At 48.2% G+C, this 69,166-nt stretch overlaps 4 protein-coding genes across 7 annotated transcripts; 2 read left to right on the top strand and 2 right to left on the bottom strand.

The window, feature by feature from the left end:
• The first annotated feature begins 5,093 nt into the window (after positions 1 to 5,093).
• Slc16a5 (solute carrier family 16 member 5) lies at positions 5,094 to 16,050 on the top strand. 2 transcript variants are annotated; one of them, XM_036194799.1, is made up of 4 exons: positions 5,094 to 5,292; positions 8,054 to 8,197; positions 12,904 to 13,713; positions 15,800 to 16,050. In XM_036194799.1, the coding sequence occupies exons 1-4, from the start codon at positions 5,094 to 5,096 to the stop codon at positions 16,048 to 16,050; spliced, it is 1,404 nt and encodes a 467-aa protein (XP_036050692.1). The 2 variants fall into 2 exon arrangements, with proteins under 2 accessions (XP_036050692.1, XP_036050693.1); XM_036194800.1 differs by lacking the exons at positions 8,054 to 8,197; positions 12,904 to 13,713.
• Positions 16,051 to 19,706: 3,656 nt separating this feature from the next.
• Positions 19,707 to 36,864, top strand: Armc7 (armadillo repeat containing 7). Of its 3 annotated transcripts, none has more exons than XM_036197596.1 (3): positions 19,707 to 20,099; positions 20,173 to 20,334; positions 35,256 to 36,864. In XM_036197596.1, exons 1-3 carry the CDS (start codon positions 20,009 to 20,011, stop codon positions 35,615 to 35,617), a joined length of 615 nt encoding a protein of 204 aa, XP_036053489.1. In that variant the 5' UTR covers positions 19,707 to 20,008; the 3' UTR covers positions 35,618 to 36,864. The 3 variants fall into 3 exon arrangements, with proteins under 3 accessions (XP_036053489.1, XP_036053490.1, XP_036053491.1); XM_036197597.1 differs by having other exon boundaries at positions 20,191 to 20,334; XM_036197598.1 differs by having other exon boundaries at positions 20,191 to 20,270; positions 35,256 to 35,396.
• Positions 36,865 to 37,062: 198 nt separating this feature from the next.
• Positions 37,063 to 38,527, bottom strand: Nt5c (5', 3'-nucleotidase, cytosolic). Its single transcript, XM_036196875.1, has 5 exons — positions 38,266 to 38,527; positions 37,935 to 38,035; positions 37,804 to 37,864; positions 37,521 to 37,635; positions 37,063 to 37,411 (listed from the first exon to the last, which is right to left on the bottom strand). The coding sequence occupies exons 1-5, from the start codon at positions 38,452 to 38,454 to the stop codon at positions 37,266 to 37,268; spliced, it is 612 nt and encodes a 203-aa protein (XP_036052768.1). The 5' UTR covers positions 38,455 to 38,527; the 3' UTR covers positions 37,063 to 37,265.
• Positions 38,528 to 41,268: 2,741 nt separating this feature from the next.
• Positions 41,269 to 59,961, bottom strand: Jpt1 (Jupiter microtubule associated homolog 1). Its single transcript, XM_036198334.1, has 5 exons — positions 59,761 to 59,961; positions 48,062 to 48,204; positions 47,350 to 47,447; positions 46,117 to 46,135; positions 41,269 to 42,198 (listed from the first exon to the last, which is right to left on the bottom strand). The coding sequence occupies exons 1-5, from the start codon at positions 59,814 to 59,816 to the stop codon at positions 42,050 to 42,052; spliced, it is 465 nt and encodes a 154-aa protein (XP_036054227.1). The 5' UTR covers positions 59,817 to 59,961; the 3' UTR covers positions 41,269 to 42,049.
• Between the last annotated feature and the right edge of the window lie 9,205 nt (positions 59,962 to 69,166).

Raw genomic sequence — 69,166 nt, forward strand, 5'->3', positions numbered from 1 at the left:
AGACTAGGGATATTCCTAGTGTGGGCCTGCTCTGAGCCTGGGGTGTGGATGCTGTTTCATCTCTGTCTCCAAGGAACAAAGTGTGGCACTTAAGAGAAAAAAAAGAAATTAAAAAGAAAAAGAAAGAAAAAAATAACAAGGCTGGGGCTGTCTAGGTATTTCTGAGTTGTACCTGGTGGGAATGCTGACCAGTCAGAAAAGTGGATAGAATTCCTATCCTGGTGGGAAAGGAGAGTCCAGAAAGAGGGAAGGTCATGCCTGGTGATGTGTTTGCTAAGGGGAAAGGAGAGCCCAGAAAGAGGGAAGGTCATGCCTGGTGATATGTTTGGTAAGGGACAGCCATGCTGTACAAAACAGTGGCTTCAGTCTGGACCTTGCACTGGCCACCTCATTTCACAAAGCAGCATTTGGCTTCACTGTGATGCCAGCGCAGAGGCAGGAGGACTTAGCTCCTGAACACAGATACCACATCGTCCTGAAGTACAAGCTGATAACGTAAAAAGCTTATCAAAGTAGATGGGGATGGGAGAGGGCAGAGGATAAAGTGCTTTCTCATCAAGCACTAAGGACCTGAGTTCGGATCCCCAGAAACCCAGTAATTTGGCCTGGTGACCCTCTTATAATTCCAGCCTCAGGAAGCAAAAGCCAAGTATCCCCCAGGGCAAGCTGATTATCAAAACTAGCCTTACCAGTGAGCTCTGGTTTTGATTAAGAGAGTCTGCTCCAAAGAATAAGGTAGAAGAGCCATGAGTCCAACATCACCCTCAGGCATCCACACCACCTGTATACAGGAGCAGGTGCACCCACACAAATGTGCACTCATACATGAGAAATATGCATGCAAACATGAAAATGGGCAGAGTTGGGCCTGGAGAGATGACTCGGTGCTTAAGAGCACTGGCTGCTCTTCCAGAGGACCCGGGTTCAGTTCCCAGCACCCACAGGATGGAGGCTCACAGCCACCTGAAGGTCTAGTCCAAGGGGAACGGATGTCCTTTCCTGGCTTGGCTCTGAGGCCAGTCTTCTCACTAGGGCATCCCTGAGAGTTGAGATTGACAGATAGATTCCTCAGCCCAACCTCACCCCCACTTAGAGAAAGTGAGAACAAAGAGTCTTGATTCTGTCTCCTCCATTTCCCAAGTATTCACCAGACAGTGTCCAGGATCTGTGGCTTCCAACATAACATAAAGCCAGATCACCCTTGATCCTGGGCTCTTTTGCCCCTTGGGAATCATGGATGGGCCACATTAACATTATCTTTGTGCTCAGCCTAAGGCTGGTTGGGGAAAAGAAACAGACCCCTGTTCCAAGTTCAGACAGGGGATGGAAAGGGTAAAAGGAGTTACAAAATGAGAAAATGACCCTTTCCAGGTAGTATGAATACTAGCTTTTGTTTGTTTGTTTTCTTTTTGATACAGGGTTTCTCTGTGTAACAGCCCTGGCTGTCCTGGAACTCGCTCTGTAGACCAGGCTGGCCTCAAACTCACAGAGATCTGCCTGCCTCTGCCTCCTGAGTGCTGGAATCAAAGGTGTGCACCACCACCGCCATGCTTACTTTTTATTTTAAATTTATTTCATTTTTCTTATTTGTTATTGTTCAGGGAGGGCATACGTATGTGTGTACACGGCATGAGGTGGCAGTCAGATAACGACTTTCAGGAGTCAGTTCTCACTTTCCATCACAGGCTCTGGGCACCAAGCTCCCAGGCTCAGGTTTGTTTGCATAGCAAACATTTTCTCCTACCAAGCCGTCTAGTCAGCCCAAAACCGCTACTAAAGAGTGCTGTGAAATATTACTTTATGTAAAGATGTGTTACATTTGTTTATGTTGTAGAATATTAATTTAACTATGTAAAGGTATGTTACATTTGTTTATGCTGCATTTGTTTAGCAATGTGAAGATGTGTTGCTTTGCCTGCCTAAGGCACCTGATCGGGCTAATAAAAAGCTGAACGGTCAATAGCTAGGCAGGAGAGGGATAGGAGGGGCTGCTAGACAGAGAGAATAAATAGGAGGAGAAATCTAGAGGAGAGAGAAGAGAGGGGAGAGAACCAGTGAGAAAGAGAGAGATGCCCGAGCCAACCAGCCGGGCCGCCACCAGCCAGCCAGACACAGAGTAGGACAGACAGAATGAAAGAATGATCAAAGGCCTGAGGCAAAACGCAGATGAAGAGAAACAGGTTAAATTAAGTTGTAAGAGCTAGTGGGATGCCGGCAGTGGTGGCACACGCCTTTAATCCCAGCACTCGGGAGGCAGAGGCAGGCGGATCTCTGTGAGTTCGAGGCCAGCCTGGGCTACCAAGGTAGTTCCAGGAAAGGCACAAAGCTACACAGAGGAAAAAAAAAAAAGAGCTCATGGGACAAGCATAAGCTAAGGGCGAGCACTCATAACTCATACTAAGTCTCTGTGTCATGATTTGGGAGCTGGTTGGCAGTCAAAAGAAAGCCTGAAACAAAAGAGTATAAATGAGAGGGCCTAGTCTAGGGTAGCAATCCAGGTGGCCTACTAAAGGTGCCAGCTGGACTAAATCTTGAAAAACTGATGAGACTTCTCTTTGGCTAAGAACTTCAGAACCAGAGCAGTCAAGCTCCTAAAAGGGACCAGATGGATCAGAGAGGGGGCTGAAGTATCTATTTCACACAGATGCATGTGTGTGACCCTGGAGTTCTGGGAGTGGATGGATGAAGCTGCAGAAGGTAGCCGTGGTTCTGGAGGACACTGGGGGTCCTCAGAGCTGACACATAAGGATCCCTATGTACAGAGCCAAAGTCCAGACTCTGACTGACCTTGGTTATTGGCCCCTGGAACAGAGATCTCCTAAGGACTGGAGAAAGGGAATGCCAGGAAGAGGCAATCCTAACCACTGACTGGACTGAGGAAGACAGAGTACAGGGTAAAGGTCACATGTACTTATGTAAAGTGACCCAACAAGGCTGTCCGTGCCTGATAAGGACACTAAAAGATTTCTGCATCTAGAGGCCTGATCAAAGAAGAGCAACCAGAGCTGGGCAGTGAGGGGAGGGAACTGTAGAGAGCAGGAGGAAGTGGGCAAGGCCCACAAAACGGGGGAGGAGCAAGTACAAAGGCTTTAGGGCTGATGAGTTGGGGCGGAGCAGTTGGCCTTGAGGAAGGGTCTAGAATCTTGACTGTGGGGCAGACAGGATCCAGACGCACCGTGGCTTTCCCACTGGCTGTAAGAACAGAACTAAGAGAGGCCAGACCAGCTTCCTGGCGCAGCTGCCAACAAGGTACTCCCATCTCTGCTGGGAGAAAGATGGGTCCAGGACATCACCGGTGCTGAATATCCCATGCAGAGGCAAGGGAAGGAAGTTAATGAAGCCCCTGCACATAGGCTCCCACCCTTGCTCACACATCCTGAGGCTGTGATGAATGGAATACCCATCTTGGCAGAGCCCCTGGGGTCCTCCATGCAGGGAGGAGTTTTAGAGCCTGGAAGAAGACAGCTTAGGGTATATCCAGTCTAGGCTAACTGTGCCATGAACATACACTATGTGTTTGTGTCTTTCCACGTTGTCAGAATATGTTGACTGTTCACAGACTCACAAGCAGTAACAGGGTCCTTGACTTCACTCCTGGAGTCAGCTGGATTCTTGACCATACCAACTCCAAGTCCCTCATTACACTCCAGTGTTTGGGGTGGCATGGGGCCCACACATGCAGCAGCCCTCAGGTGGATGTCCCGGGACAGCTTTTAGGAGTCGGTCCCTGCCCTCTATTTTGCTTTGAGGCAGGATCGTTTTTGCTGCTTCTCCAAATGCTTCAGGCTTCTGGGTAACCCTCCTGTCTCTGTCTCACATCTGGTCACAGTTTGAGTGCTGGGATTACAGATGTCTGCTTTTGTTTTTAATTACATTTATTTATTTGCATAGACACAGGTCAGAAACAGCCTCTGAGAGTTCATTCCCTGTTCTCCCTTTCTTCCATGTGGGTCCCAGGGGATTGAAGTTGTTGGTTTTGGCCATAAGTGTTTTTACCCTCTGAGTCATCTTATGAGCCCAACATTCAGCTTTTTAGCTTTGTATGTCAAGCACGTTTATCCTCTGAGTCCCCTCTTCAATCTACCGATATCTATAAGAATAAAGTTAGGCTGGGCAGTGGTGGTGCACACCTTTAATCCCAGCACTTGGGAGGCAGAGGCAAGCAGATCTCCTGGTCTACAGAGTAAGTTCCAGGAAAGGCGCAAAGCTACACAGAGAAACCCTGTCTTGAAAAACCAAAAAAAAGAAAAAAGAAAGAAAGAAAAGAAAAAGAAAGAAAGGGAGAGAAGAAATGGAAAGGAGATGGAAGGCAGGAGAGGGAAGGGGAGATGGTGTCACATTTCTGTGTACGTGCGTAAGTGTGGGGGTGCTCAGAACAACGCCCTTCACAGGTGACAGCTTCAGCATAGCTCCGTGGAGCTTGACTCTTGATCTTCAACACCTTGTAAAAGGAGTGTTGTAAGATGTAAGGTGGTTAAAGGGCTCTCTTTGTAACCTTCAGGTCCCATGCCCTTGCTGAGCTGTGGTGTGTGCCCTCTGCACCAGCTTGCTCACTGGTGCTGAACTGGGTTGATCCTGTGGTGTGGTAAAAGGTGGTACTGCTATGAAGGCAGCGTGGTCATAGAAGTTTGGAAGTGGGTCCACATCCACTTTGGAAGACACCAGGACCTTGCAGGCCCCTGGTCCTCTCATCTCAAGACAGTTATCAAGTGGTTAAGAAAGCTCTGCCTGCCAGTTTTCAGGTGATGTAATAGCTAGAGAGAATTCCACTGACCTACCTGCGCCATTGGTCACCGCCTGCCCCACCCCTGCAGCTTTCTGCCACCTCCAGCCGGGCTGTCCCTGGGAAGTGGGTGAAAGGAAATGCCAAGGCTAATGCAAAGGCCTCTGGCCACCTCCCAGGGGGTGGTTCCCCTCCTTGCTACTTGGGGCTGGAGCATAAGGAGGAAGCAGTTTCAGTCACCCAGGCAGGGTGGCAGGTGGGCTGAGGGAGGGCTGGCAGCCTGCCAGCCACAGGCTCCATCCTCTTCCCATCCAGCCTGTGGTCTCAAAGTGGCAGAAAGGCTGTGGCGATACGATCCTGGTAGCTGAGAATGTCCCAGGCTCTGGAGCAAGCAGATGGCAGGTGGGCCTGGGCAGTCCTGCTGGCCTCACTGGTGAACCAGGCCCTCACCCTGGGCTTCCCTTCTTGCATTGGCGTTTTCTTCACTGATCTGCAACGTGACTTCCAGGCCACCAACAGTGAGACCTCATGGTTTCCCTCTCTCATGGGGGCCATGATCCATGGTGGGGGTGAGCAGCTTGAACAGGGGTTGAAGGAAGAGGGATGAAGGGTCTTTTGGGGGCCTGGGGTGGGGGTGCGATCTTCCTGACTCTGAGGCCATGGGCTTTACCTCCTGGATACATTCCCAAGATTTACTTGATTTGATCAGGGCCTGACACATCCGGCTAGGATCCAGCTGTTCCTTGAAGTCTGGGCAGCATTAGCGATGGGAAAGCGGAATGAGGCACAAAGCCAGGCAAGGATTCCAGAGTCCTCTTAGTGACTGATCTGAGGCATTCAATAACAGGCTGAGTGACAGCTGATACTGGACCAACAGACCCAGGTTGGGCCATCTTTCAGGACCTTTCCTTCCCTACAACAAGGAGATAATAGCCAGCATCCTGCCCAGCTCCCACATGATGTGACAGGACCCTCATGGGTCCTGGAGCTAGTATGATCTAGAAAACATATGGGGCTGTAAATTATTAGTATATTAGAGAGCCTCATTGTGGCTTCAAGATAGGAACGGACAAGCCATAAGCAGGGCACACAGGAAAAGCTCCATAAGGGTCCCCCACAGAATCTGGAGCCTAAAGAGAAGACAGATCCCCCCCTTCTCCTTGCTCGCCAGGTGGCACCAGGTGGCACCAGTGACCTCTCTCTAGCACCTGAGAGGGTTACTCGAGAGACAAGGACCTCAAAGGAGGCTTGGTCAAGCCAACTATCCTCAGGGCTACACACACACACACACACACACACACACACACACACACACACACACACAAACACATTTGTTTGCCTCTGCTGATCCCAGTTCCTCAGCAACCTTTCTGCTGTTCCCTCTTCCGGCCTGAAGGTTACTCTAGATATTTCCCTCACACTGAGAAAAAGGAAATTCTGGAGGGGTGGGGGATTATCAGATGACCACAAATCCATGATGACCCCTGAAATGACCACAGAAGTGTGGACTTAGGATAAGAAGGAAAAGCCAAGTCTGGCCTAGAATGTGTGGCCTCCTGGCCTTCGGGGCTGGAGTGTACGTACAGTGGAGATCTCAGATGGATCACTGTCCTGCAGGCCGAGGAGGGCCATGGATAAGAGACTGGAGACTAGGCATCTTATGGAAACCCCAACTCACCAGCCAGCTTTGGGCTCGCTGCCCTGTTGCAGACACACCTGCCACTTCTGCTGGTGTGAGAGTACCATCTGTCCATGTCCTCACCTGCATAAGTGTGTTGAGTCTGTTGCTCACCCAGAGTGTTGGAGAACAGAGGAAAGCCAGCGCCAGGTGCAAGGCCCACAGAGATTGAGGAGGGATCTGAAGGCAGGAGCAGTGCCAGGCCAGCAGAGAGTACAGGTGGCTCAAGATCCCCACCCCAGCTCCACTCCCTCCTCATCTATGACTCAGAGCTCTTCCCAAGGTCTTCTTCCTGAGCAGGTAAAGTCCCAGAAGTGGGGCAGACTCAGGGGCTGGCAGTCACACCCACTCAAAGCCTCTGCCATTCTGCAATGGCAAGCGCAGGCTGCTCAGCGGCCTTGGCATACAGATACGAGACTGTATACCAGACCGTTACTCTCCCTCTGTTGTTCTCAGACCTACACTTGCTCACACCACACTTCCTCCCATCAAAGATACACACACTTTCTCTGCCCTTTGGGAAAGTTACCACAAGAAACATGTGTTTCCTGGGGGGCAGGAAGCTCAAAGAATGTGGGCCTGTGAGATATCTAGGAGCAGCTGGCCAGTCTGGCTGGTTTCTACTTGCCAGATGTGGGGCTAGTGAGAAAGCAGCTGGAGGTGAGACAGGCCTTTCACCATTGTTTAAGTTAAATTCAGGGAGCTTCAGGTTGGATTGCTTTGGGGGACTTCCTCCCTCCCTCCCTCCTTCCTTCCTCCCTCCCTCCCTCCCTCTTCCTTCCCTCCTCCCTCCCTCTCTCCCTTTTCTCTCAGTCTCCTCTCTGTATCCCTCAGACTCTTCCTGCTTCCAGCCTCTCTGTGTGTCTCTCTCTCCCTCTCTCAATATATCTCCCCTCTTTCAATCTTTCTCTCTCTCCCAATCTCAATCTCTCTGTCTCTCTCCTCTCAATCTCTCTCTGTCTCTCTCTGTTTCTGTGTGTGTGTGTCCAAAAGAAAGAGCCCAAGGCCTACATGCTGAACATGCTCTCTCCCCCCCTGAGCTGCATCCCCAGCCCTAGGTGCATGGATTGGGCAGTGGCTAGAATCATTGAAAGAAGGAAGAGGGAATCTGGCCTGATTTTCTCCCTAACACTCCAAAGGTCAGAGCAAGAAAGTACAGAGTAGTTCAGGACCCCAGTCAAATGCAGGAGGTTAGGAGGAGAAGGGTCCGATCTTCCAGAAGACCGTGGGGTGAAAGTGAGGACTGGAGGTGCATGCTGAGATCAAGTGCTCTAGGGGGTTCTTCCTGGGGCAAACCCCAAGCAAGGGTGTGATGCTCACATAGATCATGATCCCAAATGATTAGACCCACATGGAATTGTTCTCTGCTTGGGTAGTGAAGGGCTTTGTATGCCCTTTAGATGTCCTTAGTCACACATCACCACCTAGTCTAATCCCTCATTCCATAGGGGAGGAAACTGAGGCAGAAAGGAGCATCAGCAAGCCTTACTGGGGCCACATGGCCAGACTGTGGCAGCGTAGAGACCAGAGCCAAGCTAGCAGGTTTTAGTTATCTCTTAAGCCCCCTGGCTAGTTCTACTGGAAACTCTCTCCCAGCCCTACTGTGCCTGACTCCAGACCTCCTCACCCAGTGCCTCTCGTCTTGCCAACAGGACCCCTGTGCAGCATCCTGATAAAACGTTTCGGCTGCCGAGTGACCACGATACTGGGGGGCATGCTGTCCAGCCTGGGCATGGTGGCCAGCTCCTTCTCTGGCTCACTCAGCCAGGTCTTCCTCACAGCAGGATTGATCACAGGTAACTATCACTCTACGAAAAAGTGGCAGGGCAGGTGGGGTTGCTTACAGCCAGGGGAGAAGACAGACGGGACAGGTCCGTAAGAATGCTTAAATGGACCAGGCAGCAGTGGCACACGCCTTTAATCCCAGCACTCAGGAGGCAGAGCCAGGCAGATCTCTGTGAGTTCGAGGCCAGCCTGGTCTACAGAGTGAGATCCAGGACAAACTCCAAAACTACACGGAGAAACCCTGTCTCAGAAATAAATAAATAAATAAATAAATAAATAAATAAATAAATAAATAAATAAAATGCTTAAATGCTGGAGAGGACAGGGCTGGGGATGTGACAGCCTCCTGACCTGAGAGAATGTGAGCAAGTATGAAATGAGTCGGGAAGAGAGATACCCAGAGCAGAATGGATCATTGTGAGTTGGACTGGACTACATAATGAGTGTCAAGCTAGCTTGAGCTACAGACTGAAACTAGCAAATGAACAAGCAAATGAAAAAGGCATACTCATTGCATGGTCAGGGAGCAAGAGAGGAAATCAGGAACAGAGGGTCCCCATAGCCCTTTTGAGGATATATACCCCTGACCCAAAGATCTCCCCAACTCTCTCTTTTTACTTTTTTAAAGATTTATTGGGGCTGGAGAGATGGCTCAGCAGTTAAGGGCACTGGCTGCTCTTTCAGAGGACCCAGGTTCAAATCCCAGCATCCACATGAATTTCACAACTGTCTCACTCCAAGATCTGATACTCTTGCACAAACATATGTGCAGACAAAACACAAATGCACGTAAAATGAAAATAAATTTTAAAAGGAAGAAGCCTGTTGATGATGACACACATCTTTAATCCCATCCTCAGGAGGCAGAGACAGGCAGATCTCTGAGTTTGAGGCCAACCTGGTCTACAGAGTGAGTTCCAAGACAGCCAGGACTACACAGAGAAACACTGTCTGGAAAACAAAACAAAACAAAATTTCTTTATTTTAATTTTATGTGTACCATTGTGTATATCTGTACATACTCATGCCTGGTACCCTAGGAAGTCAGATTAGGGCACTGGATCTTCAGTTCCAGAGGGTTGTAAACCACTATGCTGGGTCTTGAGCCCAGGTCCTCTGGAAGAGCAGCCAGTGCTCTTAACCACTGAGTCATCTCTCCAACCTCTAGGCCTCATGTCTTAAAGCTTTCACGTTACCAGTAGCGCTGTGTTAGGGACCAAGCCTTTGCTATGCAAACTGTTTGTTTGTTTGTTTGTTTTGGTTTTGGTTTTGGTTTTCTTTTCTTTTCTTTTTTTTTAGCTGAGGATCGAACCCAGGGCCTTGCGCTTGCTAGGCAAGTGCTCTACCACTGAGCTAAATCCCCAACCCCTGGTTTTGGTTTTTCAAGACAGAGTTTCCTATGTAGCCCTGTAGACCCGGCTGGCCTTGAACTCAGAGATCCACCTGCCTCTGCCTCCCAAGTGCTGGGACTAAAGACATTTGCCACCACACCCAGCTGCTATGTGAGCTTTTTAGGGACACTTATTAGAACCACAGCAGATACAAATGATGGAGGTGAGAGAACGGGTAATGAGGCTCTCTGAGGAACAGCATTGAAGGTAGAAGGAATAGAAAATGTAAAGTTCCTTGAGGCACAGGGCAGTTGGTAAAGAACTTTCCTTGTGGGCATGAGGACCTGAGTTCAGTTCTCTAGAACTCACATGAAAAAGTCAAGTATGGAGGCCCATCTTCTACTCCCAGTGCTGAGGGGGTAGAGACAGGCAGATCCCTAGGGTTCACTGGCTGGCCAGCAGAGCCTACTTGGTGTGTTCCAGGCCAGTCAAAGACTGTCTCAAAATAAAGTCCATGGCACTAAGGGATGACCTTTGAGAGTTTTGCACACACACACACACACACACACACACACACACACACACACACACACGGCACAAAGTGGCCATAGACTAGAGATGCAGGAGCAAGAGGCCAAGAGATAGGCTGGATGGGTTGGGGATTTAGCTCAGTGGTAGAGCACTTGCCTAGCAAGCACAAGGCCCAGGGTTTGATCCTCAGCTCAAAAAAAAAAAAAAAAAAAAAAGAGAGAGAGATAGGCTGGAGGCTCAGTGGGGACTTAATTCATCAATGGCTTTGTCCTAAGATAGGAAGCCACCTGAGTTCAGACAGAGGGATGAGTGACATTATCTAAGAGGCTAAAACATCACTCTGGCTCTGGTGACTCTAGGCGTGAATGGCCAGGGGCAGGCAGAACACAGTCCCGGGATTCATGCTTTGAACAGGGCGGAACAATGCAGTACAGAGGAGGCAGGGCTCAGAATGAAGGGGTGAGACACCCCAAGGCTCGAAGTCAAGAAGATGACCACAAAGCTGATGGAGTCCCAGGGAGAGGAACAGGTGGCTCAGGGCTCAGGAGACAAATGGGAACAAAATCTTGAGATGAGGATGCCAGTGGTGGTGGTGGTGATGCACACCTTTAATCCCAGCACTTGGAAGGCAGAGGCAGGCGGATCTCCGTGAGTTCGAGGCCAGCCTGGTCTGAGATGAGGAATCTCCCTGCTGCTCTGAGGGAACGGGGTAACAGTTGAGGAGGGATGAGCCTGGACAAGGGTCAGCTAGAAAGAAGCTGATGGTCAGGTCAGTTTTCACGAAGATGAGTGATGACGTGTGCGGAGCTCTCCAGTGGTGGCAGAAGTCACGCTTGCTCTTCCCCATTGAGACATTGGCAAGAACAAGCGCCCTTAAGTGTCAAGGTAGGGCCGGGCGGTGGTGGCACACGCCTTTAATCCCAGCACTCGGGAGGCAGAGGCAGGCGGATCTCTGTGAGTTCAAGGCCAGCCTGGTCTACAGAGTGAGTTCCAGGACAGGCTCCAAAGCTACACGGAGAAATCTTGTCTCGAAAAGAGTGTCAAGGTATGGAAGGAGAAAGCTCAGTTCAGCCGCAAACAGAAGTGATGGAGAATGTGCTAAGGCATGCTTAGCCTTCTTTGATTCCCCACGACTGCCTGGAGAGAGAGGCGGAGAGCAGGCCCATGAGAGGACCCAGCATCCCCTCTGTCCCTCTGCCTCTCTCCCTCTGCTCTCCCCACCCTCCCCCCACCTTTCTTCTTTTTCAGCTTCCTTCATTCCTTTTGTTGGAGGGGTTAAAACAAGGTCTCACTTATGTCCTTCAGCCTTGCCTGAACTCATAGCAAGCCCTCTGCCTCAGCCTCCCAAGTGCTGGGATGACAGGTGTGTACCACCATGTCCAGTTCCTCCCTCTCTATCTTTTCCCTTTTCTTCTTGTCTAGTGCTAGGAATTAAATCCAGCACCATATACAAACTACGTGTGCACCCTACTCCGGGTGCATCCCCAGCCCCTGTGCAAAAGGTTCGGAGAAACAGACTAGTAACTACAAGTTGTGGTGGTATGAGAATTTGTTTATCTATTTGTTTGCTTCCTTAGAAATTTTTATTTGTTTTGCATATTATTGTGCTTTTGAGACAAGGTTTTTGTTGTTGTTGGTTTTTTGGTTTGTTTGTTTGTTTGTTTGTTTGCTTTTTGAGACGGGGTAGCCCTTGGCTAGTTTGGTCTTTGGTCTCTCTGGGGGTGTTTTTGGCATAACATTTGGAACTCTATATGTAGACCAGGGTGGCCTCAAACTCACCGAGCTATGCCTGCACAGCCTCCAGAGCACTAGGATTAAAGGCTTTTACCAAGAATGGCCCAGGAAAGAGGGGGGAAGAATAATGCAAAATAGAGAGGTTGCCAATAGGAGTGACTCAGGAGACAGGTCAAAAGGCAGAAATAGAGCTACCCTGAGGGTGTGGGTGAGTCATTGCACCAGGGCTTAGGAACAAGGCTGTGGCCTGCGGAGAGGGAGAAGCCTAGATTGCCACCTAGAGGACAGGTAAGGAACTGAATATGTGGGGAGGGGTGCGCTGGGGGAGGGGCTTTCTGTTGGCAGCTTTTGCTTCAGCACTGACCACTGTGGGGCACAGGAGGCACTGAAGCAGGGAGACCCCTCTGGGAGGTGGTACCTCAGTTAAGTGGAGCATATTCTGGGCAAAAGACATGGCCCTGGCAAAGATCATAAAGTGTAGGGGCAGTCTGTTGTCCAGAGGAGAAGGAACCTGTAGGGTGTCATCCTGGTGACTGACAAGGAGTGGCTTGAGATGGATCCCTGGGTTTAGGCCAAAGCCAAACTGCAGTCTTCCAGGCCAGAAAAAACACTTAAGATGTTTTTCAAGTGTGACAGGAAGTCTTTGAGAAGCGTTAGAAGTTGATGTTTAAAATGTCACTGTGAGGAGCTCCAGAGATGGCTTAGTAGCTAAGAGTGTGTACTGCTCTTGCAGAGGACCCGAGTTTATTTCTCAGAACCCATGTAAAGTGGATCACAGCCACCATCACTCCAGCTCCAGAGGATCTGATGCCTCTGAGCTCTGCAGGCACGGAATACACATACACACACAAACACATACATGTAATTGAAAATAAAAATAAATCTAGGTGCAGGAGAGATGGCACAACAGTTAAGAGCACTTGTTGCTCTTGCAAGAGGACCTGGGTTCAATTCCTGGGACCCACATGGCGGCTCACAACCATCTGTAATGAGATCTGGCGCCCTCTTCTGGCCTGCAGGCAGAACACTGTATACATAATAAGTAAATCTTTTCTTTCTTTTTTTTTTTTTAAAGAAAGTCCTAGAATGTCCCTGAGCTGATGTCCCCTCTCGCACTACAGGCCTGGGCATGTGTTTCAGCTTCCAGTCAAGCATCACAGTGCTGGGCTTGTATTTCATCCGCCGTCGGCCACTAGCCAATGCACTGGCCTCCATGGGCATCTCTATAGGCATCACTCTCTGGCCACTGCTGGCCCGATATCTTCTGGAAACCCTAGGCTGGAGAGGCGCCTTCCTCATCTTCGGTGGCATCTTTCTCCACTGTTGTGTATGTGGAGCCATCCTGAGGCCTGTTGCCACCAACGTGGTCCCTGAGCCCAAAGAAGATCCCCCTCTACCTCTCAAGACACCTACACGCAGCTGCCTGGCAACATGCGTCTCAACCATCCAGTACCACCTGGCCTTTGACATCCTTCGGCACAATATGGCCTTCTGCATATATGTAGCAGGTGTGACGTGGATGATCCTGGGTTTCCCACTGCCGCATATCTTCCTGGTGCCATACGCTATGCACCATGGGGTGGATGAGTATCGGGCAGCCATGCTCATGTCAGTAGTCGGCTTCTGCAACATCTTCCTACGGCCGGTGGCAGGGCTGCTGGTAGGCAGGAAGAGCTTGGCTGCCTACCGAAAGTATCTGTTTACCACCGCGATCCTTGTTAATGGGCTCACCAATTTAATATGCACAGTGTCAGCAGACTTCTCGGTGCTCCTGAGTTATTGCCTGGTGTACAGCCTGTCCATGTGTGGCATTGGGATCCTCATCTTCCAGGTCCTCATGGACATCGTCCCGATGGATCGATTCCCCAGTGCCCTGGGCATCCTCACTGTCCTATGTGGTGTGTCTTCTCTCATCTCTCCACCACTGGCTGGTGAGAGCCTGGGAGGGAGGGCAGTCAGGCATACCCAGGTGGAGCCTGTATGGGTAGGGCATAGGGGGTAAGGCAAAGGACAACATCTGGACAGATTTAAGCTCAGTCTACCATTGTCACACGGGACTTAGAATCTGTGATCCTCCCCTTCCCCAGCAGCTCAGGGACCACACTATAGTGTATTATCTATCTGACAATCAAGGTATGAAAATATAGGCTTGGACAGACATGGTAATACATGCCTGTAATCCCACCAGCTGGGAAATGGAGGCAGGAAGATCAAGAGTTCAAGGCCATCCTTGGCTATATAGCAAGTTAGAGGCCTATCTCAGTCTCCTTATCAGAGAAAAGAGAAACAGAGAGGGTTAAAGAGCACTTGTTGCTCTTACAGAGGACCCAGGTTCATTGCCAGCACCCACATGGAGGCTCACAACTGTTCACAACTCCAGTTCCAGGGAATGCAGTGTGCCCTTTTTAGGTTTCTATAGTACACTTACATACATTCAGGTAAAACACTCAGATACATACAATAAATGAATCTTTTTTTAAGGGTGGGAGGGGCTGGGGAGATGGTGCAGTAGTTCAGAGCACTTGCTGCTGCTCTTGCAGAGGACCTGGGTTCAGTTCCCAGCACCCACAAGCTGCCTCACAGCCATCTGTAATTCCAGTTTTAGATGATCCAATGCCCCCTTCTGGCTTCTGTGAGTACTGTACACATGTGGCATTTTACACACACACACACACACACACACACACACACACACACACACGAAGACAAAATACTCATACACTTAAGTAAAAAAATTTTTTTTGTTTTTTTTGAGACAGGGTCTCTCTGTGTAGCTTTGCACCTTTCCTGGAACTCACTTGGTAGCCCAGGCTGGCCTCGAACTCACAGAGATCCGCCTGGCTCTGCCTCCCGAGTGCTGGGATTAAAGGTGTGCGCCACCACTGCCCGGCATAAGTAAAATATTTTTGAGGGTAGAGGGAAGGAGAGAAGGAGAGAAAGGGTCTGCACTCTAGGTCTATGTGAATCTGTCATCTCCCCTCCTGGTCCTTGCTCTTATCAGTAAATCACTGTGATAAGAGGAATGACTTTGTCCTAGGATCCCAAGGAAGGAAGCAAAGGACAAACCCGTGATAAGAGCTGTACCTGTGTTCACTGTAGCTGACCACCTGGCTCTCCTACCTGTGAGTCCCAGGTAAATCACTTTTCTTCTTTGAGCTGTAGTGGCAGCTATAACGCGCAGAAGAGAGCATGCGCCATTACCATCCACCCAGAGCAGTCAGAGTGCACCAGGTCAAAACCTCACTCTTGGGCCTCACCTTCAAGAATGGAAGCAAAGGGACACGAGGGGACAGGGGCTTGGAGAAAAACAAGTGGAATTTGTAAGGAGAGACCCACTGGGGAAGGCTACCGCACAGCTGAGAGACGGACCTTCAGGGCGGTGGGAGGAGGCTGGTCCCGGGGGTCGTCAACACGAGTGCTGTGGCAGTTAGTGTGGTGCTGTGGTGATCAGACCCTGAAGCTCAGCTCAGCGAGCTGTTCTTCTTGTTCTGTCTTGTTTTGAGACAGGGTTTCTCTGTGTGGCCTTGGCTATCCTAGAACTCATGCTGTCTCACAGGCTGGCCTTGAACTCATAGATTTACCTGCCTCTGCCTCCTGAGTGCTGAGATTAAAGGTGTGTGCCACCATGCCCAGCATCAGTGAGTCTTTTTCTCCAGTGTGAGTTTCAGTTTCCCAGGAAGTCCTGCAGGCAAACGCCTACAGTGGTAGGGTTAGGGCCGAAGGTGGGGCTGTGGCTGGGCCAACAGCCCGGAGTCCACTAGCCCTTCTCCCCGCTTTCCCTGCCCCAAGGGTAAAGGGCCCTCAGGTTCTCCTGGGAGGACATCTGCCCAGGCCAGAAGCCAGGTGTTCCCTCCCCTCCTTTCACTCCATACATCTACTGTGCACTTCCAAGGTGCTAGTCACAATTTCTTGTAGAGTGGCAATGAATCTAAAATCAATACCTTCCTCAAATGCACAGGTTAGTTGGAGGACCCCTGATAGCGTCCATGGTGGATTAACTTGTTCTCTGTCCCCCAGGACTCCTGCTGGACATAACCAACAACTTCAGCTATATTTTCTCGGCATCCAGCTTCTTGCTCATCTCAGCCTCCATCTTCATAGGAGTGGGCTTCTACGCCGCGGAGAAGCAGCAGCTGAAGCAAAAAGGGCCAGCCAAGGTAGAGGACACCATCTCAGAGATTACCCCAATGCAGGGTCTTACCTCAGAAGACAAGGACGGTGCCAAGAAGCAACTGTGCCCTGAAAACATGTACGTGACCACTGTCTGAACTCCAGAAGTCACATGTGACCTGCCTCCGAGCTCTGAGGTCCATGAGGGACCTTCCTTCCGGGAAGTAAAGTATAGAAATGGGCCTTCCTGACTTTCTTCCTTGGGTCCCAAGAAGATGGGTCTGAGTCCTGTTTGAAGCAATCATAGCTAGCTACCCTGGGCTGGCTTCTCACAGCTGCTCCTACACCCCAACACTCTGGGTCTTCCCACCCAACCTTCCCATTTCGACGCTCTCTGTCCTTCTTGGCAACTCCCCAGACAATTCTGAAGAATTCACCTTTCTTCCAAGAACCTCCTCCTCTCTTCCCACATAATCAGCCCTGACCCCTTAGGTCAGAAGGATCAAGGGTGCTGCTTTGCAAAGCTGAGCCTCACACTGACTGGAGCCACAGGAGAGGCAGAGATGGAGGGCCAGCATGAGAAGTCTGTTTGGTGGAGTTGGTCCTGCTACCTCTACAGAGAGCAGGGGAGGAAGCTGCTGTCCTGGCGGGGGGAGGGGATTCCTCCTGCTTGGGTCTCAGGATGAAGAAGTCTGAGAGTCTTCTACCATCAAGCAGGGCCTGAGCCAGCATGTTCTCGTACCCTACTCTGTATCCATGTAAGGGAAGGCAGGCAGACATTTGACTGACCAGGAGACAGGAAGGCTGGCACTGGCTGGCTAGGTAACCTAAGGAACATTATGAAAATTGGGTTTGTATATGCAAACGGTAGCCTATGCTCTGTTCTTGGCCTTCTGAGGTTCCCCCTTCTCCAGAATGTGTTAGAACTATCAACCCTGAGGCAGTAGTTGGCTATATCAGCAGCTGCTGCCAGCCTGAGCCCATGGCCTGGAGCTATGCCCACGAACACACTTTTGGTGGTGCCCTCTGAGGTCATCACCCAGGACTGGCTGTCATCAGCCTAGGCTTGTCGCAACAGGGCACTCCAGGGAATGTGAAAACAGATTGTTTGAATTATATACAAAAACATTCCCTGCAGCGGGTCATAAACTCTGGACAAATAAAGCAGGAAAACAGGCCTGAGTAAATTTCCTCCACTCTCCCAGCTTGGCAGAGATTTCTTGGTCTTGTTTGTTGGTTCTGGTTTCCAGACTCCAGCAAGAAAACCTTATCAGGAAAAAATGATTTTATTTTCATGACTGACGCCAGCCTTCCTCCTCCACATATCCATCTGGCATGAATAAGCATCTTTAGGACTAGTCCATCTCCGCTGTCACCAGTGCCCCCTCGGGGCCAAAGGAAGTACTGCAGCGGTGCATTTGCTGTGTAGCTCTGGGCTTCCTGTTCATTATCTCTAGACCCTGGGTGGAGATGGCTGAGTAGGTAAAGGCACCTGCTGCCAAGCCTGACAACTTGAGGTTGACCACTGGGACTCACATGGTGGGAGGAGGGACCCCACTACCACAAGTTGTCCCCTGGCCTCCACATGTGCCCGTGGTACATGCACACACACAAATTCACACACAAATAAATGTAATTTTTTTTTAAAGTTTGGTCTGCGTAAGATAATGTCACCTTCAGATTAAAAAGTCTGCCTCTGTGTCTAACCCCCACTGCTTTCCTGATCCCAGCTTGGTCCTGAGCTTAGCCACCAGGGATAGTTTGTGCTCTGAAGGGAAAATGCCAAGACCTTTTTTCCCACCCTAATGGAAAACAGAGTTGGGCTGGCTAATGGTTCTCTTCCAGGAAACATTTAAGTGAAATGGTATCGGCGAACCTCCAGCTAGGAAATTTTCATCTCACTTGCCCGTTGGTAATAATGGCATTAATCTATGGGGAACAAGGTAGGAATGTAGCTTAAAATGGAATGTGTACCAAGCCCTGGGTTCAATCCCCAGCCTCAAACAAGCCTAGAAGTGTTGTGATCCCAACACTCAGGAGGCAGAAGCAGGAGAATGAGAGGTTCAAGATATTCTTGGCTACATAGTAAGTTCAAAAGAAAAAAATCTCTGGGCAAAATTCCTTTAATAATTATTTATTGAGCATCTACTGTGTTCCAGGGCTTGGGCAGAGAGAGTAAGTCATGTCATTCTGCCCTTGGCACAAAACCAAAGACAGGCTTCTTTCCCAAAGGAAGGACTGTGGTGGTATTTTGTTTGTGCTCTAACAAATAAAACTTGCCTGGAGATCAGAGTGTGGAATTAGCTACTACAGAAGTGGTGGTACACACCTTTAATCCCAGCACTTGGGAAGAGGGAACAGGAAGTGATGTGGCTGGGCAGAGAGAGGAAGTGATGGGGGGGGGTGGAGACTGGAGCAAAGCCCCCTTTCAGTGGGAGGATTCGGTAGAGATAAGAAGTGGCTGTGGCTGGCTCCTTTCTTTGTCTCTCTAATCTTTCAGCATTTACCCCCATATCTGACTCCAAGTTTTTATTATTAAGGCCAGTTAGGATTTGTGCTACAAAGGACACTAAAAATGAAAGAGACTAAATGGTCTTTGAGATTCCAGAACCCACACTTTGCTGATCCCCTCAAAATCTTCTAGGGATGGTCTGAGGCAGTTCCTGGCCACAAAAGGGTGGAGCTTGCTTCCATATTGTCCCCAAGTCCTAGGTTCCTAGTCCCCAGGTCTTTGATGCTCTTTCTAGTCAAAGGCCAAAAAGACCCCTGGCCATCTTGAGCTGAGATGTACTTTCCTAAGCTAGACAGGTTCATCAACAAAACGAAAGGGCCCCGAGTTCTCATGGAGCAGCCTCGGTACTTAAGCACACATACTAAGATCAAAACTCTTGTCCTGGGCTGGAGATATGGCTCAGTGGTTAAGAGCACTGACTGCTATTCAGAGGACCTGAGTTCTATTCCCAGCACCCACATGGTAGCTCACAGCTGTCTATGACTCCAGTTTCATACCAAAAAACCACCAATGCACATAAAATAGAAATTAATTAATTAAAAACACGGGGTTGGGGATTTAGCTCAGTGGTAGAGCGCTAGCTTAGCAAGTGAAAGGCCCTGGGTTCGGTCATCAGCTCAAAAAAAAAAAAAAAAAAAAAAGAGAAGAAAAACAAAACAAAACAAACACCCTCTCGTCCCAGGTTGGCACTGGGCAGGGATTAACCACAGACTTGAATCCCAGAAGTCGGGGCCAGGGAAAGGAAAAGTACATAAGCCCTTCTGCTCTAATTCAGGCCCCTGGTTCCAAACACAACTAAGTACATGACCCTTGGCCCTTGCCCTAAAAAAACTCACTGCCTGCATCCTCCACCTCCAAGGAGACAGCATGGCAAAGCTGCCTCCCTCCCTGACGCTCCTTGGGACCCTTAGATCTTGTTTTGGGTTTGGGAGGTGTTTTGTTTTGCAGGCACGGTCTTGCCATGCAGCCCCGGCTTGCCCTGAACTCTGGCTGTTCTCAAACTCATAGAGGTCCTCCTGCCTCTTCCTCGAGTGCTGGGATTCAAGTACCACCATGCCAAGATGACCATAAGGTCCACCTATCTGTCAGTTCCATCCGTCTTCCCTTCTCTCCCTTTCTCCTCTTTCCTGTCTCCTCCCCCTCCCCGCCCACCATCCCCGCAGCTGCGCAGCAGACGCCCAAAGCCACGAACTCGAGAAATCGCGCGGGAAGTCCAGGGGGCGCTCAGTAGCCACGCCCAATTCTGTCCTGGTCCTGCCCCTTCCGCTCCCTGGGGCGGGGCTAGAGCGATTTCCGCCCTGAGCCCGGAGGCGGTGTGGAGAGCGCGTTGATGGGTGTGCCTCTGGTTCCAACTCGCTCAAGCTTTTTGTCACCCGGCTTAAATTCGGTTTTCAAACCGGCTCAGACAGGATCCTAAGATCTCTACTCATCCCCATATCCCATCTCCAGCTGCCAATCACTGCACACTCGGAACCCAGGACCGGACCGAGTTTGCCTGCCGCTGGGTCGCCCCCGGGACAGGTCAGGGTGCAGGCGAGGGTTTCGCGCGGCCTTGTGGCCTCTTCCTTCCCACCCGTCCTCCCGGCTCCTTCGTCGCTCCAGCCATGGCACAGAAACCCAAGATAGACCCCCACGTCGGGCGGCTAGGGTACCTGCAGGCGCTGGTCACTGAGTTCCAGGAGACCGAGAGCCAAGGTGAGAGGTGTAGGGTGGGCACGAGGGACCGGGAAGGGCCCCGACGGCAGCAGCCGCAACGGCCCGACCCCAGTACCGCTTCCCATTGCAGACGCCAAGGAGCAAGTCCTCGCCAACCTTGCCAACTTCGCCTATGACCCGGGCAACTACCAGTATCTGCGGCAGCTGCAAGTCCTAGACTTATTCCTCGACTCGCTGTCAGAAGAGAATGAAACTCTAGTGAAGTTTGCTATTGGTAAGGGTTAGGCCGGCCCCCAGATACGGACTAGAGCGACATCAGAGATTTAGAAGTGAGTCCATAAGCCAGGCGTGATGGCACTCGCCTGTAAACCCAGCATTCGGAGAGGCTGAGGCAGGAGGATTGCCGTGACTTGGAGGCCAGCCTGGAATACAGAGTAAGACACTGTCACCAAACAAACTAGTCTTTAGAAAAGAAATAAGCAAGGAAATGAGTTGAAACTGCTTTGAAAGAAGTTTGGAGCTTGCTCTTATATATCAAGAGACACAATGGTGACTTGAAATTTATAGCTTAGGAATCCTGGGGTTAGATGACCGTTTGAATTATTCATGATAGAATTTTTTTTTAATTGTGTGTGTGTGTGTGTGTGTGTGTGTGTGTGTCTGTGTGTGTGTCTGTGTGTGTCTGTGTTTGAATGAGTGTGGGTATGTGCACCACAATGTATGGATGAAAGTCAGAGGACAGTTTTTTCAGAAGGCAGTTCTCACTGAGTATGGTGGCATATGCCTTTTTTCTCAGAAGACAGAGGTGAGTGGATCTCTATGAGTTCAAAGCCAGCCTAGTCTACATATTGAGTTCTAGGTCACCTAGGGCTACATGGTAAGATGGCTGTCTCAAATAAATAGGTAAGATAGTCGTGGTTATCAGTCCTCTGCTTCCAGTTTGCTGAGGCAGGAGTCTTCTGTGTAGCAGAGCAGCAGCGTCCTCCAGCCGATCGATCCTCTTTTCTCAACCTCCCAGTCTCTCCTAATGGGATTACAGGTGCTCAACACTGCATCTGAATTTTTTTAGGTAGGTTCCTGGTATTGAACTCAAGTTGTCAGGTTTGAATGGCAAGCTCTTTTACCCACTTAGCTATCTCCTCTGCCCAATGATAGATTTTTTGGCTTTTTTAAAATTTTATTTTATTTTTTGGTTTTTCGACACAGGGCTTCTCTGTGTAGCTTTGGAGGCTGTCCTGGAATTCACTTTGTAGACCAGGCTGGCCTCGAACTCACAGAGTTCCTCTGCCTCCCGAGTGCTGGAATTACAGGTGTGCACCACCACCGCCCGGCTAGAGGGAATGTTTTTTAAGTGAAGAGGGGTATGGGATAGAATGAAGTTAGACTGGTTAACACGGGGGCTTTAGATCTGAGTCATGGGAAAAAGTTTAGAATTTAAGAACAAACAAAAATTCTTCCCAACACATATTTTTTGTTTGTTTTCAAGACAGGGTTTCTCTGTGTAACAGCCCTGGCTGCCCTGGAACTCACTTTGTTCCAGGACAAAGTTTTGTTCTAACTCACGAAGATCCGCCTGCCTCCTGAGGCTGGGACTAAAGGCATGCGTGCCACCATTGCCTGGTGAGCAACTTAGAAAATAATATTTCCAAAAAAAGAAAAAAAAAAAGATAATAACATTTCCAGGCTGGAGAGATGGCTCAGCAGTTAAGAGCACTGGCTGTTCTCCCAGAGGTCCTGAGTTCAATTCCCAGCAACCACATGGTGGCTCACAACCATCTGTAATGAGATCTGGTGCCCTCTTCTGGCCTGCAGACAGAACACTGTATGCATAATAAGTAAATCTTTAAAAAAAAAAAAAATAATAATAATAATAGCATTTCCCCATGCAATATGAAAGGAACCCTACAAACACTGGGAAAGAAACCCTTAGTGGGAATATCTTCAGGGCTGGGATGTGTTCAGTGACAGAGCACCTGTATAATGGTGTGTGTACCCACATGCCTGAGGCTCTGTGGGTCAATCCTCAGCATTGCAAAAGACGATTCCAAAATTGTTTACTATTTAATTATGCACATTTCTCTAACAATACTCTGAATAACTTTCTTTTTTATTTATGGGAGAGGGTAGGGCATGCACCAGGTCAAAGGACAATTTTGTGGATGCCGGGATTAAAGGTGAATCACCATCCCTGGCTTTCAGAGGACAGTTTGTAGAGCTAGCTCCTCTACCATGTGAGTCCTAGGGACGGAGCTCTGGTTGTGAAGCTTGGTAGCAGTGCTTTCCCACTGAGCCATCTTGCAAGCCTAAAAGGACATTTTTTGTTGGTGGTGGTTTGTGTAAACGAGGGTCCAGTTTGGGCCCTGTACATTTCGTCTGACTGTGTCCTTAGATCTCTTTCTCTCCCAAATAAGCTTCACTTTAGAACAGATTGAGGAAACTTGAAGAGGCTGGGTATAACTCAGTTAGTGGAGCGTGTGGTGGCCCGTGCTCCTGAGCCCAGCACTCAGGAGATGGAGACAGGTGAATGAGGAGCTCTGGTGCATCTCCAGCCCATAGCAAGTACAAGTGTGAGCCATTCAAGACTCTTCCTCAGCAAAGAAGAATTCCAAACAAAAATTCCCACATAGCCACACCCACTCTTTCCTATCTTAACTTCCTCCATTGTATGGTTTGTTTGCTATAATTAATGAGCTGGTATTGATACATCATCACTAGCCAAAGTCTTTATGTTAATCAAATATCCTTCATTTTTTCCTAATATCCGTTTCTGGCCCAAGATCCCACATGTCATCCATGACTTGATCATGTCTTACTTGGGGCGGGGGGTGGTGGTGTTTTCTGAGACAGGGTCTCACTGTGTAGCTCTGGCTGGCCTGGAACTCCCTATGTAGATCACCCTGCCTTTGCCTACCTGGTGCTGGGATTAAAGACTTGTGCCACCATGCCTAGCACGATGTTTTTCTTGTGTTTTCCTATGAAAGGAAGGTGCTGTTTCTACTATATCATGTTAGGAGCATTTAGTACCAGTGTGGCTAGCTGTCCTGGTGCTCACCTTCTGGCCTGGCTGAGGGGTGTTTGCCAGACATCTCTATTGTGGAGCCGCTCTCCTTTACCCTTTCCATGGTGCACTGTGGGAAGAGAGTTAGCACATGAATTATCTTCAGTCTCTTTTAAAATTCTTTTAATATCTTTCACATTTATTTAATGTGGATCTGTGTTTGTGTATGTGTCAGGATGGGAATGTGGAGGTCCAGGGACAACATGCAGGAGTCAGTTCTTCCTTCCATCAGGGGAGATGTAAACAATATCTGTGCCTTCTCTGTAGAGCACAGCAGCAACCAGAGTTAGAGCCCACCAAAGTACAGCTTGGGCAACCACTACTTACAGAATGGGGTGACCCCGTGGCAGCTGTGCCACCAAATAGACTTGCCCCAGCACAGGATGACTTTGCCATAGATGGAGTCCCTACCCACTCAGGAGCTTTCCACCATCTATAAACTATAGCACCTCCAAGGCCCCAGCAGTTAGGACACAGTCACAGCAACTGAGAGGTATAGGAGGGAGCCCCTAGAATCTTGAGTGAGGGCCTAATGGCTCCCCCTACCCCCTTCTGAGGGAGCATCAGTAGTCAGCAAGCACAGTGGAAATGTCTCCTGTAAATAGTCACAGTTGTCCTGATGAAATGACAGCTGTAGGTCATGGGCAACGCCATGTGCCTTTAATCTCAGCACTAGGAGGCAAAAAGAAAATGACAGCGTGCTTCGTATTTGGAGGGCAGTGATTACAATTCCTCAGAAGATGCTCTTTCCCTAATGCCGATTGTTGAATGGTCTACACCATGTCTACAGGGTGTCCCACCTTCCTGTATATCTCTTTCCTCTCAAGCGTACCATTTAGCTCAGGGCTTCTTAATCTTTTCCCACTCAGAAGCCCTATTTGCCTGAAAAAAAAAATTGGGGGCCGGGGGTACAGTTCAAGATATGGTTTCTCCATGTATCCCTGGCTGTCCTGGAACTCACTGTAGAGCAGGCTGACTTCAAACTCAGATCCGCCTGCCCCTGCCTCCTGAGTGCTGGGATTAAAGGCTTGCACCACCATCGCCTAGCTGTCTTGAGAAAATTTTTGCCTATATATACATTACATAAAACAAACATTACTGGGCGGTGGTGGCCCACGCCTTTAATCCCAGCCCTCGGGAGGCAGAGGCAGGCGGATCTCTGAGTTCGAGGCCAGCCTGGTCTCCAAAGCGAGTTCCAGGAAAGGTGCAAAGCTACACAGAGAAACCCTGTCTTGGGAAAAACAAAAACAAAAAAACATTACTATAACAAATAAATATAGCTCTGGCATTTTAAGGGGGGGTGGAAGCAAAAGAATCAAGAATTTAGGGTGATTTTCAGCTAAATAACTCTGAGGCCCTGTCCAAAGGGGGTGGAGGATCCTTGGTAAACATATAATTTACTATTTATTAAAGGAAACGTTTGCATACTAATAAGATGGATTTTTTTGTTTATTTTTCACATAATCAAACCTGGCTGAATGTTGATACTATGGGATGTAGAACATCCTCAGTGTTTGTCAGAGTTTTAATGGCTTTGATTTTATAAGGTCAGTGCTAAGAAGTCTGATTTGCAGAAATACATAGTAACAAATAGTAGATGTATGTTTAGGGCTGGGATTAAAGCTGTACATACCATACCCAACTGGCCAGCTGTATCAGGATTTCCACATTCAGTTATATAACCTCATGTGTGGTTATGACTTACAATGTAAGAAGGGGTGATTTAAGTCGGGCAGTGGTGGCACAAGCCTTAAATCCCAGCACTCCAGAGGCAATCAGATCTCTGAATTTGAGGCCAGCCTGGTCTACAAAGTGAGTTCCAGGACAGCATGAGCTACACAGAGAAACCCTGTCTTGGAAGAAAAAAGAAGCAGCAGTGATTTAGCTTGTCTGTCTGTCTCCTTCATTTCTTGTAATCTAGAAATTTGATCTAATAGCATAACAATCCAGTGACACTTTTTATCCCTGAATACATTGGTATTTAGAGACACCCAGCTCTTCTTGATGTTTGCAATCCACAGAACTGGCATACAGGTCCTCTGTCTCTTTTCACTGTGCGGGAGCTCCAGAGCACACACAAATTACAGTTGTGCTTACCCTCCACAAGCAACTGCTCCATTAAGTGTGGTGCTGAGGAAATTGTCCTAGCAGTCAGGACCCAGAAGAGGCCTGTGGAGCTGTAGGCACATTGGGGATGAACTCATGCAGGGGGATGGTGGCGCTCTAAGTGCTGCCTAGGGGTCTTCAGAGCACTCCTATGGAGCCTCTATAGTTTGGCTATGGCAGGAGCCCAATTGTCTAGATATTATTGGTTCAAGCCTATCTCTGTTCTTCTAGAAGATTGTTATACTAAATAGTCTGAAAATTGGCCGCAGACTGGGAGGAAGAAGGATCAGGAGTTCAAGGTCAACCTCAGCTACATAGTGAGTTTAAGGCGAACCTCAGTTTATAAGACTTTGTCTCAAAAGCCCGTACAAGCTTATGCATACCATTAGTCCCAGCACTCAGGAGGCAGAGGCCTGCTAGGGTCTACAGAGTGAGACTTCATCTTAAAAAACAAAAAACCCTACAAACAACCGTTGGTCTTTAGATGTGTTCCCAAATGCCTCCATGTGTACCTCTGCCTCACTATTGTTGCCTTCTGAATGGGGACAGTGGCCATGCTTCCTTCCACCTGGGAGGCATAGAGCTCCTCTAACAGAGACTGCTGACTCCAGAGAAAAGGACCCAATCGCAGAGCGGCCATTCCTCCAGGTTCAAACAGTGTCTTGCCCTGCTGGCTCCTCGGCCCCCAAGGGGCAGTGTTCTCAGCACAGGGCGCCTGAGAGCCTACTCAAGGACTGCCAGTGCCATCTCGTTTCCTTTTTCCCAAGCACTTAGGCCTAGCCAGCTTCACCTGGTCCAAGGCTCCAGTCTCGAGTGTGGCTCCAGCTCTCAGCCTTGAATCTCTGGGACGCTGTGCAGATTAGATTGCTCTTGTATTTATTGTATGCAACGGAAAAGGAGAGTCCCAGTGGGACCTAGAAGCAGTTTCAGTGACTGTCGTCATCCCCTTCCTTGGAAGGCCTCTGGCACTGGAGGGGGGCACTGCCAAGCACCTGCCACTGTCCACCTCGGAGCTTTAGTCTTTGTCCCTGATGCGAGCTTGAAGGAGGTGATCTCCCTGAGGAGCAAGATGGAAGGAGAGGGTTGGAGGCAGATCCAAAAGAGATTCTTTCGACGGGCGGTGGTGGCGCACGCCTTTAATCCCAGCACTCGGGAGGCAGAGGCAGGCGGATCTCTGTGAGTTCGAGGCCAGCCTGGGCTACAAAGTGAGTTCCAGGAAAGGCTCCAAAGCTACACAGAGAAACCCTGTCTCAGAAAAAACAAAAACAAAAAAGAGAGAGAGAGAGAGAGATTCTTTGAAAAGAAGGCAGCCCTGTGACATGGTGCAGAGGCCTCATGAAGGACTGGTTCTGCAATAGCCAGTCAAGAGATCAGGGTGTGGTGGTGCAAAGTAGGCAGATCTGAGGCCAGCCTGGTCTACAAAGTGAATTCCAGGACAGACAGACAGGGCTGTTACACAGTGAAACCCTGTCTTGAAAAACCAAAACCAAACCAAAACAACAAAAAAACCAGGCAAGAGACAAGCTGAGTGAGATTGCCCATGTCAATGTCTCCCAAACCAATGTCTGTTGTCAAGCAGCAGTGAGTTTGATATGAAGGAGCTGGGCTGGGGGTCAGACAGCTTGGATTCAGTTACCATCTCGTGTGATTTCCTTTGGTCACCTGTCAGGGGAAGTGTAAGTAGCTACTTGAGGGACTTAACTGGCCTTTTCAGGTCATTGCCTGCAACTATAGAATCCCCCAGGCCTCCGCCCGCAGACCTGAATCCAGATCACTTTAAAGCTGATATCTCTTCTTCCAGGTAGGGTAGGATGCTATCCCATCAGTGGAACCACATTTAAGGGGTGTTACTTTTGTTCATGTTGCATTTGTCTAACTCTGCGACGTTGTGTTACTGTGCCTGTCTAAAACACCTGATGGTCTAATAAAGAACTGGCCAATAGCAAAGCAGGAAAAGGGATAGTTGAGGCTAGCAGGCAGAGAGAACATATAGAAAGAGAAATCTAGGAGGAGCCAGAGAAGGAGGAGGACATCAGGGGCCAGCCACCCAGCTACACAACCAGCAACGGAGTAAGATTTACAGAAGAGAATGGGAAAAGCCCAGAGGCAAAAGGTAGATGGGATAATAATCTAAAGTAAAGAAAAACTGGCTAGAAACTAAATCAGGCTAAGGCTGGACATTCATAAGTAAGAATACGTCTCCATGTGTGACTTATTTGGGAGCAGGGTGGCGGGCCTGCTCTGTCCTTCCCGGGCGTTGTCGACTCTCACCCTGGAGATATGCTTATTGTTAGCAGCTAGGAGCTGCGGTGGGACCTTGTTCCCTTGGGACTCAGGCTGGTGGCCTGGGGGACCTCCACCCAGATAAATCTGTGTCCTTGGGAAGAATTTCAGGATGAGTTAGAGTGAGGCAAAGCTAGTAGAAGGAGATTTTCCGCCATGTAGGTCTAAGTGTGGGTGTTAGAGAGGTGGGTGCTTAAGAACAATAGTACACACCCAAGGCATGGGCACAGGTGAGATGATTTTATGGCTTTTGAAGTTACATTGTATAAAGGATCTCACAACCAGGTTCAAAGATTCAGTAAAGTTTAAGGGCCAGTTTAAAAATTCAGTGAAAAGGACCAGTGAGATGGCTCATTGGGAAGAGGCTTTTGTAGTCAAACCTTTCAGTCCCCAGGACCCACATTGTAGGAGAACACTGACTTCCCCAGCTGTCCCCTGACTTGGACACATGCCTTTCTGCCTCTCTGAGATCTGCTGGAGCGCCACTGGCTGCCATTATCCCACCAGCTGTGGTGGGGCTCTGAAGGACACAGTAGTCCCTTGCCACCATAGCCTGGTCTGGCTGGCATTTCCCGGGAAGGGTGAGGTGCTGTTTTCCTGTGCCCGGCAAGTGGGACTAAACCCAGGAAACCTCTCCTCAACAAGGCTGACTCCCACTAGTTGTGATAACTAGAGTTATCTAGTAACTGTAACTAGTATTACCCTAGTCTTCAAGGATTTGAGTTCAGTGTCCAGTGGAACCAGCGGGCAGAGCCCAAGCTGAACTCCAGGGCTTCATCTTCCCTTGTTTGTTGTCTACTACACTGTCTCCTCGGCCACAGTTAGGAGTTAGCTCTGGTGCAAAAGCATAGGTGGTCCCCAAAGGCCAGGGTCACATTTAATTACAGAGGAACAAACTAACAGCCACCAGGCAGTGGCTTTAGTCACACAAAAGCTGTCCATGGCTGGTGGTGGCAGCATACACCTTTAATCCAGCACTCAGGAGGCAGAGGCAGGGGGATCTGAGTTCGAGACCAGCCTGGTCTACAAGGTGAGATCCAGGACAGCCAGGGCTACACAGAGAAATTCTGTCTTGAAAGAAAAACAATAACAAAAAGGCCGGTGATTGCAACTGTGGATGAATTATGAGGAGCCAGATATAAAGCTAGATCTCTGTAAACACTCATTAATGAATGAAAGAGTTGAGTATGAGGCCGGGCAGTGGTGGCACACACCTTTAATCCCAGCACTTCGGAGGCCGGCCTCGTCTACAGAGCAAGATCCAGCATAGCCAGGCTACACAGAGAAGCCCTCAAAAAACAAAAAACAAAAAAAGGAAAGAAAAAAGAAAAAGAGAAAAACGAGTTGAGCTGAAGCCTTAGTTAAAAACATCCTGGGGGTTGGGGATTTAGCTCAGTGGTAGAGCGCTTGCCTAGCAAGAACAAGGCCCTGGGTTTGGTCCTCAGCTCTGGGAAAAAAACAAAAACAAAAAAACATCCTGTACATCTGTCTGTACCATCCCAGAAGCAACCAGGACATATAGAGCAATGAGAAAAGTATCTTGCTTCTATGAAAACTGATTGATTCTTAGGACACCACAGGGTTTTGGCAGTTTTGTTGCTAAAGCTAGAATCAAGAAATGGCCTCTAGCAGGGCTGTAATAGCACACACCTTTAATCCCAGCAATAGGGAGGCAGAGGCAGTCGGATCTCTGAGTTCGAGGCCAGCCTGGTCTACAAAGCAAGTTCCAGGAAAGGCGCAAAGTTACACAGAGAAACCCTGTCTCGAAAAACCAAAAAAGAAGAAAGAAATGGTCTCTAGCAGGGCTGTAATGGCACACACCTTTAATCCCAGCCCTCGGGAGGTGGAGGCAGGTGGATCTCTGTTAGTTAGAGACCAGCCTGATCAGAGTTGCAGGACTTGAAACCACACACATACACACACACAACCACACACACACACAACCACACACACACACAGTGATCTCTGAGAATTCAGGTTAAATTGTCTCCCTATATCTTGCAATACATAACGATGCCACCAGGTGGTAGTAGTGTTCAAAGGTTAAGTCTACAGCTGCTTTGGAAAGCAACAGTGGATTTCTCTTGATTTAATTAGATGTCTTTGGCATTTGAAAGAGTTGTCTTTTTCTTTTCAAGTAAAGTACAATCGGAGTATAATGGCATGCATGCACAGTCCCAGCTACTTGGGAGTCCTGGGCCGGAAGATCTCCTGACCCCTTTAGTTTGAGACCAAGCAGACTTGTTCTAGGCATAAGCAGTTGTATATATCTTATTTATACACACACAACTGGACAGCATGGTACAGAATTCAAGAGTGAGATCCCAACATGGTGGTACATGACTAATCCCATCACTAGGAGATAAAGGCAGGAAGATCTCTAGAAGTCCAATGTTAGCCTAGTCTACATGGAGACTTCCAGGCCCTCCAGAGCTATATAGGGATGCCTTGTCATGTGCATGCATATATACATCAAAGTGTACCACCTTTCCTTTCCTTTTTTTCCCCTCATTTGTTTGTTTGCTGTTTCTTCGTTTTTAGATAACGTCTTACTATGTAGTACTAGTGGGCCTGGAACATGCTATGTAGACTAGGCTAGCCTCAAACTCACAGAGATGCCAGCCTCTTCTCCCCAGGTGCTGGGGTTAAGGGTGTGTGTCACCAGGTCTGTCCCTACTTTCTGTGGTTGTTGCTACTGTACTGTACTAGGGTGTGGACTCCAAGGCCTCCTGTGTGCTTGCCAGGCACCTCACTCTGCTCCATAGTCTTTAGCCCCTTTGGTAATGCTTCCTACAGCTAGCTTTTAGTATATTCTCCAGAGATATTTTCTGGATTTATAAATTCATATGTAAGTATCCGTGTATAATTTTTGTTTATGCACGAAGTAGCCTTTATCTACGTATGTATGCTTGTGTTATTGTTTAAGACAGCGTCAAACTCAATAACCCAGGATAGCTTGCAATTCACTGTATAATCCAGGCTGTCCTTGAACTTGGGGCAACATCCTGCCTCAGCCTCCCAAGTACTGGAATTGTAAGTATGAGCCACCACACCCTACTTTAGATGTTTTTAAATATAGTTATATATCTTGATGTATATCCTTGACCTGCAATATCTTGCCAGTGTGATCAATATAATGAAAGAAAAAAAAAAAGCAGTGTCATACACCAAGAGTGGTTATACACACCTGTAATTCTAGCACTTGAGTGGTAGAGTCAAGAGGACGTGAGTTCAGGAACACCATTGGCTACGTTGTGAGACCCTATCTATTTAAAAGAAGGGAAGGAAGGAAGAAAAGAAAACTGATATCACATGGTACTGTCGGAGAAGCCTCGCCCCACTTCTGTCCTCATACCGATTCCTGTCGCCTACAGCCAGCCCGTTTCCGTGTTGTTCATGCCTAAGTTTCATGGATGTGAGCATATACATGCATGTATATTTTCCTTTCACTCACAGGTGCTGAAGTAAAGCCCTAGAACAGACTAGTCCCAAGTGAAGCTTTCTGTTTGTTTGTTTGTTTTTTTAACTCTATTGTACTATTATTGTGTGTGTGATGTGTAAGGGATGCACATACATGCCATTGTGTGCATGTGGGGGTCAGAGGACAACCTTATGGAATCAGTTTCTCTGCCACCTTTCTGTGGGTTCCTGTGGGTTCCTGCATCTCCTGACCTGGTCTTACATTTTTTGAGTGAAGGAAGGTCTTACTATGCTATCCAGGCTGCCCATGGGCTCCTGAGCTCAAGTGATCCTCCTTCCTCAGCTGCCCTAATAGCTAGGACCATGAGGGTTTGCCACCTCATCCTACCCCGAGGAAGATTTGACCACAGGCTAGGTCAGCCTTGTGCCCTGGTGTGGTCAGATCCTTTCCTTGAGGTAACATCTTGGACCTCGTCAAGGAGAGCTCACCCAGTCAGCAGGTGCCCAGAGCTCTTTTAATCCCCAGGACAGTCCTTTGAGAGCCCTTCCCAGCACCAGTGCCTGCTTTGCTTCTCCAAATCCAGCTCTCCATTTCAAGTTATGCTTGGGATTTCCTCTTCCGCCTCTCGGGTTTCTATAGTTACTGGTGTCCAGCAGAGTCTTTGCCTCCTGCCTCTAGCTGGGTTTTGGTTTTGGTTTGGGTTTGGGTTTTGGTTTTGGTGTGTTTTTTTCCCCCCTCTTTGTCTGTCCAAAGCAATTCTTCGGCCAGTCAGGGCTTGCTTTTCTCTCTTTCCTTTTGGTGGTGCTGAGAGTGAACCCAGGGACCTAGGCAAGCCCTCCACCACCAAGGCACACCACAGTCGGCTCCTTTTTGTTTTGTAACTATCTTGTAAATACACATGATGAATGTACAGTAAAATGCACGTAAGTGGCAGTTTAATTAATCCTTAAAGTATGTGCCCTTGCATGTAATGGCTTCTTCATCAAGATTTGGCTTGTTTCTCCCATGTGCCCCATGCAGGCTGCACAGCTCTGACCTCTGTCCCCATGCTTTTACTTGGTCTTGGTCTTTATATAAGTGAGATCATTTGAGATCCATCCTAAATCTGGTTTCTTTAAAAAAAAAAAAAAAAAAAAGTAAAAGATTTTAGGGAGGCATGATAGTACGGGACTTTAATGCCAGCATTTGGGAGGCAAGGGCAGATTAATCTCTGTGAGTTCAATGCCAGCTTGGTCTACATAGCAAGTTCCAGAACAGCCAGGGCTGTAATGCGAGACACACTCTCTCTCTCTCTCTCTCTCTCTCACACACACACACACACACACACACACACACACAAATTCTTTCTATGAGTGTGGAGGCCAGAGGTGAATCTTCCTCTGTGGCTCTCCACTGTGGTTTTTGGAGACAGTCTCTCACTGAATCTAAAGTTCACCAAACACACACACACACACACTCCCGTCTCTCCCCCCCCCCCAACTCCATAAAGAGGCTGTAGACCCACACAGTGATGTCTGACTTTTATGTGGATGGTAGGGATCAAACTCAGGGCCCATCTTGCATGGCAGGTACCATCTCCCCAATCCCAAAATTTATATTTTTTATTTTGTTTATTTTTAAGATTTAAAAAAGTTATTTCATGTATGTGTATGTATGTGGCGGGGTGGAGGTAGGGATAGGTGCATGTGGGCACAGGTGCCATTGGAGGCCAGAAGAGGACATCATGAACATCAGGTGGTAATGTGGAGCTGTAGTTAGAAGTGGTTGCCAGGCAGGGCGGTGGTGGCGCACGCCTTTAATCCCAGCACTTGGGAGGCAGAGGCAGGCGGATCTCTGTGAGTTCGAGGCCAGCCTGGGCTACAGAGTGAGTTCCAGGAAAGGCGTACAGCTACACAGAGAAACCCTGTCTCAAAAAAAAAGAAGAAGAAGAAGAAGAAGTGGTTGTGAACTGCTTTATGGGAGTGCTGGGAACTGAACCCAGGTCTTCAGCAAGAGTAGTATGTGATCTTAACTATTGAGCTTTCTCTCCAGTCTTTGTTTTTTTGTTACATTTTTATTTTCTGTTCGTTGGTGTTTTGCCTACATGTATGTCTATGTGAGGGTGTTGTATCCTGGGGTTACAGACAGTTGTGAGCTGACATGTATGCTGGGAATTGAACCTGGGTCCTCTGGAAGAGCAGTCAGTGCGTTTTGTTTTGTTGTTTGTTTGTTTGTTTGTTTGTTCTTGACACAGGGTTTCTCTGTGTAGCTTTGCTGCCTGTCCTGGAACTCACTCTGTAGCTCAGGCTGGCCTCGAACTCAGAGATCTGCCTGGCTCTGCCTCCCGAGTGCTGGCATTAAAGGTGTGTGCCACCACCACCCAGCTTGTTTTTATTCTTATATATGTGTCTGGGTATGGCTGCTATGTGTACACCATAGGTTCCTGTGGAGGTCAGAAGGTTTAGATTCCCTGGAGCTTGAGTTACAAGCAGTTGAGAGTTCCCGGTGTGGGTCCTGGGAACAGAAATTGGGTCCTCCAGAAGAGCAGGAAGTATTCTTAACCACTGAGCCATTTCTAGTTCCCTTGTTTTGCTTTTGACCCAAGGCCCCACTTTGAGCCTATCAGGGAAAAGCAGAATTTTATGTTGGTGTTTTATTGCAAACCTGTAACACAACATTCAGGAGGTTGGTGCAGGAAGATCACAAATTTGACCCTAACCTATGCTTCAGAGCAAGACTCTTTCTTAAAGAAAGAGTCCCCCCAAATTTTCTTGAAGATATTTTTTACAATGTATTTTAGTGTGTGTGTGTGTGCATGAACACAAAATGTAGATGTCCATAGAGGCTAGAAGAGGTTTAAGATCCTCTGAAGGATCTGGAGTTCGTGCAGCTGTGAGCTACCCAGTGAGGTAGGTAGCTGGGAACCAAACTCAGGTTCTCTGTAGGAACAATATACACTCTTAATGGTTGAGCCATTTCGCTAGCCTGGAGACATTATTATAAGTGCTATATGATTTTTCATTTAGTCAGCTTGCTGTAATTTACTGAATTTTTTTTAAAGATTTATTTATTTATTATATATACAGTGCTCTGTCTGTATGTATGCCTGCATGCCAAAAGAGGGCACCAGATCTTATTCTAGTGTTTGTGAGCCACCATGGGGTTGCTGGGAATTGAACTCAGGACCTCTGGAAGAATAGCCAGTGCTCTTAACTGCTGAGCCATCTCTCCAGCCCAATTTACTGAATTTATTGAATGGGTTTGCTACTTATATTTAGCTTGTCATAAATTTTTGTTTTGTTTGTTTTGTTTTGTTTTGTTTTTCAACAGGGTTTCTCTGTGTAGTCCTCTCTGTAGCTGTCCTTGAACTCAGAGTATTGGGGTTAAAGGCATGTGCTACCTCTGCCCAGCTCCACAGCCCTTCTTAGCTCTTCACAGCAGGCAGGCTCAGGGACAGATGGGGTCAGGGGCTCTGGTGGGTCACCTGGTACCGTCAGTGCCCCAGTCCAGTCTTCTTGTCTCAGAAGCTCTCAGCCCTTCTCCTGGGCCCTCGCCCTCTCCTCATCTTCAAGAGATGCTGCCGGCTAGGCAGAGGGGCCTAGAGCCCTGATGGCCGGAAGCTGAGTTAGTGAGAACAGGAAGCCAGCTTCCGGCACTGAGGAGCCAGAGCTAAGCAAAATGTTCCTCTACAAGAGGTAGCATCTGTCCCCAAGGCCAAAGATCATTAAGTTGAAAGGGCCTAACCTGAGATGGAACAAGGGACCTGTGCCCATGCAGGTTTGGGTCTTTCTGTCTGTTTGTATGTTTGTACATGGACTACGTGCATGCCTGGTATCCATAGAGACAAGAGGACATTGGAGCCCCAGGAATTGATGTCACAGGTCATTGTGAGCCACCATGTAGGTGCTGAGAAGTGCACACAGGTCCTCTGGAAGAACAATAAGCACTCTTAACCTCTGAGCCATCTCCCCAGCTCCGTCTTTTTCTTTTTTAAATAAGTGTGTTTATTTAGTTTATATACTGGCTGCAGTTGCCCCTCCCAGCCCCCCCCCTCCCCTGAGTCTTTTTTAATCCAGAGTCACTGGTCTCTCACTCTGGACTTTCCTACTCTCCAGAATTCTGTAACAGTGAGGCATGGTGCTGTCTACTTCACTTAGAGAGAATAGTGGCAGGCTGGACTCGTGAAGCCTTGAGAGGAGACTAGGGTGGGGTGACTGCAGTCCTTGTCCATGGACAAACTTTTCCCCAGGCATGGGCATTCCCCCGAGACTCACCAGCCAGAAAGAAGCTGGGAGGGGAAATGAGGACGCCAGGACCGCAGCACCCGCTCATCCTTGCCTTTCTGCAGGGGGCCTCTGTAACCTGTGCCCGGACAAGGCCAACAAGGAGCACATCCTGCAGGCCGGAGGCATCCCGCTCATCACCAACTGCCTGTCCAGTCCTAACGAGGAGACGGTGCTATCTGCTGTCACCACGCTCATGTACTTGAGTTCACCCAGCACCAGCCCCCATCCTGAGCTCACTTCCTTGCCCGTGGTCCAGTGCATGCTGCGCTTTTCTCTCTCAGCCAACACAAGGCTCCGGAACCTGGCCCAGATCTTCTTAGAAGACTTCTGCTCCCCAAGCCAGGTGGCTGAGGCTCGCAGCCAGCAGGCCCATTCAGCCCTGGGTATCCCACTGCCAAAGGCTGAGGCCCCACAGCAGCCCTGATCCAAGGAGACCCCAAGACCCTGCCACTTTCTGTCTGAGATTAGTCCTGTCCTAGGCATAGGTGGCACCTTGAGCCCATCCTGCCCAAGGGATGCCTGGTCAGCTGTAGCAAGGTGCAGTCTCTGAGCATGGCGGGTATTTGTGGCCAGGAAAAGCCGTAGGAATGAAGAGGCCAGACCTGAGGTGCTCAGAGAAAACCAAAGTTGATTTGGCTCTCAAGGACTGGCACTCCCAACAACTGCAGACGGTTGCCCTCTGGTGCCCCGTGCCCAGCTAACACCCTCACGTAAAAAGTCTTGCATAGGGTGTGCTCAGCAGCTGCTGGACCAGGACTTGTGAGAGTGGCCAGCAACATGAGTGTCCAGAGTAACATCGATGGCTAGAGATCGGTTGGCCTCATTAGCTGGGAAGGTGCTGTGGGGTAACTCCTAGCACTGAGGCCGGGCATTTGGGCACGGCAGACATTGACTTGGACAGCTCTGTAGCCCAGAAACAACTGTCCACACATCCTGCCCTGTTAGGCACTGTGTGAGAAATGCAAAGATGAAGTCTCTGCCCTCAGGTGTCACACCTGAAGGACTAGTGACCGGATGGCCGTCAGGCATTAGTTCAAGGCCCTCCAGGAGTTAAGAGCAGAATAAAGACAGGACCAGGGTTGGAGGTGCATACCTTGTCCCTTTGGAGAGGATCCTAGGACACAGACAGAAAGACAGTGACTTCAGCTCCCGTGACCAAGCTGTGGACCCCTCATGTACCAGCTGCCAACTGTGGCATCCCTGTCCCTTCAGAAAAGTTGCTCTGGCCCCTTCTGCCTGTGATCACATCTTCTGACACTGGAATGGGAGCCCTGGATATGAACCCTTCCTTCATGGCTATCCAGATCTGCCTCCCACCATTCTCCAGGAACCACCAGCCTCCAGCTTCAGCTGTCAACCCATTAGGACTCTGACTCAGATAGATCTTCAATAAAGGCACCTAGAAACTAGATGCTGGAGGAGCACGGTGGCTCAAACCTGTAACCCAGTCACTTGAGAAATGGGGGGTACTCGTGAGTTTGAGACTAGTGAGTTCCTGGCCGACTTGGGCTATGGAGTAAAAGCTGTGTTAGAGGAAGGAGATCTACAAGGGAGTGGAACTGGGACTGTCTGTACAGCCAATGGATGAGGGAAGGAAGAGGCCTTTCTATAAGAACCACAGTTCTCGGGCTGGAGAGATGGCTCAGTGGTTAAGAGCACTGACTGCTCTTCCTGGGGTCCTGAGTTCAATTCCCAGTCAACCACTTGTAATGAGATCTAGTGCCCTCTTCTGGCCTGCAGGGACACATGCAGGCAGAATACTGTATACATAATAAATAAGTCATTTAAAAAATTGTTTTCAAAAAAAAGGAACCACAGTTCTCTACCCCACCCCACCCCGGGGCACAGGCCCTTTCCTCTCTTTGAAGAGAAGGGTCTTCAAAGAACCAAAGCTTTGCTTTTGGTTTTTATTTTTGTTAAAAAATCTCCTGGTTTTCCCGTTGTATTTCTGTGCCAGCCCTGCTCCTCCTGGGTGCAGCCATCTTGACAAGGGCCAGATGGCAGTTTGTTCAAGTGGAGGTTACAGTGGTTCCGTGTGTGGAGAGGTTCCTGTTTACACACGTCAGGGTCCTTCACAGGCCAGCTCGCTTGCTGTCTAGGATGCCCCTCCAGTTGTCGCTCCAGGAAAGCAGCCGTCTCCTGGTGGGGGGCAGGACCAGGTGCCGATTGTGGCAGCAGGTGAACAAGATGTGCTCCCAGCTTGGGGTCTCCTCCAGGCCTGTGGCAGGAAAGGCACAGCCTGCGGTCTGTAATCTGGTTATATTTACTCCTCTCCCTAATCCCAACAGGCCAGATGCCTGGAGGTTGTCAAGATGAACTGGCCCAACCTTGAATGGTGTCTTTGTCATCAATGAGCAGGTCCCCCAGGACTACTGTCTTGTCCCTAGTCAGGATAATCCGCTCCACAAACTCAGGCCCCAGGTTCTGCTCTACCCAGCGATACTGTACAGGCGGGAAAAAAAGGCAGATCGACCAGTGAGTGGGCTTGCTAGGTTCTAAATGCAGTGGGACTAAGCCTGAAGTGTGGCACTCCTTCCCCCAACCCCCACTTTCTGTGGTTTATTTTTAAAAACCAATTTTGGAAAGCTAAATCTGCGCAGGCGCCGGCACCTTCTCTCCCACACAGTGGTCGTACTTCCGCAGTGGGCTGGTGCAGATGAAGACCTCGGTGCTGCAGAGAGAGGGCAGTTAGGCCTGGGGAGCGGGCTGACCTCCCGCCGCCCCCTCCCCATCCTCCTTACTCTTGCAAGTCGTTCATCTCTCGCAAAGCGTCCACAGCCCCAGGGACGGGCTCCAGGTTTAGGAAAAAGCCTGGAGCTTCATACACACTGGCCAGTTTCTCCTGAAAGAGACAGACCTCATCCCGCTCCTGTCTTACAGCAGGGGGAGCCCCAGAGAGGACCCACACTAAGCAGCCCGAGTCCACACGGGATAAAATGCTGGAGGTGGGAGAGCGCTCTCAAGCTTTCTAGTCAGAGGTGAACTGTGGATTCAGAAGCTGGGGTGGCTGGAGTAGAACCCAGATGGCCCTGCCCAGGGAGGGGAATCGAGGCTCTCCGTCCGGCCCCCTACCGCTAGGTCCGGCCGCAGGGCTCGGTACTGCTCGCTGGCGAGGAAACCTCGGCGCTGCTCCAGAGGCACGTGCGGGTCCCCGGGGAAGCGGCGGCGGAAGCCCTGCAGGAGGCCAGACTCGAAGTCAGCCAGCACGCCGTCCATGTCCACCAGCACGCGCACTGGCCGCCACCGCACCGCCATGGCCATGCAGGGTCTCGGCCGAGCAGAGCAGGGCAGAGGATGCCAGTCCCGGAAACAAGCTTCCGGGACGTGAGCAGGGGCGGGGTTCGACCCAGCTCATTTGCATAGTGTCCAGGGAGGTACCCAGGACCGCTTCCTTACTTGGCCGCCACTCCTGTGTGTAGTTTCAGTATCCTGCTCCCCAGACCTCTCTGAGATCCTTGCAGTACGGGACCTGCTCCACATGCTGCATGTGGACTGTCTCTCCCTTGTCCAGGTTGGAGAAAATTCCCAGATCATGAGGCTCCCAGTTCAAGAAAGGGCCCCTTAAAGACAACTATGGACATGAACAGGGGTCTCAGTGAGATGGAGTCATAAACCAGAGTTGGTTTGAAACAGTAGCGTTGATTTCAATCTGAGTCCACTGCTTTTTCTCTGCAGCCAAGGTCTCCAGTAGAAATAAAAACTTCCAATTCCTTCTAGAGAAAAACGTTAAAACGTTGACACACACGCCTGTTTTTGTATATTTCACAAAGTTCATGGCGACTCTCACTAACCTATAAATGCAGATGAGTGAGCCCTCTTGATGGCTGTTCTTCCCTATTTAAAGACTGCCCCCTCCCCATGAGTTTCTCCATGAATTGGAAAGCCAGCCTGGTAGATACAGCTAGTTCCCGGACAGTCAGCTACACAAAGCAACTGTCTCAAAAAACAAAAATTGCTTTAGAATTCTGTACATGCATACAATGTACCCTATTCACCTGGGACTTCCTCCAGCACCTCCTGGACCACCACCACCCCTTTTTACAACAGGGTTTTATGCACCCAGGTTTGCCCCAAATTCACTACATATCTGAGGCTAGTCCTGAACCCTGGATGCTCATGCCTCCACCTCTCAAGTGCTTGGAATAAATGCATGCACCACTGCACTCCACATTTTAAACTAGATTTTATTGTTTTGCCCACATATATGTGCACCACATACATGCAGTGCCTGGTGCTTGCAGAGACAAGCAGGCTTCAGTTGTGAGCCAAGTGGGTGCTGAGAACTAAACCCGGATCCTTTACAAAAGCAATGAATGTTCTTAACTGTTAAGCAATCCTCCAAGCACATCAACCCCACCATTTAAACAAGTCTGAAGGTCATATGACTTCATAGATTCTTTTCTAACTTGGGGTGCTGAACCCCCTCCAGCAAGTTCCATTCCAACAATCTGCTGAAACAATGGTGAAACTGGCTGAACAGCCAGCTGCTCCCTCGAAACACCTGTGACCAGGTGCTTATCTCTCTAATAAAAGTTAAGGCTGGGCTGGAGAGATGGCTCAGAGGTTAAGAGCATTGGCTGCTCTTCCAGAGGTCCCGAGTTCAATTCCCAGCAACCACATGGTGGCTTACAACGGTCTACAATGAGATCTGGTGCCCTCTTCTTGCAGACATACATACACTGTATATGCAAAAAAATCTTTAAAAAAAAATTAATGAAGCTGAGAAAGATGGGTAGCCTGTTTCAGGTCTAGGATAATACTGGGCTATACAGCTGTCAATTCAACATTATGTGAAATGCTTTCTAACCACCTAGTCCTTTTAAAGATTCTTCTGTATCTGTGTCCATGCCACATGTGTAGGTCAGGACATGGGTTGCAGACAGTTGTGGGCCACTGGACATGGGTGCTGGGAACCAAACTTTAAGAGCAACAAGCAGTCTTAACTGCTGAACCATCTTTCCAGCCCTGTAATCCCTATCCTCAGAAATACTCCTAGTAGCTCCAAGGTCTCACTTGGAAGGAAGTAAGTAGAGGCTCAAAAGATGTGACAAGAGAACCTAGCCTGTCACACAGGTGGATCTACAAGCCAGGCCTTAAAGCCAAATTTGGATGCTGCACATGACACCTTGAGTTGATCTGAAACTTCCTGTTAGTCAAGCCCACCTCGCTTGAGGGACACCCTGTTGGTTACTTGAACTCTCTTTTGAAAGTTAGCCACATGGATCTCAAGGTTTGGTCTTTGGAACTGAGTGTGGGAGCACATGAGGGGATAGATGACAATGATGGCCAAACGGAACAAAAAGGACCTCCACATAGAAAAGCTGCAGAGGTTCAAAGTCAGGGCCTCCTCCATCTGCTCTGGCTCCAAGACAGACTTTTAAAGTCCATCCTGGCCATCTCTGGTGGGATACACCTGCACCTGTGGGAGGCTGATGTACACTCAGTGCCAGCCAGAGCCAGAGTGAGAATGTTTCAAAAGAAAATACGCCGGGCGGTGTGGCGACGCCTGTAATCCCAACACTTGGGGAGGCACAGGCAGGCGGATCTCTGTGAGTTCAAGGCCAGCCTGGGCTACAGAGTGAGTTCCAGGACAGGCTCCAAAGCTACAGAGAAACCCTGTCTCGAGGGGAAAAAAAAAAAGAAAAAAAGAAAAAAAAAATCTAACTTGTATTTTCTTAAAAGAAAATTCCACTTCCCTTTGGACTTTTGTTACACTGCTCAACTTCAAATGCTTTACCAAACCATTGGACAAGCTTGTTTCTAGGAAAAGGAAGACCCAGGAAGGACATTCCAACACTGTAAGAAAGCCAGGACTGGGTGAGGCTCCATTGAAAATGAGCATGCAGGAAACCCTGGGTGGGTTCTGTCCCCAGCACTGCATAAACCAGGTATGCTAGTGCATGCACTTGAAGGTGGAATTGGGAGTTCAAGACAAACTTCAGCTACACAGTTCTCTCTTCTCTCTCTCTCTCTCTCTCTCTCTCTCTCTCTCTCTCACACACACACACACACACACACACACTCTCAAGCGTACTCACAAACACACTTTAAAAAAAAAAAGACAAAACACAGTGCTTCAAAAGGTGGGCATTGTTTACTTTAAGCAACAGTCCAGGATTGAGAAGTACAAGTTTCAAGGATGAGACTGTCTTCATGGTCAAGCACTAGCGTCATGCACTTGGCATTGAGTTCTTCCATTAGGATATCCCTGTGGGACCCGTGCCTACAGCCCCACTCTAGGACTGCCTCCTTGAGTGCCTCACCTTGCAATTCCAGGCAGCCTGCTCATACACCTGAAGCCTTCCTCTGCAGCTGGTGGCTCTGCCTAGCAGCTGGCCGGTCACAGTGGCTCTGGCTTCTTCCCTTTTGTAGGCAGCAGGGTGTGAGGTGCTGGGGTACTTTCTTTTATCATTCCACATGCCACAGGAAGGTGCACTTAGCCAAGACACTGTGATGGTGGGGTGATACCAAGGAGCGTGCACCACAGACAACTGGTCCAGGGGCTGCAGGACTGCAGCTGTCTGTCCCACCACAGTAAGCCATGTACAGCATCAAAAACCCTGGTACAAAAGGTCTCTAACAACATCAGGAACCAGATCATTTATTCTTAAAAACAGTCTACTACTCCAGTCTACTACTAGAAAACACTCATGCCATGGCCCAAAGACCCAGAAATCAGACAAGAAGAAAAAGGAACAGAGAAATTGGGAGAAAGGGGGGGAAAAAAGGACAGCAATACATAAAGTGCTTCTCTTTTAATGAAACAAATCCAAAAGATGTACAGTCAGGCTCACGTTGTGCAGTTCACAAGCATGGAAAAACAAACAAACAGAGGACAGAGTTCCAACAGAAGAAGCTAACCCAGGACCAGGCTGGACTTGCCACCAGGGGGGTTTCTCCTGGATGGCGCTGGGGCCGGGGCCACTGGGCTGGGCACAGGAGCAGCAGGCACAGGCTTCTCTTCAATCTGCCCCAGGTTGGCTTGGAAGTCTGTGTCCACATTTTCTAGGAAGACAGAGTTTGAAAACGGTTCAAACAAATGGAAAAAAAACATACAAAAGCTATCAACAGTCAACTGAAGTCCTAATCCTGAAATGGAACTTGTTAATTTATAGTCTACTTGTTTTCTGTATGCCTTTAATCCCATGTGATAGAGGCAGGAGAATCAGGAGTTCAAGGTAATACTTTGCTACATAGAATATTAAAGGCCAGTAAGGGCTACATGGTGATATCTTTTCGGAAAGATAAAATGCCAGGCATGGTGGTGCTCGCCTTTAATCCTTTAATCTCTGTGAGTTCAAGGCCACCCTAGTCTACAGAGCTAGTTCCAGGACAGCCAGAGCTGTTACACTGAGAAACCCTGTCTCAAAAAATAAGTAAATAAGTAAATAAATAAATGAAAATAAAACAAGGAATCAGGGGAGCTAGAGTTAAAAGCTCAGCAGTTAAAAGCACTGGCTGCTCTTCCAGTTCAGTTCAGTTCCCAGCACCCACACAGCTGCTCACAACCACCTCTTACTCCAGTCCCTGGAGATCCAAGACCCTCTTCAGACCTCCTTGAACTATAAGCACACACATGGTGCAGACACACATGCAGGGAAAGCTACAAGCAAGCATAGAGTATTACTTCCACAGCAATTTGACAGTGAATGCCAGTGTCCAAACTAGTAATTCTAAAGAGGACACCCTCACATCAAGCCCAGGGCTTTGTACATCAAAATAAACACTGTATATACTAACTTGCTTTAGCCCATCAACAAACTAACTAAACAAAGCGGCTAGTGCTGCAAAGAAAATGACGACTCACAGTGAGCTTCAGGGTCATCACTATCTTTTGGGAGGCAGGAAGACTGCTGCTGTAATTTCCTCCCCCACCTACACCTGGTCTCACTTTTGCAAACTGAGTTGTAAGGCCAGGCCACTCACTTGCTAAGGCCAGCATCACCTACCGGTGAGCCTCCTCTCCTCCAGTCTCTGCTGCCCTTTTTTTCCAGACAGGGTTTCATTCTACATCCCTGGCTAGCCTGGACCTCACCGAGACCCTCCTGCCTGTTTCCCAAGGACTGGTATTAACGACTAAAAACATGAGCCAGCACATCCAGCTCATGAGCTAGCTCACCCCAACCCTTCCCCCTCCCCACTTCCTTTGCAGCCAGTAGCCCAGACTGGGCCTTGAGTTCTTGTCTTCATCGTGTGCTGGGACTCTGGATTACAGGGCCACCAGGCACAGCCCTCCCCTAAGAGCAGGTCCAAATTCCTCCAAATTCCTCCTTGGACCCATTCTTGTATCTGATTGCCCGAAAGGTTGGGACAATTTGCCTTCTATCCAAACAAAGCCTATCTAATTTAAAGATGTTCAGCACACCCTCCCTTGAAGCTAACTGAAGGAAATGGAGTTGTCCCTTTAATCTATCAAGTCATATTAGTTGTTACTTTATGACAAATGGGCTAAGTTACAGCAGTCAGGAGCCCAGAATAACCAGAGGACATATGACCATTTAAACAGGGCTGTACATGAGTTCAAGAGCAATTTCCCTGTAGGACATACAGCTGAGCTAGGGCAGGAGCAGGGAGGGGACCTCAAGACACACTGCTTCTATCTCCAGGGCTCTCTCATCTCCAGGCTTTCCAAATTTTCAATGACTTGCCCAATTCAGATTAGCTGGCTAGGGCCATAGCTTGGTGGTAGAGGACTTGCTAGCAGTCACAAGTGGTGAGCTGTGTGTGGGTGGGGCTGTTCGGGGCAGGTTCTGTTAAGTATAGGCTAACAGTGGCCGTGTTCTGAACTGCAAAGCCTAGGAGGTGTGGGGACCAGTGTTACCCCAGATTACAGGAGGTCCCAAATCCAATGCCTGTGCTGCCCAGACATACACAGACACAGACACAGACACACACACAATTATACTCGCCAGGCAGAGTGACACATGCCTTTAATGACAGAACTCAGTGTTCTGGAAGTTCGAGGCCAGTCTGTTCTACAAAGTGAGTTCCAGGCCACACAGGACTATATAGTGAGACCCTGTTTTTCTTTTTTGTTTTCCTGGAGCTGAGGACCGAACCCAGGGCCTTGTACTTGCTAAGGCAAGTGCTCTACCACTGAGCTAAATCTCCAACCCAAGACCCTGTTTTCTAAAAAAAAAAAAGTTGGGGTTTTTATTTTGTTTGTTGTTTTTGTTTTGTTTTTAAGATTTTTATTTATCATGTATAGTGTTCTGTCTGCATGTATACCTGCAGGCCAGAAGAGGGCACCAGATCTCATTACAGATGGTTGGGAGCAACCATGTGGTTGCTGGGAATTGAACTCAGAACCTCTGGAAGAGCAGTCGGTGCTCTTAACCTCTGAGCCATCTCTCCAGTCCCCAGTCTTTTGTTTTTGTTTTTGTTTTTGTTTTTTTGAGACAGGATCTCTATGTAGTCCTGGCTGTCCTGGAAATTGATATATAGACCATGCTGGCCTTGAACTCACACAGATGCTCCTGCCTCTGCCTTCCAAATGCTGGGATTAAAGGCCTGTGTCACCATGTCCATCATAAAGCTTTATTTATTTTTATGTTTGTAAGTGCTTTGCCTGAGTGGCACGATGCCCACGGAAGTCAGAGGAGGTTGTTGATCCCCTGGAATTGGAGTTACAGATAGCTGTGAGACACCATGTAGGTCCTGGGACTCAAACCCGCGTCCTCTAGAAGAGTAGTCAGTGCTCTTATCCCCCAAGCCATCTTTCCAGCCCAGAACCTCTTATGGAAAAACTGTCAGTAAGCACATCAAACATTGGCCTGATTAATATGTTTTGTTGTTTGTTTTTTTTTTTCCGAGACAAGGTTTCTCTGTGTAGTTTTGGTGACTGTCCTGGATCTTGCTCTATAGACCAGGCTTTCTTTCTTTTCTATTTTTATATTTATTTATTTGTTTGTTTATTATGTATACAGTGTTCTCAGGCCAGAAGAGGGCACTAATTGCAAGTGATCTAATTGCAAGTGGTTGTGAGCCACAATGTGGTTGCTGGGAATTGAACTCAGGACCTTTAGAAGAGCAGTCGGTGTTCTTACCCACTGAGCCATCTCTCCAGCCCGGGGTTTTTTTCTTTTTAGTACCTGTCTAATAGAATAAACCTTGATATCAGTGGGCCAGAAGGAAGATGCTTTGGAGGGTAAAAAAAAGTTCCAGCTCCCAAATGGCTGGGATTAAAGGCTTGTGCTACTTGACTTAAAATATATATTTGGGTTTGGTTTTAGTGGGGTTTTTTTGGTTTGTTTTTTTTGTTTTTGTTTTTTTTTTTTTTTTTTTTTGAGCTGAGGATCGAATCCAGGGCCTTGTGCTTGCTAGGCAAGCACTCTACCACTGAGCTAAATCCCCACCCCTGGTTTTAGTTTTTAGTGGTTTATTTTTATTTTTATGTGCATTGGTGTTTTCCCTGCACGTATGTCTGTGAAGAGGTCGGATCCCCTGGAACTGGAGTTACACACAGTTATAAACTGTCATGTGGGTGCTGGGAATTGAACTAGGGTCCTCTGGAAGAGCAGCCAGTGGTTAAGAGTACTTGTTACTCTTCCAAGGAACCAGGGTTTTGCTTTTTTGTTGATATTGTTTTGGGTTTTACTGTTGTTGTTTTGTTTTTTATGACAGGGTTTCTCTGTGTAGCCCTGGCTGTCCTAGAACACACACTGTAGACAAGGATGGCCTCAAACTCCAAGAGCGCCACCTGCCTCTCCCTCCTGAGCACTGGGATTAAAGGTCTGCGACACCACCTGGCTAAAGAAATTATATTTTAATAAGTAAAGTAAATGTGGCCACACAGACTATTCTGAAGAAGCTCCGTCTTTCCTTCCTTTCTAGGGTATGTTCCCTGAGACACATGATTTGAACTTTAATTCAGACCTTCTAACAGCATTACAGGAACAGGGATCAGCACTCAGATGTACTCACCATGCAGATCACCTTCTCCCTGGAAAAGAAAATTTCAAAATTAGTTCCTGTTTAAATTCTGCAATGCGCCAGGCAGTTGTGACGCACGCCTTTAATCCCAGCACTCGGGAGGCAGAGCCAGGTGGATCTCTGTGAGTTCCAGGCCAGCCTGGGCTACAGAGCAAGATCCAGGAAAGGCACAAAACTACACAGAGAAGCCCTGTCTTGAAAAACCAAAATAAATAAATAAAGTACAGGATCCAGCAACAAGATGAAAAAAATCTGGGGCAATGCTATGCAACTGTCCTGCATAATAAACAGCCCAACCAATGCCAGTGAAACACACGCACGCACGCATGCACGCACGCACACATGCACGCACGCAATCTTTTCTCAAACAGAGAATGGCAAGCCTAGACCTCGCCTCTTTCCTTCTTCTACACATAGGTGCTGAAGGGTCCAATCACTCCACAGCTCCTGAACAACCTCCCCACTCCTAGATGTTGACCTCTAAGGTACTCTGAGTTCCCTAGATGGAAGACTTCCCAGACACACACTCGGGGCTCATTGGCAGCTCCATCTGCAGATATACCCCACTGTGACATCAGTGCTGCCACATCCTGGGGTTCAATGCAAACACTCAGACAACTGACATAGTCCCTCAACTCCAAGATGCTAGATGAAGCTCAAAGGAAGGATTCAGAAGGCCCCAGAGTTAAGGCTGAAGGGCCTAAGACTAACCTATCTAAGCAGATCAGGCCAGATTAACTCACTCACCTGACTCCCCGACCTCCTGTAGGCTTTTGTTTGGATGAGGGTCTCATGTAGCTCAAGCTGGCTTAGAACCTTGCTGTCATCACCACCCAGGTGTTGGGATTATAGGCGTGAGCCACTAAATTGTAGTTTCATGTGGCAGTGGTAGGGGGTGGGTCCAGGGCTTCTGGCAAGCTAGGAAACCATTCCACCAACTGACCTCCATCCCCAGCCTACTTGTCTGGCTTTTTGTCTGATTTTATACTTTGATGTTCATCACCAAGGTGGTGATTCCCTTAAGAAGAACTGAGCAATTAAAAAATAAATTTTTTTCAAGACAGGGTTTCTCTGTGTAGCTCTAGCTGTCTGAGAACTTACTCTGTAGACTAGGATGGCCTTGAATTCAGAGATTGCCTACTTCTGCTTTCCAGGTGCTGGGACTAAAGGTGTGTGACACCCCCGGGGCTGGCCCCACTGAGCCCACCTTGTTCTCACACTGACCTTGAGGTCTAAGAAGTCTCCAGAGCTTGCTTCAGAAGAGTTACTTCTCTGTGCTCCAGGCGACTCCGAATCTTCCCTGCCACCACTAGACTTGGCACCTAGAAACCAATACAGACAGAACATGACAGAAGGTACTAGAGAGATGGCTCAGCCATTAAGAGCATGGGCTGCCCCTGATTTCTTCCTAGCACATACATACACACAGGCAGACACTCACACACTTGAAATTAATCATTAATTTCTAAGTAGACATGCTCCAAGGCAGGCTAGCTGAAAACTACTGGGGGCCACACTGCCTCTGACCCTTATTCCAGCCCATCATATAGTAGTGGACTGACTCTCAAGGGTCCTGGAACCTACCGCAGAATTCCCCATCACCCTGCCCGAGTCTACCACGGTTACAGGTGGGATGTGATGCACGCCCAGCCAGTGTTGTACTTCTTGACTCTCGGGGTTCAGCCTTTGCTAGTCAGTACCAAATCCAGCTGGATCAGTGACTCTGAATAGGGTTTATCTTGTAAAACCAGTACCTGCTTCGGGTGTGGTGGTACACGCCTTTAATCCCAGGACTCAAGGGGCAGAGGGTAGAAGCAGGTGGATCTCTGTGAGTTCCAGGCCAATCTGGTCTACAGAGCTAGTCCAGGACAGCCAGGGCCACACACACAGAGAAACACTGTCTCGAAAAACAAAAACAAGACAAACAAACCAGCACCTGCTGACTTTGCCCAAGACGGAGGGTTTTCTTCAGGTGTCCCAAAGATGCTAGAGGCCATCTTGTTCTTCCTCACAGGCTGTTCTGATGGCTCATCAAAGCCTAGTGAAAAATTGGACCCGCCACCTGGAGGCCGCAAAACCCTGAAAACAACAGTAAGATGTTAGATCACACTGAGACAGTTGGTTCTTGGCATAAGTATGTTCAATATAGTCCATGTCCCTTACCCTTCCCCCTCCTCCAAACTGCTGCTAACAAGGACTCATCTAGACAGAAACCCACCCTGGGCCCCATGCCAACAGTGCTTTATCCTCTGCAGTAAGGTCACGATCCGCCACACCCCAAATCTGCAACATCGCTACCAACCAGGAAATAGATTTGTGTCCCTTTGAGAAACGGTAAGAGGCTAAGGGTCTCTCTGGGTTTAGCTGAATACATTTGCAAAGAAGTTAAGAAGAAATCTTGTTATTTATTCATTCGGAAAGCATTTCCAACTTGGACAAGGCAGCACACACCTGTGATCAGAACTTGGAAGACTGAGGCAGGAAGGCCAGCTCCCATGGACTAGAGCATCAGATAGTCACCAAAAAAGAGATAAATAAAATTTTTTTCTCAACTAAATGAAAACAAAACAAATAGATGAATATACATATAAAAGTTGCCTTGAGCTGGGCGGTGGTAGCACACGCCTTTAATCCCAGCACTCAGGAGGCAAAGCCAGGCAGAGTTCGAGGCCAGCTTGGTCTACAGAGTGAGATCCAGGTAAGGCACAAAGCTACACAGAGAAACCCTGTCGGGGGGGGGGGGGGGGAAAAAAAAAAAAAAAAACAACAACAACAACAAAAAAAAAAAAAAACAAAAAACAAAAGTTGCCTTGAAGGTAAGCAAGATGCTCAGCAGACAGGTGCTTGCCTACTAAGCCTGAAGACCTAAGTTCAATCCCCAGTACCCATGGTAGTTTACAACCATCTGTAACTCCAATTCTGGGGAATCTCATATTCCCCTCTGGCCTCTATGGGTATCAGGTAAGTATATACATGCAGGCAAAAACATTTATATACATAAAATAAATGCAATCCTTTTTAAACATCAACAAATGTTGCTGAAAACCCTGAATGCCCACATCTGTAGAAGAAACTAGATCTCTATTGCTCACCTTTTACAAAGTTTAATTACAAAATTAAAATCAATTTAAAATTATCAAAACCTTAATGTAAGGCATAAGATTCTTGGGGCTGGAGAGATGGCTCAGAATTATGTATACTGTTTTTACTGAGGGACCCAAGTTTGGTTCCCAGCACCCATACTGGAGCACATGACCACTTCTAACTCTAGCTTTGCACACTGCATTCACATGCACACAGATATACAGTTAATATAAAAATAAATGCAGGGGGCTGGAGAGATGGCTCAGAGGTTAAGAGCACTGGCTGCGCTTCCAGAGGTCCTGAGTTCAATTCCCAGCAACCACATGGTGGCTCACAACCATCTGTAACGTGACCTGGTGCCCTCTTCTGGCATTCAAGCAGAACACTGTGTACATAGTAAAGAAATAAATCTTTAAAAAATAAATAAACAAACAAACAAACAAATAAATAAATGCAGGAGGGAGGTAGTGGTGGTGCATGCCTTTAATCCCAGCACTCAGGAGGCAGAGGTAGGCGGATCTCTGTGAGTTTGAGGCCAGCCTGGTCTACAGAGGTCCAGGACAGCTTCCAAAGCTACACAGAGAAACCCTGTCTTACAAAAAAAAAAAAAAAAAAAAAAAAAAAAAAAAAAAACCCAACCCTTAGCACAGTGACTCAATATGTTAAAAAAAAAAAGCATTTGCTAAGCTAAATCTAATACTTCCAGTTCTTCCCCCTTCCCCCTTTTGTGTTTAGAGACAGTTTTTCTGTGTAACAGCCCTGGCTGTCCTCCACAAAGAGACCCTGCCTCTGCCTCCCGACGCTGGGGTTAAAGGCGCCCCCGCCAGGCTAAGGGCAGACAAGTCCCAAGAGCTGGTTACCCTCTTCCACATGCGCCCGGGTCGTACTTGGGCCTTGAGTCCTGGCAGCAGGCGCCTTACCCACGGAGCCAGTGACCAGCTCCTGAAGAACTCTAGCATCAGAGTTCTACAGAGACACATGAATGTCCACTGCACTGCGGCACTGTTCACAACAGCCAAGTGAGGTGAGCCTGGTGCCCACCACAGAAGAGAAAATGTGCCATACAAGCTCTGTGGCCACACAGAGGGCAGGGAGGGGGTGACTTGCTAGAGAATAGTTGTAACTGGAGGTCAAGAGTACTAAATGAATGAGCCAGATACAGAGATGCAACTAGGTTGGCATGGTGGCTTCATGCTCTGAATCCCCGGCACTCAGGAAACAGGGGTAAGAAGAGTTCTTTCCAGGCCAGCCAGGGCAAGAGAGTGGTATCTCAAATACCAAAAAAATAAAGTGTATTTGTTTCCAAAAGCCTTTCTAGTTTATTCATTTCTAGCTGTAAAGTCAACAGATAGACAAAAACATGCTGTGACAAGAATCCTTTGAAATTTGCCTTATGACTTAATTAACATGTTCAACTTTATAAAGCCATGTGTGCTTGAAGAGGGTATTCACCAGCATTGGCTGTGTCTGTTAGATCCAGATCCTGCTTGTCTGACAGGCTTGTGGCTATGCCTGTAATCCCAACACTCAAGAGGCCAAAGCAGCAGGGCCAGAGTTAACTTCAAGGCCAACCTGGGCTACACAGACTATGTAAGAGAGAGGCGAGGTGTGGCAGTAGACACCTGTGATCCCAGCACTAGGGAAACAGGAGGGTAACCATGGGGGGGGGGGGGGAGTGAGAAAGGCTTCTTAGGCACAAGATGAAAACCAGCCACAGGAATTGAAAGTTAACAGACAGCTGTCAGCCATCAAATGGATGCTGGGAATCAAACCAGGTCCTGGAAAAGCAGTCTGAGCCATTCATTTCTCCAGACCCCAAACAAAACTAAATTGGGGTTGGGGATTTAGCTCAGTGGTAGAGCTCTTGCCTAGCAAGAGCAAGGCCCTGGGTTCAGTCCTCAGCTCCAGAAAAAAAAAAAAAAAAAACTTTAAAAATTCAAATCATGTCCCAACTACCTCAGCACTGGCCACAAGGACATTCACTATAGAGTGCAAAGACAAAATACTAAGAGCAGCTGGGTGTAGAGGCACACACCTTTAATCCCAGCACTGGGGGTGGGAGTGGAGGGCAGAGGCAGAGATCTCTGTGAGTTCCAAGCCAGCCTGGTCAAAACAAGTGAGACCTTATTTTGAAGGAAAAAGCACTTATTTGTCTGGCTTGTGTGAGGCCCTAGGTTTAACCCACTACAAACCAGAAAGAAAGCAAGCGAGGAGAGGGAGGGATGGTGCGGGAGCAGCGTAACAGCAAGCCCTGCAGGGCAGAAGCTGCAGGATTAACACGATCCCTGTCTGCCTGGGCTATATAAACACTTGACCAAAATGAGACTGGGCGGAAAACCTGCTGTTTCCTGAGCCAGGCTGTTAAGAGACTTGCACCAGCTCCATCTTTTGAGACAGGGTCACAGGCAGTAGCATAGGCTGGCCTGGAACTGTTGCTATGGATTTTCTTGCTACAACCCCCTTGTTTAGAATGTGCCTTTGTCCAACCACATTACACAGCTTCAATCCCACCTGCCAGAGCAATGCCATCTCTGTGAACACCCAAAAGGGAGTTAGGTGCAGCAGTACATGCCGTTAATCCCGGCACTCAGAGCAGTTTCTGAGTCGGTCCTAGGCCAACCTGGTCTACATAGTTGAGGTAGCTTCAGGACAGCCAGGGCTATGTAGAAAGTCCCTCCCTGCCTCAAAGAAACAAAACACAGGAGCGCTTCTAGGTAGTTGAAACTGGAGGTTCCTGGAGGAGAAGCACCTGTGTTGGCCATGGAAATCCAGCCCCCTTCTCTCATACTTTACTCTAAACCTAATTATATCTTCAGGAGAAACCCATAAATATTAAGAGTTTCCCTGAATTTTATGGCAAATTAATTAAACCTAAGGACAGGTTATAGGAATCCTGATTTATAGCCAGTTGGTCAAAAGTACAGGTTAATAAAAAAAGGGGGTGAGGCTAAAAGTCAGACATTGTATCTCTGCCTATAATCCCAGAATGTGGGGTGCTGAAAGAGAAGGATTGGTGTGATTTGAAGTCTACCCTGGACTAAAGTGAATTCAGGGTTATCCAGGACAGAAATGAAACCCTGCTTTAAAAAAAAAAGGGGGGGGGGGGGCTGGAGAGACGGCTCAGTGGTTTAAGAGCACTGACTGCTCTTCCAGAGGTCCTGAGTTCAATTCCCAGCAAACCACATGGTGGCTCACAACCACCTGTAATGAGACCTGGTGCCCTCTTCTGGCCTGCAGGGACACATGCAGACAGAACACTGCATACATAATAAATAAATAAATCTTTAAAAAAAAAAAATGACTACAGGTATAGTTCCTGGGGAAGAATATTCGCCTAGCATGCATGAAGCCTTGGGTACATAAACTGGGCATGGTAGGCACCCTCAATGTGTGAGCTGCGCTATCTCCAGGTGTCATCCTCACTCAGAGAACAGCCAGCAAGTGCCTGCTGTGGTAGTGTATCTACTACCCAAGCCACATCTGCTGGCTGGTGAACGCCTCCTCACACCTGAAGTGACGGAATCTGCTGTGGTTTGAGATCACATGGAAACATATGGTTGGTTGTCTCTCCTCAGATGAGACAATGAATGTAATTTAAAACAAAAGGATATACCATTTATTTATTAGGGGGAAATAGCATAAAGACATAAATAAAGGTGCCGGGCGGTGGTGGCGCACCCCTGTAATCCCAGCACTTGGGAGGCATAGGCAGGCGGATCTCTGTGAGTTCGAGGCCAGCCTGGTCTACAGAGCTAGTCCAGGACAGGCTCCAAAGCTACAGAGAAACCCTGTCTGGGGAGAGGGGGGGAACAGAACATAAAGGTATAAATTTGAACAAACCTCAAATACACAAAAATCCTCCTCAGCCCTGAGTGCTGGAATTACAGAAGTGAGCCACCTTGGTACAAAGATTCTAAGGGACACATGTGAGTTGCCTAACCTCTCCATGCCTCGGGTTTCTCCTCTATAAAACGAAGGCAGGCAGTAGCAACTGTCCCATCAGACTGTTATTATAGAACATCATACATATATATGTTAATTATATATATATAAAAAATCTGGAACATGGTAACCATATACATAAACTATTATTAAAAACAGCTATATGTCACCACGATGCTTCAGGAGTGTTCCCTCTCATTAATGGATTTCAGATTAAATTTTCAGATTAAATTTAATGTCTTCCTATTTTTCTATATTTCTGTGAACCTAAATTTTGTTTGTTTTTGTTTTTTTTTTTTTGTTTTTTTTTTTTTAGTTTTTCGAGACAGGGTTTCTCTGTGTAGCTTTGGAGCCTGTCCTGGACTAGCTCTGTAGACCAGGCTGGCCTCGAACTCACCTGCCTCTGCCTCCCGATTCCTGGGATTACAGGCATGCCACCACCGCCCAGCCTAAACTTCTTTTAAAGACACTTCTGCTTTAGTTAGGCAGTGGTGGCACACACCTTTAACCCCAACACTCAGGAGGCAGAGGTGGGCAGATCTCTGAGTTCGAGGCCAGCCTGGTCTACAAAGCAAGTTCCAGGACAGCCAGGGCTACACAGAGAAACCCTGTCTTGAAAAAAAAAAAAAAAAAAAGTGCTTTCTGGACTGGTTGATGGGTAAAGGTGCTTGCTGCCAGCCTGACAGCTGGAGTTGGATCCCAGGAGCTCACAGTGAAAGGAAAGGACTGACTCCCCAAAGCTATCCTCTGACCTCCATACACATGCCAGAGAAAATGCATGCTCATCTCTAAAAGGAAAGGGCGCAGAGAGATGACTCAGTGGAGAAGCAGAGGACCTGAGTTCAGTTCCTGACATCTATGTCAGGCAGGTCACAACATCCTGTAACTCCTTCTCTCTAGGGGACTGAAGAAGGGGTAGAAGAATGCTAAGGGAAATAACTATAACTAGGCTAATTGCTGTCTTCAAGAGTAATATTAGATCTAGTTGACTGGAAGTCGACTGTACCGATTATACTAAGAAAGCATGATCCCCATCAATAAATGATACACATATACGAAGAGTCAGACTATGTCTACAAAGTGTGACCATCATGCTGCCGCTTCAAAGCCAAAGTGATGTTTGAATGTAAGGTGGAATTTTAGCTGCCGCAGAAGACATACTTGACAAGGAATGTTGATCCAATGATTACATGGAAGCCATGGTATCCAGTTGCTATAAAGAATGTGGGTGGACCCATAAATGCCGTCTGAGATACAGAATAGGGTTTCAAAGTATTCTGAGGCTTGAAGGACTGTGAAGTAGAGTCCAAGCAGGATTGTTATTAGTAGAGCTTGGTTTATATGGTTCCACTTTCCTTCTATGGGATTGTGGTGGGCTCATGTGATCGAGAGTCCTCATGTGTTCAGTAGTGGTCAAATGGTTAAGGAATAATTCCTGTAGGTGGTCAGCAGCCTCCTAGGTCACGTGTGGGGGTACAAGGCTGGAGTGGTAGAAACTACAGAAGAAACCCGAAAAGAAGAGGGTGGTGGTGGTGCACACCTGTAATCCCAGCACTTGGGAGGCAGAGGCAGGTGGATCTCTGGGTGTTCAAGGCTAGCCTGGTCTACACCAGGACAGCCAGGACTATTACACAGAGAAACCCTGTCTCAAACCAAAAAAAGAGAGAGACTTCAGATACCATAGGATTATTCTGTAGTAAAGCCCTTTTTCCGACTCAATGCCCTCTTCTGGCCAAGGCCACCTGCTTTGTACATACCCAAACATAATTTTAAAAATAAACATTAAAAAAACAAGAGACTGCTTCTGAGGTAGGCATAGTAACAAAGAGAGACCACAAAGAGTTTGAGGCAGCCATGGGCTGTATATTCAGTAAAGGCTGAACTACAGAATGAGATTCTGTATTAAATACTTTTTCTATCTTCATAGGATCTAACTATATAGCCTAGGCTAACCCAGAACTTTCCACCCTGCTTTCTCAGACACCTGAGTGCTGGGACTACAGATGTGTGCCATCAAGCCAGACACAATGTTTCCCGATAACACTTTCCCTGCTGTCCACACTGGCTCCCTAGAGAGAAATCCTGGCTCCTCAGCTCCAGTGTAGGCTGGTTCCTGCCATCCCTTACTGGCCTCACACACTGCCCACTTCTGCAGTGAATGGTAACCCCTGCCCTCTTCTGCCTTGTTTAGGCCCTCTAGTAACATGGCCTCATCTCAAACCAAAATGGTTCTAGCCACCTTCCTCTCCACTTGGAGCCTTTCCTGACCTAACTCTTTACTCTGGCTGGAACATGCTCCACCCTTCCCCTGCCTGAGAGCTATTTAAACTTCAGCCAATCTCTTAAACCTGACTCCCACACCCCTGCTTCCTCCAAGAGCTCAGGAGCACAGCTGGAACACAGGGGGGACTGGCAGGTTAATGCTCCTGCAAAGGGAAGCCACCAGGACTTCTGGATGTCTTCCTGAATCGTCACTGCTCTGCAGCACACAGCACAGAGGTAGCCATGGAGCACAGACTGAGTGTGGCAGTCAGTCTGCGACACATCTGACTTGTGGACACTGCAGCTTTACTGTCACCCTTCACCAATACAAAAACTGCTCACAGCTCGGGCCCCATGAAGCCAGGGGAGGCTGAGGCTGCCGCTGCCAGCAAACAGCGTGCTGGGCTCTGTCTGTTCTGCAGGCTCCAAGCAGCTGCCCAGCATTCACTGACTGCCAGCAGGACTGGAGTCCTGAAGCCTGAGGACTTGTGGCCAGTGCTCCAAGTGCATCAAAGGCCAATCAAACCACGCCATGTTTGTCTTCAGGGGCAAACCATCGAGTTATTTTCGGTTTTCTTGTTTTCTAGCCTTGGACTCTTTTTCCATAGGTCCTACCTTCTCCCTGGAATGTGATATTAATGTCTCACTCAGCGAGGATGCAATACTCAGCTCAATGCTTCAGAGAGCTTGCTGCTCTTGTAAAGGACCCTTGTTCAGTTTCTTGCACCCATGTCAGGCAGCTACAGCAACCTGTAACTCTCCAGGGGATCCAACACCTTCTGCACTTTGCATGTCCCCTCTCAAAACATATAATAAAATAATTTTTTTTTTAACAAGAGGAATATGAGCTGAAGAGATGGCTCAAAGGTTAAGAACATTGTTGCTCTTCCAGAGGACTCAGATTCAATTCTCAGCTCACAACCATCTGTAACCCCAGTTCCAAGGGATTTGACACCCTCTCCGGCTTCTATGGGCACCAAGCACGTGTGGTACCCACACATACTTTCAGTCAAACACTCACAAAATTTATTCTCTTTTCTTTTTGTTTTTTTGAGACAGGGTTTCTGAGTGTAGCTTTGGTTCCTGTCCTGGAACTCACTCTGTAGCCCAGGTTGGCCTTGAACTCACAGAGATCCGTCTGCTGGGATTAAAGGCATGTGCTACCACCGACCAGCTCAAAATTTTTTTAAAAAATGGGGGGAGCACAAAATGACATTAACTAGAGGAATAAAGATGCCTCAGAAGTTAAGAGTACTTACTGCTCCTGAGGAGGACCTGAGTTCAGTTCCTTGGACACATACCAGGTGGCTCACCTTCTGTAACTCCAGAGGATTGGATGCCTCTGCCCTCCACAGGCACCTGCACTCATGTACACATATCCACATTCAGACACACAAACACATAATTTTAAAAAATAAATATTCAGCTGATTATGGTGGCCATGTGTTAAATCCCAGTATACCAGAGGCAGAGGCAAGTAGATCTCTGTGAGACTGAGGCTAGCCTGTTCTACACTTTGAGTTCCTAGCTGAGGCTACACAGTAAGACACTGCCTCCCAAAAAAAAAAAAAAAAAAAAAAAAGTTAAAGAAAAAAAGGTAAACTAAAACTATGTCTGCACATGCTTGTAATCTGGCCGAGAAACTGAAGGAGGAGGTCACAAGTTGAAAGCTAGCCTGGGCTACATACTGAGTTCAAGCCAGTGTGAAGCCACATGGTTGAGATCCTAGGCCAAAAACAAAAGACTATGTTTCAGACATTAGATACACCCAGAGTAATTTCATTATAAAATCAAGATAAATGTATTTAGGCATATATTTATAAAGATAACCCTTACATTTAATTTAAAAACATCTTTTGAGGCAGGATATCACTACATAGCTGTAGCTAGCCTACAGCTTGATTGAAGCCACCCTCCCACTTCTGACTCCCAAGTACTGGCTCACACCCCTCATCCAGGTTCCCAGATAAAATGGGAGCGGCTAAGGATGGGACCCAGGGTCTTGTCCAGGTGGTGGACAGTGAATATGCTAAAGGCACATCTCCAGCCTTACAGGTTCTTATTGGCTGGGATTGTTTTAAATTTTTACCTAAAATGACCAAAGACACTTGAAATATTAGAATCAAAATCAGCGTGCCTCTTTGTCCTCTCTCCCTCCTTCCCCAGGGACCAGGGAGGCTTTCTTCACTAAGTGTAATTAAAATCTCATGAAATTCTTCAGAACCACAGTGGACTCACAAATATTTGAGTCATGAAAAAATGGGGGGGGGGTGCGCAACACTAGCACCCAGCCACCAGCTTAGGAACATGTCACAGCTCTGTCTAGCCCAACTTTTACTGGTCCTGCTATAGCAGGTACTACCTCCCCGATGACGTCAGTGCTGTAGAGACCATCTGAAATACAGAGCGGTTCCCAAACAAAGGATCTGCTTGCAAGACAAAGTACTTCTGCTTTGGTTTAGACTCTTTCCTTCTGAACCATATCTATGGTAATCGCTTCAGGACTGCCGAGTTAAGACCCAAAAATGTTATACCACAGATAGCAATTTAAAAAATAGCTGTTTCCTTCCAATCCCGAGTCCCTGTCACTCCACCACACCGAGCTCATCACACATTACTGAGGGAAGGAGGTGAAGAGAATCGGGAAGTTAATAAAGACGAGTCACGGAGGGTGAGCAACAATCCCGGAGAGCAAGTGATGACAAAGGTGGCTGGAAACACATGTCAAACACATGGAAAGGACCTGGGCTCTGAAATGCTTCACAAAGCCTTGAGATGAACTTGACCCCCAAAAGGTTACACATTATCACACCAGTAACCAAGGCCTGACCACAGAAAGTTGGCCCTCATCACACAAAACAAAATCCAGGGCTCAATCTGTGCCTGTGTCCTCTGTAACAAATTACCTCACTGGAAGGATGACAAGAGGGAGTGACCATGTCTCCAAGGTCTACACCCTCCAGTTCTGCCCCGCCCTGAAAGCGCCCCTTTAGTTCTCTCCCATCTCTCCCATTCTCATACCACTTCGTGAAACTGAAAGCAGTGACTGCCATGGCCGGTCCCTCCGGGTGCCTCCTCCTCAGACACTCTAAGGAGGCTGCTTTTTGTTGGCAAACCTCTGTGAGATACTGCTATGCCACGGCTGTCTTCTGAGCCCCACAAAATGGCTCCCTTTGTGCCACTTGGCCAGGACCCCAAGGCTTGGCCACACACGACTACAGGTCATCATCAATGGAGAATAGATGGCCAGGGAAAGTGGAACCTAAGCTTCTTCAGAGCCTTTAGGTAGATCCCAGGGATGCCTCAAAGCCTAAAGGACTGTGTGCAATTAGCTGGGACGATGTGGACTTCCTTCACAGAACTCAAACCCTCCCATCAAGTTAGTGAGGGCTCCCAGTCCGGACACCCCGCTCCTCCCCAAAATGCAGTCTACTTAGTGGCAAGCAAGGTCCCAGCATCCAGGAGGGGATACTACATACTACTGGAGAGACAATGGATGGCTCCATGGCCCCGCCCAAGCACAGACAACCTCCTCCTCCAAGGGAAGCCTGCTCTGGGGTGAACTCATTCGGCCAGAGTCAATGGGAGAAGTGAAGAAGGAGGCATGGAAGGGCTGAGGTCCGAGGGTCTGAGCGCAGAAAACCCACTGGAGTCGGCTCGCGGCCCCGCGCACTCGGAGGTGGGCGTGGGGAGGGGGAGGAGACCCGGTCTCTCCTTTGTTAGGAGCAGGGAGGCACTCCGAGGACCGTCACTCGGATCCTGGGCTGGAAGTGAGGGAGGCGATGACCAGCCCCGCCCTACCAGAGGTGCACCTGCTGCGCGGACCCGGGGACCCAGCTGGTCACCACCAGGACGAGAGCTGCAGACCGCAGGAACAGGGCTCAGATTTGCACGCTGCGCCCAAGGCCGGGGCCAGCACACTGCCGAGGCCAGAGGCAGGAGCGCGTGGCCCGCGGGTGGGACAATGGGCCCCGGAACCAGGGCCCTGCAGGCTTCCTGGGCTCCGCGGAGACCAAGCCCCCATCCTGGGTCGGACAGTATCGCCGCGGGTGGCCGAAAGCCGATCCTCCCGCACACTCTCGCGGACTTCAACCTGCCGTATTGCCACAGGGCGGCCACCCACGGTCCCCGGCAGCCGTCGCTCCGTGGGAGGAACGCACAGAGCCGCCCGACTGGGGCGGGGCCACAAGCCGAGGCTGTCCCGCCGCACAAAGCGGCGCCCACTCCTCGCTCTGCCACCCGCCCGGGCGCGAGCGCGGCGCCCCCGGCCCGTTACCGCCAACGCCCCGCGGTCCCCACAAACCCCGGAGAGCTCGAGCCCGCCCTACCCCACCCCCGTCGTCTTACCGGGAGCTGTTCCTGCTGTTGGGGTCCACACCCTTGAAGGTAGTGGTAGTGGTCATGGCGCCAAGGGGCGAGGTAGGCTGGCGCAGGGAGACCGCCGAGGGGACTGGGACCAAACGGCGCAGACTGCTCCGCAATCTCCACCAGCCGCGCTCCACGAGCCTCTGCCGCTGTGAGGCTCGCAGGACCCGCACTTTATAGGGCTCCTAAGGACCCACCCTCCACATGCCACCATTGGTCAATTTAAAAGGATCTCCTCATTTCTATTGGTTCCCTACAGTGCTAATCACAGCTCGGCATGAGGACGGGCTGCGCCGGCCACGGCTCAGCCTAAGCCCCGCCCCCTTCCTGTACAGGGACTGGCCGCTATAGTCTCCCCTCCCCCCACCCCGACAATCCGGTCCTGCTCCCCCCTAAGTGTTCACTGTCACTTTTAAAAGTTACTTGAGGGGCAGTTGAGGTAGCTCAGCAGGAAAGGCGCTTGCCCCCTCCCCACCCACACACACACACTCAGCGGGGTGTGGTGGCACTTGCTGTAATGCCTTCGCTTGGGAGACTGAGGCAGGAGGATCACTTTGAGTTTGAAGCTAGCCTGGTCTATACAGTGAGACCCTGTGTCAAAAAAGAGAAGAAACTAGGAAGGGATAAAGTGGTTTGTTTGTTTGGCTTTTTTTGTTTGGTTGGTTTTCTTGTTTGGTTTGGTTTTTGGCTTTTTGAGACAGGATTTCTCTGTGTAGTTTTGGTGGCACCTGTAGCCCAGGCTGGCCTCGAACTCACAGAGATCCGCCTGGCGCTGCCTCCCGAGTGCTGGGATTAATGGTGTGCGCCACGGCCACCCAGCCTCCCCTTTTTTTGTTTTGTTTTGTTTTAAACAGGGTTTCTCTGTGTAGCCCTGGCTCTCCTGGAAACTCACTATGTAGACCAGACTGGCCTTGAACTCACAGAGATCCACCTGCCTCTGCCTCAAGAGTGGCGTGGGTAGCCATCCCAGCTTTGGCCTGGGAGTTCCAACCCCCATTGAGGCTTCGGTAATGGTCACGCCCTATGGGCGGGGCTGAGGGAGGAAGCGGAAGACCCAGGATGGAGAGGAGGGGTCTCTCTTGGTTCTGGGACCCTGGACGCTGGAGGTAGACCGAGCAGAGTTCTCCAGAGAACACCGCCAGACTGCACCATACCTTTCCCAGACCCTGCAACCTATCCCTTCATTTGTAAGTTACCCCACAAAATAAACCTCCCTTTTAACTACGCGGAGTGGCCTTCATAATTTTACCAATACAAGGGGATTAAAGGCGTGTGCCACCACCTTGCGGTGGAGATGAAGTGTTAACAGCAATAGCTAGTATTGTGGAGAACCTAGGTTCAGTTCCCAGCACTCACAGGGCAGATCAAAACTGTAACTCCAGTTCCAGAGGATCTGCTGGGCACTACACTCCCATGGTGCATGGTGCACATAATTACATGCAGGCACTCCCATATACACAAAGGAAATCTTTTGGCCAGGCAGTGGTGGTTCACACCATTAGTCCAGGCACTTGGAAGGCAGAGGCAGGTGGATCTTTGTGAGTTCGAGACCTGCCTGGTCTATGGAGCCAGATCCAGGAAAAGCACAAAGCTACACAGAGAAACCCTGTCTCAAAAAACCAAAAAGAAAAAAAAAAAACCAAACTTTTTTTTTAGGCCAGCCTGGTCTACAGAGCGAGTTCCAGGCCAGCCAGGGCTACACAGAGAAACCCTGTCTCCAAACTAACCCCCCCCACACACACACACACACAATTTTCTAAGTTTGTGTTTGTTTTGTTTCTCCGTGTAGCCCTGGCTGGCCTGGAACTCACTCTGTAGATGAGGCTGGCCTAGAACTCAGAGATCTGCCTGCCTCTGCCTCCCTGGGTGCTAGGATTAAAGGCATGGGATCCCAGCACTCAGGACAAAGAAGTAAGCAGATTTTTTTAGCCAAAAAAAAAAGAGGGTTTGGGGGAATGAGGCCAGACATGATGGCACACACCTTTGATCTCAGCACTAAGGAGGCAGAGGCAGGCAGATCTTTGTGAGTTGGAGGGCAACCTGGTCTACAGAGTGAGGACAGCCAGAGCTACACAGGGAAGGAGACTATCTCAGGAGAAAAAAAAAATAACACTAAAATTTTAAAGAAAAAAATGGCGGGATGGCTGGAAAGAGGGCTCACTAGGTAATGGCACTGGCTGCTCTTCCAGAAGAACCAGGTTCAATTCCCACATAGGATCTGACTTTCAGGAGCACCAGGCACTTACCTCGCACATTCAGGCAAAACATTCATACACATTTAAAAATCTTCTTAAAAGTTTAAGAAGAGGGGTTGGGGATTTAGCTCAGTGGTAGAGCGCTTGCCTAGCAAGGGCAAGGCCCTGGGTTCAATCCTCAGCTCCAAAAAAAAAAAAAAAAAAGTTTAAGAAGAAGCCAGTTGGTAGTGACACACGCCTTTGATCCCAGCGCACAGGAGACAGAGGCGGACAGATCCCTGTAAATTCGAGGGCCAGCCCAATAGAGTGAGTTCCAGGAAGTTTTAATATAAAAATTTACATTCTGGGGCTGGAGCGATGGCTCAGAGGTTAAGAATACCAGCTGCTCTTCCAGAGGCCCTGAGTTCAATTCCCAGCAACCACAGGGTGGCTCCCAACCATCTGTAATGAGATCTGGTGCCCTCTGCTTACCTGCAGGCATACATGCATGTAGAATACTATATACACAATAAATAAATAAAATCTTAAAAAAAAGTTTACACTCTGACAAAAAATAAAAACCATGCATTGCCTTCTGCTGTCTGCTGACTAAGCCTCTGTCATCCCACATTCCACTGCCGTCCGTGGCTTTTATTACCTTCCCAGTGTCTGGTTACACCAACATTCCTCACTATACCTCAGTAGTACAGAGCAGTACTACTTACTACACAGGGTAGATGGCTTAAGAAATCTTTAAATATGCTCTCTCACCTGGCCAGCATTTAGGAAATAACATTGCATTCCCCGTGCTCCAAATAAGCTGCCAGCTGTCCACTCCTCTGTCGAGAGATGAGATCTTTCACTAGGACATTCTTCTTAAGGATGGAAAGTACTGCTATGAACTAGCTTTTTCTTAAGACCTACTGTGAGTCACAGTGAGATACCTAACAAAGCAAAGAGTCAGCCACAGTGCTGAAATGATAGGATTTGGTTTTGTTTTAAATGTTGTCTGTGTAGCCCTGGATGTCCTGGAACCTACTATGTAGACCAGGCTGGCTTTAAACTCACAGAGATCTGCCTGCCTCTGCCTCCTGAGTGCTGGGATTAAAGGCCTGTACCAACACTCCTGGGAAAGACTGGAATTTCTCTATAAAAAAAGAAGAAGAAAATTTCAATATTACTCTTTGATGGGTTCCATCTGAACAGGCCAAAACGATGGTTAAGTTTCAGAGGCGTGTTCTAAAGCTCCTAATGCCTGGTGAGGGGATGGTCTCATCTCCCAAACCATCAGCGCTGCTGGATCACTGCAGCTGTTCCTGACCCTTAAGTCATGATTCTTCCACCTGTCTGGGTAAATTTATCCCTGCAGCACATGCGGGCAGCACTTGGGGGACTTGGAGGACTAAGATCATGATAGGCAAAGCCTTAGTTAGGCAAAGGCTTGCGGGCAGCTGGTGATTGACCCTTTCTCATGTCAAATCTAACTGCTAAAAGTAGATGTCTGCCATCCTCTGTAGCTTCAGTATTTCCATAAAGCTCAACAACATTCCTCTTCCTTGGCCCTCTTCGGGCAGTTGGAAGTTAGTGTTTTCAGCCATCTTGCTTAACTACCCTCCGCTCCCTCTAGGCTTTCTCTAGAAGCACAATCACCCACGTCTGTATTAACTGCAGTAACATAAAGGATATTTCATGTTGAGCCTGGAATCTTCCCATCCTGTCTCTCCCAGCCATGTGCTAGGATTATAGGTGTGCACCACCCTGACAACTTGACATCTTTTCAGCAGAGAAGAGTACTTCTTATTTACTTCCAGCATTTCATAGTGTTAAGATTGTTAAGGAATAGGAAGAGTGTTGTTCAGAGTCATGCAGGATGCTACCACCCCTGAGGTCTCAGGTTCAATCCCCAGGCACCATGTGGTGGAAGGAACCTGAGGTGGTTCTCGCACCTTCACCCACACGTGTTTTCGTGCATAGATGGACACATGCTCATATATGCACATGAAATAAATACATGTAAACTGAGCACTCAGGAGGCAGAGGCAGGCAGATCCTGTGAGTTCTAGGCCAGCCTGGTCCACAAAGTGAGTTCCAGGATAGCCAGAGAAACACTGTCTTAAAAAAATCAGATAAAGCTGGGCATTGGTGGCACATGCCTTTGATCCAGGTGGATCTCTGTGAGTTAGGAGGCCAGCCTGGTTAGGGAGGGAATTTCAGAACAGCTAGGGCTGTTACACAGAGAAACCCTGTCTCGAAAAACCAAAAAGAAGAGGACCAAAAATTGAATTCATTCTCTCTCTCCCCCCCACCCCCGCTTTTTTTGTTGGTGTTGTAAGACAGGGTCTCACTATGTAGCTCAAGCTAGTCTTAACTCACTATGTGAATCAGGCTGGAATGAACTCAAAGCTCCTCCTGCCTCTGTGTCTCCTGTGCTGTAAAGGCCTGGCTCTTAAAATGACTCATAAGCAAGGTGTGGTGGCAAAAGCTATCAAACATATCTTCTTTTACTTTTATACATATAAGTGTTTTATCTGTTTATCTGTGTACCACATGTGTGCAGTACCAGCAGAGGCTGAAGAAGAGTGTTAGGCCTCTGGAATGGGAATTACAGATCTTTGTTAAATTCTCTGTGGGGCTAGGAACCAACAGCAGATCCTCTGCATAATCAGCAAGTGCTTTTAACTGATGAGACCTCTCTAGCCCCAAGCACAAAGTTTTTAATACCCCAACTCAAGATCTCTGAATCCAGGGTAGCCTGATCTACATAGCAAGTTCTAAACCAGCCAAAGGAACATAGTGAGACCTTTCCTCAAAAAAAAAAAAAAAAAAAAAAAAAAAAAAAAAAAAAAAAATTAAGAAAGAAAGAAAAAGAGCTGGGTGTGGTGGCATTGGGGGGCAGAGGCAGGCAGATCTCTATGAGTTTGAGGCCAGCCTAATCTACAAAGAGAGTTCCAGGACAGCTAGTACTGTTACATAAAGAAGCCCTGTCTTTTTGGTTTCTCTGTGTAGTTTTGTTGCCTGTCCTGGATCTCGCTATGTAGACCAGGCTGGCCTCGAACTCACAGAGATCCACCTGGCTGTGCCTCCTGAGTGCTGGGATTAAAGGCGTGCGCCACCACCGCCCTGCTAGGAATAGAATCTTAAGGAACACAGAGACTGTACCAACAGCAGTAGGAGAGGAAGCTATCAAAGGACAGAGTTGGGCCAGATTCTGAGCCCTCTACCAGATTCAATTCACTGCTGCTCAGCTGCTCAGCCGTTCATTTGAATCATTTAATGTTGGCTTAATAACAACCTGAGCCATTTCCCCATTATAGATGGGTTTCCTCTATCTCCTCTTTCCTTAGATTTGTAGGTTTGAGATGGGTTTTTATAGAACCCTCAATAGTTATTTACATGTTTTGTTTTGTTTCTTTTTTTTTTTTTTGAGCTGAGGATCGAACTCAGGACCTTGCACTTGCTAGGCAAGCGCTCTACCACTGAGCTAAATCCCCAACCCCTTGTTTCATTTTTTTAAAGATTTATTTGTTTATTATGTATACAGCATGTATGACCAGAAGAGAGCACCAGATCTCATTACAGATGGTTGTGAGCCACCATGTGGTTGCTGGGAATTGAACTCAGGACCTCTGGAAGAGCAGTCGGTGCTCTACCTCTGAGCCATCTCTCCAGCCCTTGTTTTGTTTTTAAAACCACTCAGATTTACATCTTAATCCCAACCACTGAGGGCTCATCCTGAACATGTCACTTGTAACTTAACCTCTCCTCAAATGCATCACAAGCATCACTTCTAAAGCCAAATTCAGTATCCATTTGTCTGTCCTTTTCTTAGCTATGTCTTCACCAAAAACAGAGATCAATGCTTTTAAGATACTGCCCCCACCCCACCCCACCCCACTTCCAAATGATTTCCTTCTAAGTTGTCAGCAAAATTCTGGCTATGAAAGCTGCAGAGCAGGGGGCATGCACTGATAGTATGTGTTAGTAGTATCCCAGTACTTGAGAGGTGGAGGCAGGAGAGTCAAGCGTTAAAGGTCATTAAAAACAAACAAACAAATAAATAAAAAACCATTCCTTCCCATCTTGTTGTACTTTGCATGAACAGATTCGATCTCCATTACAAAAATGAAGCCCCCCCCCTCTCTTTTTTTTTTTTTTTTTTTTGAGCCGAGGCTCAAACCCAGGGCCTTGCACTTGCTAGGCAAGTGCTCTACCGCTGAGCTAAATCCCCAACCCTTGTATTCTTTTTTGAGACAGGGTTTCTCTGTATAGTTTTGTTGCCTGTCCTGGACCTTGCACTATAGACCAGACTGGCCTCAAACTCACAAAGATCCACCTGCCTCTGTAACCCCAGTGCTGGGGTTAAAGGTGTGCACCACCACCGCTCGGCAGGGTTTCTCTTTTGAGACAGAGTCTCATGTAATACAGGCTCACACTGTAGCTGCTAAGAACCTTGGACTCTTGAGCCTCCTGTTTCCACCCCTTTCCCAAACACTAGGACATATATTTGATGTGTATGAGTGTTTTTGCCTGCATGTATGTCTGCAATTCATGCCTAATGCCCAAGGAGATCATGAGAGGGTTGATACCCTGAAACTGGAGTTACAGATGGTTGTAAGCCACCATGTGAGAGCTGGGAGCTACACCGAGGTTCTCTGCAAGAGCAGTAAATGAAAATAGAGACTGGAGAGACAGTTTAAGTAACGGTTAAGAACATTTATTCTTAGCCGGGCGGTGGTGGCGCACGCCTTTAACCCCAGCACTCAGGAGGCAGAGGCAGGTGGATCTCTGTGAGTTTGAGGCCAGCCTGGTCTCCAAAGCAAGTTCCAGGAAAGGTGCAAAGCTACACAGAGAAACCTTATCTGGGGGGGGGGGGGGGACGACATTTATTCTTGCAGAAGACCTGGGTTCTCCCTACACCCACATGATAGCTCACAATCTGTAACTACAATTCCAGGGGATCCATCCAATATCTTTTCTGACCTCCATGGGCTTCTGAAGGCATATGGTGTACATACTCAGGCACACATTCATACACACAAAAATAAGTAAAAAAAAGTAACCAGGTATGGTGGTGCAGATCTTTAATTCCAGCACCCAGGAAGCAGAGGTAGGCAGGAAGTATAGGTGAGACAAGCAGAGAAGAGAATTCTGGGAAGTGGAAGGCTGAGGTGGTGAGACGCTGCCAGCCACCATGATGAGAAGCAGATGTTAAGATACTGGTAAGCCACGAGCCACATGGCAAGGTATAGCTTTATAGAAATGGGTTAATTCAAGATAGAAGAACTAGATAACAAGAAGCCTGCCAGGGCCATACAGTTTATAAGTAATATAAGTCTCTGTATGTTTACTTGGTTGGGTCTGAGCAGCTTGGGACTAGCGGGTGAGAGAGATTTGTCCTGACCGTGGGCCAGGCAGGACCAGGAAAGCTCTAGCTACAGACCTCTGTGAGTTCAAGGCCAGCCTGGTTTACAGAGTAAGTTCAAGGCCACCTAGGGCTATATAGTGAGAACCTGTCTGAAAAATAAATTTAAGGAACAACAACAACAACAAATCAAATAAATATATAGAAAAGTGGGAGCCAGGCAGTGGTGGCACAGGCCTCTAATCCTAGCACTCGGGAGGCAGAGGCAGGCAGAACTCAGTGAGTTCAAGGCTAGCCTGGTCTACAAATCAAGTTCCAGGACAGCCAGGACTGTTACACAGAGAAACCCTGTCTTGAAAAACAAAATGAAACAAAACAAAACAAAGAGAGAGGGAGAGAAAGAAAGAAAAGTAGGTAGATGTTATATGACTGTGTGACATTTTTTTTTCCTGGGAGACACAACATACATCTACTAACTCTAGACAGAGAACCCCAACAGACCAAAGTATAGAAGCCACCAAATCCAAGTTGGTAAACTAATAAGGTTTTTTTGTTTTTGTTTTTGTTTTTTTTTTCTTTCCAAGACAGGGTTTCCTGTGTAACAGTCCTAGCTGTCCTGGAACTCGATTTGTAGACCAGGCTGGTCTCAAACTCACAGAGATCCACCACCTGCCTCTGCCTCCCAAGCACTGGGATTAAAGGTGTGCACAACCACCACCTACCAGTAAGTTTTATTGGAGTAAATTACAGGAATATGGGTGAAGGGTTACTCACAGGAGCAGAAATGACTTCGACACTTGTATCACCAAAGCGCACCCCAGCATGAGTGACAGCTCACAAACCTAGTGCAGGGCACACTGCACAGCCTATAGGCAAATCATCAATTTAGAGAATACTTTCCAGGTGCCTTAGTTGATCTAAACCTCTTCCAGTTGCTCAGCTGGTTTCTGCTTGTTGTAGGCAGCTGGTCTGGACTCAGGCTTGTTTGCATCTTTGCCTGTCTGAAAGAGGCTTCTTTCCACCTTATCTCTGCCTACATTGAAAGGAAGAGGCCTAGTGAATCTGGTCAGTTTTAGGGACTTCCTGAGGTTGTTTTGTTAACCTTCCTGTTTAAAGGACTTCCCTGCTGGATGGGATGTTTCTGTCTCAGAGGAAACTGTTATACGACTGACCCAGGAAACTCTTGAAGAAATCCATTCCTTCATAGTCAGAAGTTAACATACAGAGTTAGTGACTAAATATACCTTCAAGACATGAATTATAAAGAAAAAAATACATGAAGATTGTGGATTTTGAAGTTTTTTAAAAGCTCTGACGGTATACTAAATCCTAAAATAACTTCATAGTCACATGTCACTGCTTACAGGGAAATAATAGTCCACATTCCAAACAACAGATTAAATTCCAATCTGTTTTGCTGTGTTCTAATTATGTCTCACCCTAAGGAGCACTGAAGACCAGTCTTACTACAACACATGCAATTCTTACTGTATAGAGCACTAATGTTTAGAACCCCACCTTGACAGTTAGAAAGCTAAAGCACGCTAAAACACCCTGTGGATACATCCTTGGCTTCTCAGTTTCAAGGAATCAGCAAAATGCACACAGTTGTAGGAATTGGTATAAAACCTAAGAAAGCAGGGGTGGTGGCACATGCCTTTAATCACTAGACTAGTACTTGGAAGGCAGCAGTAGGTGGTAGGTAGGTCTCTCTGAGTTCAAGGCCATCCTGGTCTACATAGTGAGACCTTGTTTCTAAGACCAACAAAACAACATCCTAAGAAAATTTATTTGTGTTATTGGTTTTTGAGAGGGTTTCTCTGTGTAGACCCAGCTGTAGAGGAACTCAGAT

Source organism: Onychomys torridus, chromosome 8 (genome assembly GCF_903995425.1).
Source record: "Onychomys torridus chromosome 8, mOncTor1.1, whole genome shotgun sequence".
Taxonomy (NCBI): Eukaryota; Metazoa; Chordata; class Mammalia; order Rodentia; family Cricetidae; genus Onychomys; species Onychomys torridus.

Bases quoted from the DNA above. Each gene is read 5' to 3' on its own strand.
- Nt5c (XM_036196875.1), bottom strand. From the start codon at position 38,454: ATGGCCATGGCGGTGCGGTGGCGGCCAGTGCGCGTGCTGGTGGACATG. The intron at 38,036-38,265 runs GTAGGGGGCCGG...TGTCTCTTTCAG, and splicing joins CCCTGCGGCCGGACCTAGCG to GAGAAACTGGCCAGTGTGTA. The intron at 37,412-37,520 runs GTTGGGCCAGTT...TTCCTGCCACAG, and splicing joins TGACAAAGACACCATTCAAG to GCCTGGAGGAGACCCCAAGC.
- Jpt1 (XM_036198334.1), bottom strand. From the start codon at position 59,816: ATGACCACTACCACTACCTTCAAGGGTGTGGACCCCAACAGCAGGAAC. The intron at 48,205-59,760 runs GTAAGACGACGG...TGTTGTTTTCAG, and splicing joins AACAGCAGGAACAGCTCCCG to GGTTTTGCGGCCTCCAGGTG. The intron at 47,448-48,061 runs GTGCTGGTTTGT...ATTGGTTTCTAG, and splicing joins GTCTTGGGCAAAGTCAGCAG to GTGCCAAGTCTAGTGGTGGC.
- Armc7 (XM_036197596.1), top strand. From the start codon at position 20,009: ATGGCACAGAAACCCAAGATAGACCCCCACGTCGGGCGGCTAGGGTAC. The intron at 20,100-20,172 runs GTGAGAGGTGTA...GCCCGACCCCAG, and splicing joins CCAGGAGACCGAGAGCCAAG to TACCGCTTCCCATTGCAGAC. The intron at 20,335-35,255 runs GTAAGGGTTAGG...GCCTTTCTGCAG, and splicing joins TCTAGTGAAGTTTGCTATTG to GGGGCCTCTGTAACCTGTGC.
- Slc16a5 (XM_036194799.1), top strand. From the start codon at position 5,094: ATGTCCCAGGCTCTGGAGCAAGCAGATGGCAGGTGGGCCTGGGCAGTC. The intron at 8,198-12,903 runs GTAACTATCACT...CTCGCACTACAG, and splicing joins CACAGCAGGATTGATCACAG to GCCTGGGCATGTGTTTCAGC. The intron at 13,714-15,799 runs GTGAGAGCCTGG...TCTGTCCCCCAG, and splicing joins CATCTCTCCACCACTGGCTG to GACTCCTGCTGGACATAACC.